Below are 60,274 nucleotides of genomic sequence, written 5' to 3'. Positions count from 1 at the left end.
TATACCAGCTCACCTTCTTCATTGACTGTATCATCTGATATAATCACATATTCTTGCAATCTTGCAGGCATGTGTCTTATTCTTTGAGGTCTGCTTGGGCTTGCTTAACATCTAACTTCTTGTCGGACTTCTCTTTCGACTTCACTAGCTAGTTCATCACAAAAGATTCTAATTGAATTCTTCTTAACATTCTCAGTCCAATCTCATTACTTAAGCTCATATATGATCACGTCCTTGCTGATCACCACTTACTTGTTTACTGGGTCGAACAACTTGTATCCTCCATCCGAATGATATCCTATCAGGATCATCTGACTCGACTTGTCATCAAGTTGTCTTTCACTTGATATGGAACATGTCTATGTGCTATAGATTCAAACACCTTCAGATGACTCAAGCTAGGCTTGACATCAGACCAACATTCTTTTAACGTGATTCCTTCTAACTTCTTCATTGGACATCTATTCAGGATATATGTTGCAGTCGACACAACTTCTCCCTATAATTCTTTGGGTAGATGCTTGTCTTTCAACATACTTCTAACCATATTCATAATAGTTCTATTCTTCCTTTATGTGACTCCATTCTGCTGTGGAGTGTAGGGTAACACCACCTCATGCACAATCCTTTCTTTCACACATAATGCATCGAAGTCTTTCGACACATATTATCCACCACCATCAGTCCTCAAAATCTTGATCTTTCGACCGCTCTGTCTTTCGACCATAGATTTAAACTTGGCAAATACCTCGATCACTTCACTTTTCTTCTGGATTAGGTAAGACCACCGTTTTCGACTGAAATCATCTATGAATGTAACAAAATATTTGTTACCTCCAATCGAATCCACCTGAAGAGGAACACATACATCAGAGTATATGACTTCAAGAATTACCTTCGACCTGCTTCCTGCATCCTTACTGAAGTTGTTCTTATGCTGCTTTGCCTGCACACATTCTTCACACACTTCGTTTAAAAAATTGTAAATATATTTCTAAAAAGTTGGCATATGCATGTAGAGTACACAAACTAGGATTTTTTTTAAATTTTTTTTTTAAAATTTAAATACTAAAATAACTAAGCAACGGTTGGGTGGATTGTGGACAATATGGTTGTCCGAATTTGGACATTTAATCATTTTGGAAACGAAGCAATGGTTCTTGTGGTGTACTAAAGTCAAACAATGGTTGGATGTTGTGGCGATGAGATGTTTGGGTGTTCATTGGTGGGGGGCTACGATGGCATGACGCTGAATCGTATGAATCATTTGGGCTATAGACTATTGTGATTGTTGCGTATGGTTGTTGGTGGTTAGAGTTTGATTATTGGTTTTGAGTTTGGGTGTGTGGCATGAATTGGTTGCGAGTTTGGGTGTATATGGTAGGATGATGGTATGAGGTTGGTCGTTTGGTTTGGGTGGGTTGACATTGTTCTTGGACGGGGATTTATTATTGGGCGTATGATGACGAAGCTCGTTGGCGTGGATCAATCAAATACCTTGGCTCGGACACAAATTGTGGCGTTATAATCGACCTAAACCATGTCATATAATGTTAAGTTGGTCTAGCACCATGTATGACTGATTCATTTAAGATGTATTTGAATGGAATGTTATACCATAACATGTATTTGAATGGAATATTATGAAGATATGTAATAATGTATGACATCTTTGTAGGGTTAATTCATTCTTAAAAATGTTAGGAAGGGAAAGTAGGATTATAAACTTTGGTAAAAGGCATAGAAAAGGTGTTGTATTGGTTTTAGTGCAGAAACTGAGTTGAATTATTAGGCAACGGATAAGGTTGAGCCACAAAAGAGAAATTGATTTAATATATTAAGAAAACAACAGTGATGTATAAGTTTTGTTTAATTGTTGGAAGCATTGTTGAAGTGATTAATTTCTGCAATGTAAATATAATATGAGTTGATAGTTGGAACATAGCTTATACATGTATATTAAGCGTCATATTTTGGAGAGCATGTTTTTTTGAATCAGGACATTTTAACATTATGTTTATTGCATCACATAAGGCATTGTATTGGTCTCAAATAAGAAACGATGTTAGTGTATAGCCTAAAAATACAATACAAAAGTGTTGATCCAATGTACAAAATTGTTGATATAGATGATGTACTATCGTCAACGATGAAGAAGTAAATAGCAGACATGAAGGATAAATGTTGAACAATGTAGGTTATCAAAAAATATACTAAAAATATTGAGCAGGTCACCAAAGAAACCTGTAAAAGAAACAAAATAGGATAAATCCATATATAATTTGCATGAAACATCAAAAGTTAGATTAGCCAAAGCATTGTGGATAGAATATATATATATATATATATATATATATATATATATATATATATATATATATATATATATATATATATATATATATATATATATATATATATATATATATATATGTTTCGAAATCCATCGAAACTTAATCAAACCATACAGTTATTCCGGACAATTCAAATATTGTTGAAAACTTTTTTGTATACAACATTTGTTGTTGTAGATTTGACATTGTTATCTTAATCGTGTATCAAGATTTTTATTCCTTTTTTGTTATGACCCTGGATAGTGCGACATAGAGTTGACCATGAGTAAAAACATCTCTAGGTATGTAAAGTCCTACCAAATCCAAAGATTGTCCTTGGGATTTGTTAACTGGCATTGCATATGATACAATTATTGGGAATTGATGTCAGTTTAGTTTGAATGGTCAAGGGGACTGGGAGGGTGACATATCTATTATAGGGTTGTAAACAAATTTTTCATATCCTTTTCTAACCATGATGCCTGCCTCAAGGACACGATTCACCATCTTTGTTATGATTAGCTTTGTGCCATTACACAAACCTTTAGATTGATTGATGTTTCGCATAAGCATAATAGGTGTTTCGACCTTTAGCTTAATGTGATGGTTAGGAAAATAACAAAGTTATTTTTATACTACTTCGCTGTTAACGAAGCTACCTATAGTCCACCTTACCAAGGTGATTTTTCCTTCGTAAGAAGGACTTTGTCCACTATAATCAAAACTTGATTACATACACCACAAAGATAAACTGTCATTGTCTTCTTGAGTCTATCTGACTAAAACCTAGTCACTCAAGGAAACCACTCAAACATATTTGAGATTTACAAGTTGTGTTTACAAGGAATGCTTCTAAAAAGTAGATTAACACAAGTTAATACAAAGAATATATCTCACACACTAACGAGCAAAAACTCTTGTGTGTTTACAAAGAATATATACATAAAATAATATTTACTAAGAGCGTGTGTATGTTCAATAGCATAAAAGTTTTTCAGTAGCGTGAATTGGCAACCTCTTCAAATCTGCAAGTCTCCTTTATATAGGCAGAGAAATAGATCCGTTGGAGGGTATAATTGGAATACTAAAAAGCAATTGTCTCTTTCATAAAGGTTTACATATAAGCGGTAAAATAGTACAATAGTACATTCCTTAGCCCACAAAATCAAGGCAGTGGAGGAAAAATGATTTTGTAATGTGTACTATTTTCCTAACACAAAACCTTTTGATCTTATCTTCTAATATTCAGAGACTTTTGATAAAATGACGTTGAAGCATGCTTAGAAGGATCAAGAGACAAGTTGACAGAAGCTTCAGAACCTTGGTCTTCAGAGTCTTGACACAGTTCCTCAGAACCTGGTCTTCAGAGTCTTCAGATCTTCTTCTTCATAGTCTTTAGAACTTGAGAGCAGAATCTTGAAGGCAGACAAACCTTCAGAGTTTCTAACAATCAGAGTCATAGTCATAAGCTTTAGCACGAACGTTCATCATAATTGTTGTCTAAGAGCTTTTTAGAACTTGACAGCATCTTGTAAATCACTTGTATCTCCTTAGACTCATAGTGTGTTAATTCCAGAATTTGATGACATCACACGTCATTGCTTCAGAGTTAGAACTTCTTAGCAAAAGCTATACATTAGACAACAAAACCATTACTGTACAAAACTGTTCCACTATGAAATAATGCATTGTTATCACCGAAACTAAATGTCAAATGCAGAACCAAATCTTGTTCTAACAGTTTCTTGCAAAGGAGTAGCGTGAGATGGTGGATCAAATTGGTACTGTTGGGTGACTTGATCAAGGGAAGAGAACAAGTTAGAATCAACATCAAACATATGGTTTGTATGGTTGGATTGCTACTTTTCTCTTGTAAACAATCTTTTGCAAAGTAAGATTGATATCTCAAATCCATTTGGAATTGGGGGCAGACATAACCATAGCGAGAACAATTGGTGAACTGCCTAAGCAAATCCTTGTGTACTCTCTCCATCTCTTTTATTTTTCATTTGCAAATTATTGAATTCATAGATTGTGCGATCAATGCGTTTGGTTAAATTTTTGTTGATAACATTTTGAAAACGGTTTTATTGTGTTGATTACAATCTATTAGATTATAGTTGTTTTTTCAAATCAACAAAACCATTGAAAATTTTAAACGAAATTGATTTCACACAAGGTGTTCAATAATTTGCCTCAATTAAGTTTTTGTGTATTTTGTCATTGGAAATAACATCCATCTTTAGCTATATCATTTAAAAAATTATTTTTATTTTAAATATATTGATTGATTTGTCTATCATTATCATCAATTGGTTTTCATATACGCATATCCGAGTTTCTCGATAGCGGTTCGATTTAGACGATTCGATTCGGGTCACTTCCGCTAACAGTTAAAATTTTCAAAACAATTTTTATAAAGTTTTTTTAAACTTGAGATCTATTCACCCCCTCTAGATAAGTCGTCTTCGTCTAACATTGTTGACACCTATGAATAAACTACTTGATTGAAAGAAAATCAACATTGATGTACAACTTGGTTACGTTGTACATGTTTGTAACAAATAATGGATATTTTCCTATATGATAGGTTACATTTGTGTGTTAGAGACAATAATTAAATCACATCAGTTGAGGAAATAAGGCAGGAGAAAAAGGAGTTACAATTACCTTATTCCTTGACTTTCGCGTACTGGAGCAAGATGACAGTTGTGCCAGAGGTATTTATTTGTTTTTGGTTGAATTTGATGAATTGGGAAGCATACCTCTCCCAAAGGGTACAATTGATGGTGTTGTTGCTACAATATGTGTATGAATGTTAATTACATAGTCACACAAGAGGAAGTCAGTCAGTAGACAGTTTAGTATGGTGTTGAGAGAAAGGAAACATACCCATGGTCACTCAATACAAGATTGACTTGCTATTTTTTACCCCCAGGTTATATTTGCGTGTAATCAACGCTATCAACAATTCCTATATATCTGGATAAAAAAGTGTAAGCATGGACATGTATAAGAAATATGCCAACAATCAATTAATGGATACGCCTAGAAACAAAGTTTGTCACCTATGAGGACATCCTTCTTCCATCGTCCGATTATGATATCAACAAAACTAGTAAGCTTGTTAGTTTTGTCTGGAATGACATGTTTGTTAAAATCACTGACGAATTTCCCTCTGATGAACTTCATCGTATACTTATGGCCAAAAGGTTTGAACATCAAATCATTAGTCTGAACCAAGAAGTTTACTATAGTGTAAGTGAGACCTACTATTAACATTGAATCGAATAACGCCATATAAGTTGTCGGCACAACAACATGTATATCAGTTCCCTATCAATGAAAGTAAAGTAGAAACCCTATCATAAACCAAGCCATTAACACCAAAATGAATGTTCCAAACTGAACGCTAAAACATTGGAATAAAAGGTGTGTTTTGGCGTGATAATCAAGTCCTGCTTGCAGAGAGACATGAAAATGCTCTTGAAATCCAGTCAACCAACTCTATATGTACCCGACCAAATGATGTATAACATCAAATCCTTGAACTATGATTTAACACAACCATTGTTACATTTAATAACGGGGTGAAAAGTATAAAGTTTCCACAAATAATATATTCACTACGCCAAAAACTGGAATAGACAGCGCACCTTAGAGGGCGCTTTATTACAAAAGCGCACTCTAAAGTGAAGCGAAAAAATAAGGAGCGAACAACTGGAATAGACAGCGCACTTTAGAGGGCGCTTTTGTAATAAAGCGCCCTCTAAGGTGAAGCGAAAAAATAAGGAGGAGATAGAGGGACAACAATACAGGGCGCTTTTTAGAAAGCGCCCTCTAAGGTTACCCTTAGAGGGCGCTTTTAAAAAAGCGCTCTATAAGTCCATGTGCATTTCCAGTTTATAAAGCGCTTTTGAAAAGCCTTAGAGAGCGCTTTCATAAGCGCCCTCTTAGACCCCCTTTAGAGGGCGCTTTTTTTCCACAAGCGCCCTCTAAGGTCCCCTTTAGTAAACATTAAAATTATAACATACTGCACGTTTTGTTATTCCACTCTCTGTTATTTTCGTTCTTTTTCACGTTAGGGTTCTCACTGCTACGATTTTCGCTACTTCTAAGGCATTCTCCTTCCACCTCTGTTAGATCTACGACGTTTCCTCCTTCTATTAATTCGTTGTTAGCTGTTCGATTTTGACACCATAGGTATTTTTCTAATCTTCATATTACTTGGTTTCTCTTCTGACGTTCGCTATTGTTCATTTTTGGTGCTGTTCAGGTTCGACCGAAAGGAAACTAAATTTGTAACGCTCCAAATTTATCAGACCATAATCTGAACAATATTTACATGTCATTTAGGTTCTTGCTACGATTTTAACTTTGTAGTTAGCAGACAAATCTGGTCGCCGACTTTTACTTATTGTGAGTCTGAGCTTTTTCGATAATTTTTGCATTCACATTACTATTTGTTTGGAGGGTAATAAGAGATTAATCAAAATCTCCTATTGCAGGTTTCTTCATCTGCAATGGCTTTGAGTCTTTTGGTTGTTTCAATATCATTCTACTTGAAGGTAATAATAATTTTTTTGTTGATATATTTTTTGAACATTTTTTTTTTGTTTATTTTTATATATACATAATACATTAACTAGATATTACACATGCATTCATGCATAAATGTTCAGAAATTTGTAACACAGATTCACAGGATTATATATCAGTAAATTCTTCTTTATATTTTTGGTTTTTTATATGGATAATATATTTTATGTTGAATTTGCTCTCAGGAATATATATCACCAGATTCTGATTTATATGCGACATTGAGCCTCGTATCGGTGGCTGAAGTTGTGGTGTGTAAATACAACTTTATTACACAAATGATGGTTTCTATTGTTTGTTTCCCTAACTTCATTATTATAAACTTTCAATTTCTTTCAGGTCATGGTTATCGCATTCTCTCTGGGATTAGGAGCAATGCCATGGATTATAATGTCTGAGGTACAATTTTCTTCAATAATAATATGCATGACAACCCTATATGAACAAACCTTTGTTGTAATATAATGTGATAGTTGATGTGTTGAATATATTTTACACAATAAATTCTTCCGATTAACATCAAAGGCCTAGCTGGAAGTTTTGCAACACTTGCCAATTGGTTCTTTTCCTGGTTGGTTACATTAACAGCAAATTTGCTCTTGGATTGGAGTTCGGGAGGTTTGTGTGCATTGCCTATGTTAATTTTCTATAAATATCTATTGTTTCTAACCAGAAGCTTCCTATGTTTTTATCAGGAACCTTCACAATATATACTGCAGTGTGTGTTTTCACAGCAGGATTTGTTGCCATTTGGGTCCCCGAGACAAAGGGAAAAACTCTTGAAGAAATACAACAGTTTTTTAGATGAAGTTTCCTTTCGAGTAGCACTTCAGCTAGTGTTCACTCATGTATTCACATTCATATTTTTTTTCTGAATCAACTCAATTCATTTTTGTGCTCTTTGGTCTTGTTAAATATGAAAAATACCAAGGGGCAAGGGATACTTGAAAGTATCAATTGATATTTGTTTAGATGGAGATGTTCCATTGTCGTCAAGCCTCATTCGCGTAGATGATGATGCTGGATATTTGAAAGTATCCATCTACGACAATGGAACATGTCCATCTAAACAAATATCAATTCTATCTTCAAAAGATAAGGGACCAAAAATATAAGGGGATTACGCAGCAAATCGAGTCAGTTGCATAAAAAAAAGAAGGTATAAACACAATTATATGATATTTATGCATAGAAAATGTTAATTCTTGATCTTATACTTCACCTAACTAATTTTATGATATTTTAGGTTCATGCTATTGATATTGAACAAAAAGAGGTTGTTGCTAAGAAGACTGTTGCTAGCAAAAAAAACATACATCTCAGAGATGCTTTTGCTACTTAGTTTTATTTCTTTTTAAGTTATGAATTGGTTGTATATTTAGAATCTTTAGAAGTTAAACGATTATATATCAGTGGATTGTTGTATATGTATGTGTTGTTGTATATAAGGCTTGTTGAATACAATGTGTGAAAAAGGGCTTCAAATTATACAGTTTTGGGTGTACTGCTTCAATATACAGGTTGTCTAAAATAAATAAAAAAATATAGCGCTTTTTAAAAAAAAAAAATTTAAATAACCACCCACTTTAGAGGGCGCTTCCCAAAATAAGCGCCCTCTAAACCCTTTAAATTTCCACTTTAGAGGGCGCTTTCCAGTAAAAGCGCCCTCTAAACCCTTAAAAGTTTCCACTTTAGAGGGCGCTTTCCAGTAAAAGCGCCCTCTAAACCCTTAAATGTTTCCACTTTAGAGGGCGCTTTCTTTAAAAATCGCCCTCTAAAGTGGCCCTTAAAGGGCTTAAAGAGCCACTTTAGACAGCGCTTTCACCAGGAAAAAAAGCGCTGTCTTTACCTATGCCAGCGCCAGATTAGAGGGCGCTTTAAAGCGCTGTTATAGGCCAAAAAAAGCGCCCTCTTTTCCCTTATTTGGCGTAGTGATTAAAAAACTCATATTCTTCGGTATCCATACAAAACTACACCAGTTGAGTAAGTTTGTTTGAGGCTATGGATGGTTGCCATTAAACAACAAAACTTGAAACCGGAAAAACATATCACATAAAAATAAACCACATCAGACAACAAATGGAACATGTTCTTCATCAAAATAGACAAAATGACCCGTACACGAACTTACTTCTTTGTCAACGACGATCATTTCGAAGTGTTCCTTATTGTTGGAGACAGTTGACCATCTATGGTGTACTTTAACAAAAACCTTCCGCAACTCTTTCATATCGGTGACGTTGTTGATAATCGCAAATGGTCTGACCATGGAGGATGGAAGGAAGAAAACGAAAAACAGACTAAGTTTGAGTTTAATGGATATGAAAAGAAGGGAGCAAAAAACAGAATAAGGGGGAAGAACGGTAGAGGTAGAAGAAAGTGTTCAAGCAGCAAAATTGTAAACACAATATAAACATTGAGGCAATGGAAATGTAGGTATAGGAAATCATAGTTTTCTCTAGGGAGCATGCAGGAGATATGTTGCACCATATAATAAAAAAGAATAAAGAAAAAATTTCAAAAAATATTATTGGGAGAAGACAAGACAATGACTTAAAGAGTTGTGAGACATGATACAAGGAAATTTAGATGGGTGTCACATCAGAGCAAAGGTTATAATGGATATTTTTCATAATTGTAAATTCAAAAATATACTATTTAAAAAAGTAAATGCTAACTTGTGTTATAGGATACACGTTAAGAATGAAAAGAAAAAAAAATTATTTTAAAGATTATGCATTAATTATAATAAAAATGTAAATTAATTTTTTTTAATTATTATTTTTAATATAAATTTAGTGAGTTTTTTAATTTTGTGCTTTAGAGGCACAAGATAACACCACCCTATTTAAAATAGAATAACAATGTAAAACTTATAAACATTAAAAGATGTCTTGAGCGTATAAAATTCTAATAATTAGGGATGAAAGAAACTATGAATCGAACCGCCGAACCTAAATTGAAGTTAAAATAATCAAAATAATCGAATCATTATATTTGGTTAGTGAACCGAATTATATTATAATAACGGCGAAACTGAAACTAAATCGAACTAAAACTGAACTGAATCAAATCGAACTTTAAAATGAAAAATAATTTTAAATTAAAAAAAAATATATATTAAAAAAAAATTAACCGTTTGATTCTTTAACAAGTTTTTCAATTTGGAAAAATTGTCTTCTAAACCGTTCGAAATTTCTAGACGGTGTATCAAACCAATACTTTTGGTTCGATTTGGTTATGAGTAAATTTAACGGTTTGATTCAGTTCGAATAAACTTTAAATATGGTTTGATTCGGTTCGGTTCAATTTTCTCCTAAAATGAATAAGCCTACGAATAATCATTTGAATATTAACTTACCGATATTTTGAAATGTGACATAATGTAATTTTTAATGAGTATAAAAATTATAATAAAAGCTAAAATTGCAAATTAAGAAAACTAGTACTAATTCTAAGGACACAAAATGGAAAAGGTGCTCGTGACGCGCGCGCCATAAGCTTACGGCGGTGAGAGGCGGAGCTTGGTGGTTGTTGAGTCCTCGCAGCGGAGTTTGGGTTCCCTATGGATGTCGGCTGTTAGTTCGTTAGAAATTGCATCAAAGAACGAAAAGAACGAAGCTGAGTTGATAGAAGGATTTTTGCATCAAAATAAAGCATTATTTCCTCAAAGATTATAGGTATAATAAACATTAATTCGAAGTTAGTAAATGTTTTGCAAAATAACTGCTTATGACGTTTATATGTTTTAGAAAATGAATTGAATTGTTTCTTCCTATGAATATGACGTTTATCTGTTTGTTATAATTCCTAGCTGGGGCATACAACTGTAGTACATGCAGAATAGTCTAAAGCTTGACTTGTATGTGCATTTTCTGACTCTTGTCCTCAATCTTTTCTATGTCACTTTCCTCCCATAAATATATGTCTGCAATCATTCATGTGAATTAAATATCGTCGGATTAGTCTATGAAGTTAATGGAATTTTACGAAGTTTATCTCTTTGTATTAATCCTTGCTGGGACATACATCTATAAATATGCATAATAGTCTAAAGCTTAACTTAGATATGCTTTAAGTTTATATCTGATTACATTTTTATTCAAAATTTAATGATAGTATAAAAATTGACCTTGTTCATATATACTTTTTGAAAACCCTTTTTCATCTCTCTTTCTAAAATCTTCACCTCATCTTGTTAACATTAAGATGAGCACTACCTCTCCATTTTTCTCCCCTTTAGTAGTCATTGCCATTTTTTTCTTATGTGTAACAGCTTTTGGAGCTAACACTATTCACCCCGACGAAAGTATGATGTGTATTTATACCATAGCTCCCAGATAATAAACAAATTTCTTTGATTTTTCTTTTCCAGTCGTTTTTTCTAAGCTTTCATGTTAGTTTAAGGCCATGTTTAGGAGAAACAGCTTACTTTTGCAGTTTATAGCATAAATGATTATTAATATAAGTGCTTATGTATAAGCTTACATAAACTATTTTTATAGTAAATGGTATCTGTATATGCTATAAGCTGTTTTCTTAATATTTTTTGGGAAACTTATGAAAATAAGTTGAAAAAAGAAATTAAGATGTCATAGGCTGTTTTCATAAATTCACCCAAACAGTGTCACAAAACTTATGTCAAAAGATAAACTCAGATAAACTAATCCAAACAAGTCCTAAATATAATGTATGTTTTTGCTCATAATTTCTTTAGATATTCTGTATATATTTGATGATATGTCTGTGTAGTTTAGACGATTTTTCAGTACTAAGCTGATAGCTTTTGAATTGTATATATAGAGAAAGCTCTTAAAGATATAGCCAAATCACTTGGTAAGAAGGATTGGAACTTTGACGTAGATCCATGCAGCAACAAACCTAACTGGGTTACCCGTCCCATACCCAAAATCTTAGAAAACAATGTCACCTGTGACTGCTCTGTTGCTGGTGACAACTTCTGTCATGTTGTTTCAATGTAAGTCTCTTTTATGGGGAACTAACCCTTTTTCTATCACCATTTCTAATTAATTTAATTTGAACTTATGTTTCTTCATTTATGGTAATACTGAAACATTGAGGTAGGAATTGACACTGTACATGTGTTAGATCGGTTTACACCATGTAGTAAACTTAATCGGTATATTCATAGTTATACCCTTCCATTCAATAAAAAATTATCATTATTATACATCTATAAAATTGCTATCCCTAATGGTCAAACTAAGATTTAAAACCAATATTGTTTGAGACATGTATTTTTATTAAAATTATGTTTGGCAAATTGTGAAATCAATTTTAAAACTCTATACTAGAAGAGCTTGTTGCAGTTTTTTTCTTTCTATAGACTACTGGCTAAGATATATATTAGAATTAATTACTTTATTTTGCTCATTGTCTATGTTTTACATATTTTTTATGGTAAAATTTACATTCAGAATTTTGAAAGGGCAAAATCTACCCGGCACTCTCCCACCAGAACTGACCAGGTTGCGTTATCTTCAAATTATGTATGTATTTCCCAAACTTTCCCTCACATCCAAATTAGCAATATTATTGAACTTTTTTTATATCTTCAATCACATGTATCTATAAATTATTTTGCTTTACGAACTCTCTCTCTATTATAGTGACCTCTCTCGCAATTACTTGAATGGTACAATTCCGAAACAATGGGGCTCCATGATGAATATTAGTAAAATGTATGATTTTTCTCTTATTTTTCTTTTCTGTTTTTTAATCGTCGATTGTTTGGTATATTATACAAGGTCATTCTTGACAAATGAGTCTTATTTTACATTTTTAATATAAGACTTTGCATTCATTTTCTTGTAGATTTGTACTAATTACATGCAACCCAATAAGCTAACAACAACAACTTTATTAATTGTTTTAGTGCACTCCTTGGAAATCGATTAACGGGTTCAATACCAGCTGAGATTGCAAACATATCTACTCTCCAATTTTTGTGAGTTTCTCACTTCCCACCTTAGCAGATAAAGAATCCTTTTATAAGTACATTAACATGCAAATGTTCAATTCAAAAGGTTTCAGTAAACTTAACTTTAATTTGAAATGGACAGGGAGTTGTGGAACAATCAAATGTCTGGAAATCTTCCTCCTGAGCTTGGAAATTTAACCCAGATTCAAACACTGTAAGTACTTAATTTTTTCTCTTAATTGATGTCCTCCAAATATAGAAGCTAAATGTTTAAACATTAAAGCCACTTTGATTCCCATGGCTTAGAATCATAATTTACTGTTTTGTTTTTCAATTATATATATAGGCGAATTTCCTCCAACAATTTTAGTGGAGAACTACCTGCGACATTGGGCAAGCTCACAACATTGCTAGTTTTGTAAGCTTCAAATTCGTATGCTGATGTTTACTAATGATAAATTAAAAATAGTTTTTATGATTCTTTGAATTTTCATATTCTCTTTCAATGCAGCCGAATCGAGGACAACCAATTTTCTGGAAAGATACCCGATTATATTCAGAACTGGATAAGTCTCAACACACTGTATTTACTCTCCTTTTTCATTTTAATTTTTGCTCAAATTTAATTATTTTTGTATTGCTTGACTTTTTAACAAGAATTATCAATGGTTACCTTACTCTTGACAGAGTGATTCAAGGAAGTGGATTAAGTGGGCCGATTCCTTCTGGAATTTCTCTTTTGAGAAACTTAACTGACTTGTATGTATGATGTTTTATATACTGTTAAAGCAAGGGTCGGAATTTAACTTAATTTTAATCATGTTTATTTAGCTTTGATTCAAATGTGATACTCAGGAGAATTAGTGATTTGAATGGATCTGAATATGCACCTTTGCCAGAACTTGATAAAATGACTTCGTTGAAAACTCTGTGAGTTGACTCCTCAGCATCTCAGAAATATAAAAGAAATAAAGCAGTAAGAGAGGCACTCATAATATATTGTCTATTTTGTTGTCACAGGGTTTTGAGGAACTGCAATATCAGTGGAAAATTATATGAATATCTTGGGACTATTACATCATTAAAGATCTTGTAATTGCTTTCTTGCTGCATTTTATTTGCTTTCTAACACACTTCCTTTTATTGGTTTAAAACTCACATGGGTCCTGTCAAACTTATATTAGACCCATATAATTTGGTGAAACCCATATGAATTTCAACCAATATAAATAAGTGTGCGTTGTGTGCTGCTTGCATTTTAACTCATTCTCAAATTGTTATCTCTTTCAGAGACCTCAGCTTTAACAAATTAAGTGGCACAATTCCGACTACCTATGCCACCATGAATAGTTCGAACTACATGTACGAATTTCATCGTTAGTTTCTTTGCACAATTCTTTTTGGGTTATTGTTTTAGTTGCATATGTGTTGGCTTCTTTATACCTACAACTCTAGTTTCAACTTTTAGTTTGAAGTAGGATAGCTGAATAATCTACTTGGATCCATGAGGATTGAACTCAACCTAAATACATGAATATTTATCACACTCTCTTTTTATTTGAAAAGGAAAATATCCATGAGAAAGAAGATGACCATATATGAAGTGGGATGACGAGACTCGGTGTCTAAGAATCAAAACACTTTCAAATTTTTTTTTTTTTGTATAGAATGGTCCCTCAAGACAGTTACCTAAATTAATTCAATATAACTAGCTTATATCTCTTAATGCTCAGTCTAGCTTGATAAATTAACATCTTGATTTTCTTTTATGGTAGATTTTTTACTGGAAACCTTCTCACTGGACCAGTGCCTCCTACTTGGAGAAAGAATACCTACGTGTGAGTTATCTTTTTAATTGACCTTTTCTTCTTCTTCTTGCTTTCCTACATTTCCCCTTTCTTTTTATTCAAGAATTATTGTTTAAGCCGTATAGTGTTGATTTGGTTAGCATGAAATGCATGACCACCATCATGCTGATTTTTTATTTATCACCAAATTAAAGCTTCTAAATAATGAATTTCAGTTGGTTAATCTCGCCCTTTTGGCGAAGTGGGGATGTAGGTTTCTTGTAGGAGACCCAGGGTTTTCATTTTACTTATTCTTGGTGGAAAGGAGTATCCCTTCTTGGGTCCAAAGAGGATGATAGTTCAGATTGATTTGTCGATGGTGTCATTGGAAAGTTGGATCGGCCTCTCAAACTTCCTTTTGGAAGGACTCTTGGTTAGGGGTCATCCCCTTAAAGATTAATTTCTCTGGTTTGTTCTCTAACTCACCTCAATCTAATGGGATGGTGGGAGAGATTGGTTTAATGGTTAATGGGGTCTTGATTCAGGATCTTAGGCGGCAGGGACCTTTTTTCTTAGTTAGCTTCCTGTTTTTGAGGAGTTCCTGTCCTTGCTTCGAGATGTCACTCTTTCTCTATATATAGATAAGTGGATTTGAAAGTTTGCTAGAGAGGGTACTTTTTCAGTGGCCTCCCTCTTATCTTGTTTAGAGGGCCAGTTCGATCTCTTCTTTGGTGCTCTTTTGAAAGAGATATGTATTCTCCCTATTATTTGGATAAGTTGAACTCATTCTAAGGTCTTGGTCTTTCATTTCTATGTCTAAAAGTATTAGGTCATCTTGAAATTCTAATCCTATTTATACTTTTATTTGGATTATCACGATTATCTACATCCTACTCTGCTTTCGTGGTTTCTTCAGATTGTGTGTTTATTCCCCAAACTACAGGTGAAACTATGTCTGATCCTAGATAGTGGCATGTTATGGTATATGAGATGGTCGCTTTGCAGTCTAATGATACTTGGAATTTCGTTCCCTTATCTAATGGAAAAACCACAGTGGGTTGTCGATGACTATAGTTAAAGTTGGGGTTGATGAAAAGATAGACCGCCTAAAAGTTCGCCTTGTGGCCAAACACACTAATCTTTTGCCTCAACTATTGAGATACCTTATCTCTAGTTTCCAAGATTGCTTTGGTCCGCTTTTTTTATCGGATGAGTCGATTGGAGACAAGTCATAAAATTCAAATCTATGGTATACTCATGTTGATGGAAGGAGAGTCTCTCGGACGTAGAATGAACCCCAAGATCAAGAAAATAAGGTTACCAAGATCTTTCATGTAAAATAAGGTATGTGATTGATGTTTAAGTCTTTGGATGGAGGTATGATTAAAACGAGTAATAACCATATCATCAACACATGTAAGAAGCATAACCATTCCTATAGATGTGCAAATAACAAATAGAGAGAAATCATATGAATTTAAGAAAGGTGAACCCAAGTAGAGTGGATCAACATTTCTCATACTATACTCCAGGCGATTGTTTTAAACCGTATAAGGAGTGTTTGAGCTTGCACACATCCTTAGAAGAATAGAACGAACCTTGAGAAAATGTCATATGATTATCTTCAATCAGAAGCAGCTATAGGAATTATAGTGCACGCAAACAAGTGTTATTTTGACAACGGGTTCAAAGGTCTTATCATATTCAACTCCATATTCATGCTTGTTTCCTAGGAAAACCAACCGAGCCTTGTAACAGTTAAGGGACCCATCAAAATTCAATTTTACATAATATACCTAGTTGTAGTGGATTTGACGTCAGGAGAACAAGGGATAATATTCCATTTGAAGTTCTCTTGAACAACCCAAAGCTTCTCATTCATTGCTTTTATCCAACTCACATCTTTAATAGTCCATGAGTAACAAGTAGGAATAAATATGATAGAGAGTGAGATAGTTATGAAAGTATGTGAAGAATCAAACTTGTCTGGCGAACATCTGTCTGGTTCCTAAGATGATTAATCAGAACATCGTGGTTCAACCGGTATATGATCAAGTGATAGATGCGTGTCAAGAAGGGGGTGGGAACTTGTTTGTGTTGTTTGATGTATACATTGTGTGATTTATAATGTTTTATAGATTGAGGCATAATAGAGAATTTAGAAAGAATAACAATATAACTTATGTTGGGAGAAAGACAATGAAACATAAATTGATTATTAAATATATCACATTATGAGAAATACGAAAGTTAAGTTGATGTTAAAGACATCATGAAACACAAATTACGTCACAAATCCCTTATGAGAGTGTTAATATCCTATAAATGCGCATTGAACAAACCGTGCTCCAAACTTATGCCTTTCAAATGGAGTTATGTGACCAAGACATGCACACCAAAAGTATGTACAACAACAACAACCAAGCCTTATCCCACTAAGGAGGCCCGACTACATGGATTAACTTCCGCCATAATGTTCTATCCAGGGTCATGCTTTTATCCAAATTGTTAATCTCAAGATCTTTCTTAATAACTTTTTTTATAATTTTCCTTGGTCTTCCTCTATCTCTAACTATTTGACTCCTCTCTATCTGATCTACTCTCCTTACCACACAATCTATAGATCTTCTCTCTGCATATTCAAACCACCTAAGTCTATTTTCTACCATCTTTTCTCCTATAGGTGTTATCCTAGCACTCTATCTAATCTTGTCATTTCTAATCTTATCATGTATAGTGTTGAAAAATATATTATTTCTGATTTTATTATTGCCTTTAATACTACCTTTATTTTTCTTTATTTTTCTTTATTTTCCATTAAGGAGAAAATCAAGTGTAATAATTGTATCTTCACTATATAAACCAGCCTAAGGTTGGGGAATAAAACACAACAGCTTTTACCTATTTTTTCCAATATGGTATTAGAGCACTGGGTTAGAGGTTACTGTAAAGCTTTCCATAACTTTTACCTATTTTTGTTCAACCCGCTTTCTTACCCGACCCGCGGTAATGATCAAAAGGGTTCCTCATACTTCTCCAAGATCAATATCCCTAAAATGAATGAGAATAACTATAATGAATGAGCTCAAACCGTTCGATTGGAATTTGATAGTAACGGGAAACTTGGTTTCTTAACAGGAGCAGTAGCTGAACCGACAACAGGAGACCCTTGTTACAAAAAATAAAAGTCGGAAAACTCCTTGATTATTACGTGGCTGGTAAGCTCTATGGAAACTGGAATACATAAGCCTTACCTGTTTTTACCTTCCGCAAAGGATGTGTGGGAAGCTGTTAAGGAAACATACTCTGATATTCAAAACTCCTCCCAAATTTTTGGTTTAAAGTCAAAGTTATGGCATGCGAAACAAGGTGACAGGAGTGTAACTGCTTATTACAATGAGTTGTTGACACTGTGGCAAGAGTTAGATCTCTGTTATGGTGACAATTAGAGGTGTACAAAAGACAATGTTTTGTTTCTCAAGAGACAAGAAAATGATCGTGTATTCTTGTTTCTCGCTGGGCTCAATAAATACCTTGATGAGGTAAAAGGTAGAGTTTTAGGAAAAATACCATTGCCAACTCTTTGCGAAACTTTTGCAGAAAAAAGAAGGGAGGAAGCACGACAAGAAATTATGATGGGCAAGACACCACGAAGTTCTGAATTTGAAGGCTTAACTCTGGCTACTAGGAACCTTGACGAGGGAAGAAGGTCAGACAAAGTTCCTTGGTGTGATCATTGCAAGTGCGAATGACATACACGTGAAACTTGTTGGAAGCTCAAAGACAAACCTCCTAACTGAAAGAAGAAAAATGGTCGTGCATTTTAGGCTAGTAATTCTGATCAAGGGCAGCAACCCCCCGTCTCAATTTCCATCAATAAATTAGTCCAAGATATAATTGTCAAACTAATCTTTTCCGATATCATTGTGTCTTTCAGGATTTGAACTCGAGGAAGATGATTGACAGGGTTAAGGAGAGTGGAGGAGTCTACTACCTTGACATTAGATATGCATCACAGTTACCTTAAAAAACATTAAATTCTTGCTTTGAGTCTTTTTCTATTTTGAATAATAAAGATGACAACATTATAGTATGACATTTAAGATTAGGTCATCCTAGTTTTCGTTACTTTTTAAACACTTGTTTCCTAAGATATTTCACAATAAGAACTTTTCTTCGTTTAAATGTGAAGCATGTGAGTTTGCAAAACATCATCGTTCCTAGTTTTCAATACAACCTTATAAACCATCAAAATCTTTTTCTATTATTCACAATGATGTTTAGGGCCCTAACCATACAAGTACACTCTCTCTCAAAAAATGGTTATTCATATTTATAGGTGATCATACAAGAGTATGTTAGGTGTACTTGTTAAATGAGAAATCAGATGTTTGTCAGGCTATAAAGAATTTTTTCAATGGTGCGGAACCAATTTCAAACAAATATCCAATGGCAAATAATATTTTAACACTATCCTGAATGATTTAAAAAAAAACAAAGGGATTGTACATTAAGGTTCATGTCCTAATACTCCTTAACAAAATGGAGTGGCCGAACGGAAAAATCGACATTTACTAGAGGTTGATAGAGCTCTACTTTTTTCGAATAAAATACCAAATTATTTGTGGGACGAAGCTGTTTTAACAGTTGTGTATTTATTTAGCAGAATGCCCTTCAAAATTCTCAATTTTCAAACTCCAATTAATGTCTTCAAAGAATGTTTTCCTACTACTCGTGTTTTAACTGATTTGACTTTAAAAATCTTTGATTGCACAACCTTTGTTCATGAACATAAAAATGTTGGAAAGCTTGAGCCACGTTCTATAAAATGTGTCTTTGTTGGATACTCCCCAACCCAAAATTTATCTTTGTCAGTATCACAAAATTCTGAGACTTTTCAAATTGAGGACATGAGTTTTTTAAATAACTTATCTTTGTCAGTATCACAAAATTCTGAGACTTTTACACATGCACCAACAGAAAATGACCATTATTCTATATCTGATCTTATTCCTGTTATGAGTAAGGAACTTTGTGAATCCGAACCTACATTTTCTCTTAAGCAACGAGAATCTTGAAAACGATGATAATGATGATCTAATTGAAATGCCTCAAAATAATGAGTCACTTCAAGAAAACAAATTTGAATTAGGAAAGATCACTTGGAAAAGAAAAGTTTTTGTGAAAAAGCACCATAAAGGAAGGGACCGGTCCACATCTCAACACTGCCAGGAATCTGAACCGAGGAATGATAAACTTCATAACAAAAGGAAAGGTAAATCTATATCTGTTTCTGAGAGTCGTATTTTGTATCCTGATATAGATGATCCTGTTGCCATTTGAAAACTTGCCAGATCTTGCACTAAACATCCCATGTCCAATTTTATATCATATTCAAATTTGTCTTCATCTATGTCTGCCTTCACCTCAAAATTGTCTAGTGTAGAAATTCCAAAATGTGTATTATTTGCTCTAGAAATTCCAAAGTGGAGGGAAGTTGTACTTGAGGAGATGAAAGCTCTTGAAAAGAACAAAACTCGGAGTGTTACGTCACTACCAGATGGCAAGAAGACAATTGAATGCAAATGGGTGTTTACTGTGAAGTATAATTCAGATGGGTCAATTGGGTGGTACAAGGCTTGCTTGGTGGCTAAAGGTTTTACTCACACCTATGGTATAGATTACTCAGAGACATTTGCTCCTGTTGCAAAATTGAATATTGTTAGAATTTTTTTGTCTCTTGCTGCTAGCATGGATTGGCCTTTGCATCAGTTAGATGTTAAGAATGCATTTCTTAATGGCGATCTAGAAAAAGAAGTATATATGGACATTCCTCCTGGCTTTGAAAACAAATTTGGATCAGATGTGTGCAAACTAAATAAGTCTTTGTATGGATTAAAACAGTTCCCTAGAGCTTGGTTTGAAAAATTCACTCAGTCCATCAAGAAACAAGGCTACATCCAAGGACAGTCTGACTATACCTTATTCACAAAGTTCTCCCACGATGGGAAAGTTGTTGTCCTGATTGTTTATGTTGATGATATTGTCCTTACTGGAGATGTTACAGTGGAAATGGTAAGAGTAAAAGAGAAATTGACAGTAGACTTTGAAATCGAGGACTTGGGATTCATGAGATATTTTCTAGGTATGGAGGTTGCTCGGTCAAAAAATGGTATTGTGGTTTCACAACAGAAATACATTATAGACTTGTTGAAAGAAACAGGAATGAGTGGATGTCGTCCTGCAGATACCCCTATGGATCCTATGCTAAACTTTGGGGAGAAGGTAATGTTTCTGTTGATACTAGGAGATATCATAGATTGGTTGGGAAACTGATTAATTTGTCACACGTCCGACTTGATATTGCTTTCTCAGTTAGTGTAGTGAGTCAGTTTATGCATTCTCTTTTCAAGGAACATCTTGAGGCAGTCTATAGGATACTGAGATATTTGAAGGGAAATCCTGGAAAATGATTATTTTTTAAGAAGGCTAGTGAAAGAAATGTGTCTATCTTGACCGATGTCGATTGGGCAGGTTCAGTCACAGATAGAAGTTCAACCTCTGGATATTATACCTATGTTTGGGGTAATCTTATGTTGGAAAATATATTATTTTCGGTTTTACCATTGCCTTTAATACTACCTTTATTTTTCTTTGTTATCCATTAAGGAGAAAATCAATTGTAATAATTGTATACTCACTATATAAACCAGCCTAAGGCTGACGAATAAAATATAACAGTTTTTACCTATTTTTTCCAATATGGTATCAATAGCATTGGGTTAGGGGTTACCGTAAAGCTTTCCTCAACCTATTGTTATTGAGTTAAGAGCACTGGGTTAGGGATTACTATAAAGCTTTCCTCAACCTATTTTTGTTGGGTTAGGGGTTATCATAAAGCTTTCCTCAACATATTTTTGTTCGACCCGCTTTCTTACCTGACCCGATTCACATACCCGTTTAGTCTCCTATGGCGAATAACAACAACAGGTGGCCTTCCCCATCACAGGCCTACACTGGATCCAACCATGGCGAACAACCGCAACTTGAGTCGGACGTCGACCGTGGAAACGGCGGTGGCTGCGGAAACGACTTACAAACTAGGAACCTTGACGAGGGAAGAAGATCAGACAAAGTTCCTTGGTATGATCACTGCAAACGCGAATGACATACACATGAAACATGTTAGAGGCTCAAAGGCAAACCTCCTAACTAGAAGAAGAAAAATGGTCGTGCATTTCAGGCTAATAATTCTGATCAAGGGCAGCAACCTCCTCCGTCTCAGTTTCCACTCACTACGGAGCAACTAGACAGACTGTACAAACTCCTCGAGTCTCCAACCTCTTCTTGCTCTATAGCAACAAAAGGTAATTCTGCATTTCTTAGTGTCAGTCTCAGTCATACTTGGATAGTAGATTTAGGTGCCTCCGATCACATGACAGGTGAATCTACTTTGTTCTCTTCATATAGTCCATGTGCAGGTAATCAAAAAATAAAAACCGCAAATGACTCTTTTTCAGCCATTGCAGGTAAAGGGTCGGTTGTGTTGTCTCCAATGTTAACTCATAAAAATGTCCTTCATGTTCCAAATTTATCTTGTAATTTAATGTCCGTCAGTATATTAGCCCAAGATATAAATTGTCAAACTAATTTTTTCCGATCTCACTGGGTCTTTCAGGATTTGAACTCGGGGAAGATGATTGGCAGTGCTAAGGAGAGTGGAGGACTCTACTACCTTGACATTGGATCTGCATCACAACTACCTTCAAAAATAATAAGTTCCTGCTCGAGTCTTTTTCTGTTTTGAATAATGAAGATGACAACATTATGGTATGGCATTTAAGATTAGGTCATCCTAGTTTTCGTTACTTAAAACACTTGTTTCCTAGGATATTTCACAATAAAAAATTTTCTTCGTTTAAATGTGTAGCATGTGAGTTTGCAAAGCATCATCGTTCCCAGTTTTCAATACAACCTTATAAACCATCAAAACATTTTTCTATTATTCACAGTGATGTTTGGGGCCCTAACCGTACAAGTACACTCTCAAAAAATGGTTTATCACATTTATAGATGACCATGCAAGAGTATGTTGGGTGTACTTGTTAAAGGGGAAATCAGATGTTTGTCAGGCTGTAAAGAATTTTTTTCAATGGTGCAAAACCAATTTCAAACAAATATCCAAGTCTTTAGAAGTGATAATGGGAAAGAATATTTTAACACTATCCTGAGTGATTTTTTTCTAAAAAATGGGATTGTACATCAAAGTTCATGTCCTAATACTCCTCAACAAAATGGAGTGGCCGAAAGGAAAAATAGACATTTACTAGTGGTTGCTAGAGCTCTACTTTTTTCAAATAAAGTACCAAATTATTTGTGGGGCGAAGTTGTTTTAACAGCTGCGTATTTAATTAACAAAATGCCCTCCAAAATTCTCAATTGTCAAACTCCTATTAATGTCTTCAAAGAATGTTTTCCTAATACTCGTGTTTAACTGATTTGACTTTAAAAATCTTTGGTTGCACAACCTTTGTTCATGAACATAAAAATGTTGGAAAGCTTGAGCCACGTTCTATAAAATGTGTCTTTGTTGGATACTCCCCAACCCAAAAAGGATATACATATTTTGATCCAAAAAATAAGAAAATGTTTGTCACTATGGACGTTACATTCTTTGAAAATAAACCTTTATTTTATGACATTCATCTTCAAGGGGGGGCGATAAACGAAGACTCATTTCAAATTGAGAACATGAGTGTTTTAAATAACTTATCTTTGTCAGTATCACAAAATTCAGAGATTTTTACACCGGCACCAACAGAAAATGACCATGATTCTTTATCTGATCCTACTCTTGTTATGAGTAAGGAACCTTGTGAATTTGAGCCTACATTTTCTCTTGTAGAAAACAATGAGAATCATGAAAACGATGATAATGATGATCTAATTGAAATGCCACAAAATAATGAGTCACTTCAACAAAACAAATTTGAATTAGGAAACAAGACTTGGAAAGGAAAAGGTTTTGTGAAAAAGCACCATAAAGGAAAAGACCAGTCCACATCTCAACACTATCAGGAATCTGAACCTGGAATGATCAATTTCCTAACATAAGAAAAGGTAAGTCTATCTCTGTTTCTAAGAGTCGTATTTTGTATCCTGATATAGATGATCTTGTTGCCACTAGAAAATCTGTCAGATCTTGCACTAAATATCTCATGTCAAATTTTATATCATATTCAAATTTGTCTTCATCTATGTCTACCTTCACTTCAAAATTGTCTAGATGAAAGCTCTTGAAAAGAACAAAACTTGGAGTGTTACGTCACTACCAAATGGCAAGAAGACAATTGGATGCAAATGAGTGTTTACTATGAAGTGTAATTCAGATGGGTCAACTGGAAGGTACAAGGCTCGCTTGGTGGCTAAACGCTTTACTCAGACCTATGGTATAGATTACTCAGAGACATTTGCTCCTGTTGCAAAATTAAACATTGTCAGAATTCTTTTGTCTCTTGCTGCTAACATGGATTGACCTTTGCATCAGTTAGATGTTAAGAATGAATTTCTTAATGGCGATCTAGAAGAAGAAGTATATATGGACATTCCTCCTGACTTTGAAAATAAATTTAGATCAAATGTGTGCAAACTAAATAAGTCTTAGTATGGATTAAAGCAGTCCCCTAGAGTTTGGTTTGAAAAATTCACTCAGTCCATCAAGAAACAAGGGTACATCCAAGGACAGGTTGACCACACCTTGTTCACAAAATTCTCCCACGATGGGAAAGTTGTTGTCCTGATTGCTTATGTTGATGATATTGTCCTTACTGGAGATGATACAGTGGAAATGGTAAGAGTAAAGGAGAAATTGGAAGTAGACTTTGAAATCGAGGACTTAGTATTCATGAGATATTTTCTAGGTATGGAGGTTGCTCGATCAAAAAATGGTATTGTGGTTTCACAACAGAAATACATTATAGACTTGTTGAAAGAAACAGGAATGAGTGGATGTCGTCCTGTATACCCTATGGATCATAATGCCAAACTTTGGGGAGAAGGTAATGTTTCTGTTGATACTGGGAGATATTAGAGATTGGTTGGGAAACTGATTAATTTGTCACACACCCGACTTGATAATGCTTTCTCAGTTAGTGTAGTGAGTCAGTTTATGCATTCTCCTTTCGAGGAACATCTTGAGACAATCTATAGGATACTGAGATATTTGAAGGGAAATCCTGGAAAAGGATTATCTTTTAAGAAGACTAGTGAAAGAAATGTGTCTATCTTCACCAATGCCGATTGGGCAGGTTCAGTCACAGATAGAAGATCAACCTCTGGATATTGTACCTATATTTGGGGTAATCTTGTGACATGGAGGAGCAAGAAACAAGGAATTGTAGAAAGGAGTAGTGCAGAGGCCGAGTTTAGAGCTATGTCTAAAGGTATTTGTGAAGGATTATGGATCCTTAGAGTCCTAGAAGAACTTAAGATGAAAATTGAGCTTCCATTGAAATTGTACTCTGAGAGTAAAGCTGCTATTAGCATAGCTCATAATCCAGTTCAACATGACAGAACCAAACATATCGAGATTGATCGACACTTCATAAAGGAGAAGTTAGATGCGGGAATCATATGTCTACCCTTCGTGACTTCATGTCAACAAACTGCGGATATACTGACCAAAAGTCTGACAAGATCTACTTTTGAGTATTTGATAGGCAAGTTGGGCATGATAGATATCTATGCACCAACTTGAGGGGGGGTGTTGGAAAATATATTATGTTTGGTTTTGTTATTGCCTTTAATACTACCTTTATTTTTCTTTATTATCCATTAAGGAGAAAATCAATTGTAATAATTGTATCCTCACTATATAAACCAGCCTAAGCTGACGAATAAAATATAACAGTTTTTATCTATTTTTTCCAATATCTTGTGACATGGAGGAGCAAGAAACAGGGAGTTGTAGCAAGGAGTAGTGCAGAGGCCGAGTTTAGAGCTATGTCTCAAGGTATTTGTGAAGGATTATGGATCCTTAGAGTCCTAGAAGACCTTAAGATGAAAATTGAGCTTCCATTGAAATTGTACTCTGACAGTAAAGCTGCTATTAGCATAACTCATAATCCAGTTCAACATGACAGAATCAAACATATCGAGATAGATTCATATCATAAAGGAGAAGTTAGATGCTGAATCATATGTCTATCCTTCGTGACTTAAAGTTAGCAAACTGCGGATATCCTGACCAAAAGTTTGGCAAGACCTACTTTTGAGCATTTGATAGACAACTTACTTGGGTATGATAAATATTTTTGCACAAACTTGAGAGGGGGATGGAAAATATATTATTTCCGATTTTATTACTGCCTTTAATACTACCTTTATTTTTCTTTATTCTCCATTAAAGAAAATCAAGTGTAATGATTGTATCTTCACTATATAAACCAGCCTAAGACTGAAGAATAAAATACACCAGCTTTTACCTATTTTTTTCAATATATAGTCTTACCACACATCAAACGCACCATTCTCATCAATGTAATGTTACACTTACTTTATTCTCGTGTTGATTCTTAAGCGCCCAATATTCTGTTTCATATAACATTGTAGGGCTTACTGCAGTCCGATAAAATTTTTCTTCAACTTTAGCAGTACCTCTCTATCACATAAAATCCTCGAAGCCCCCCTTCGTTTCAACCACCTAACTTGAATTCAATGGTTTACATCTCCTTCTATTTCTCCATCGTTTTGTATTACGGACCTAAGATATTTGAACCGCGTGACTTTGGGATGGTATGGTCTCCAACTTTCACCTCTAGGTTAGAAACACTTCTCCTTTTGCTGAACTTATATTCCACATATTCCGTCTTACTTTTGCTTAGACGAAAGTCATGTGTTTCTAATGCTCGTCTCTAAGTTTCCAACCTCTCATTTTTAAATTCTTCTTCGACTTTCTAAGTAGAATTATATCATCTGCAAAAGACATGCATTTCGGTGCTAGCTCTTGGATGTCCTCCGTAAATTGTAAATCACTATAATCAAATTGGATTTTAAAAAGATGAAAGAAAAAAAAACTAAGATCAATAATAATAGAACGAAGAAAATATGTCCAAGTTAATCAATTGTAATAATTAATAAATGTGACAAAATATTTGTAGTGAGTATGAGAAATTACAAGAGACATTTCCCATACATCACTATGAATTATTTCAAAACAAGTGGAAGAACAATGATCAGACGAGAAAGGAGTCGGGCTTCTATAACAACCTCAAATTCTAAGCAAAAGCTTTTTCCGCACTATTGGTGTTGTAGTCCTCTTGTATGGAGTGAAAGAATTCTTGGAAACATTAACTATTAGAATAGAAAAATGTCTTGTTCGTAGATTCAAAAAAAACCTGGAAAAGATTCTAGAACAAACAAGTTACCTGTTTGTAATTGCCTATCTCTAGTTTCAATTGAAAACGCTTTGCTGAATTCTCCTGTTTATAAATGCGCTTGTAAATATGCTTCAGGTTCTACATTCTGAGTAGTTGAAAAAGAGTACAAATTATAGATCAACTAAGGATCAATAATACCGAGAAATCAATTGATAATTTGAGCATCTTTTATTTCTCATTATGGTCCAAAAGAAACAATGATGAAACAATTGTCCTTGTAGCACAACAAGCAAGGTGGCCAAACTCGAGTTTTTACGTCAAACTCATTTTACCTTATATTAAAATATTATTATAATTAGTATATACATGACTCATAATACAGTAAATGCATCATTATTCTAAAATTTCAACTTAATTATGAAGTAAAAATATACCAAATCACCGTAATAAAGTGTCACCAATTCATGAAAACTCAAAAAAACAATTAGAAACATAAGAGTTTCATTTGTTTCTGTTAAGAATGTGTGGTTGGACCTAACTCAACCCTACAAAACCAGTTGGTAGAGTGAGGACTGCCTCCATTTATAAACACATGTTCAGACCATATATTGTCCAATGTGGGACTCTTAACAGTTTCCAAAGTTGTTAAACTTAAAAGTTAAAACTATCCAATAGAATAAAAGTTAATTTTCCAAAATTAAGTAAAATCGGGTAAACTCATAAAATCGGATAAAATTGCTTCTGCTTTCGAAGAGTTTATTATGTGTTAATTTTAGTAAAATCAGGTTCAACTTCGTTTTTACCAAAATATAATTTTAGATGTAATTAACTCGAAATCTTAATCTAAAAACGCAAAATTGTTTACAAGTTAACATTCAGTTTTAACAAACATGACGGCAAGAGTTAATACAGCAGCCAAAACAGCAGAACAGGAGGAAGAAAAATTCTAACAAGTGAAAACCAACAACACGAACATTAGGGAACCCCTCAAAAAAACGACCAAGACGATGGAACTAAAAAATGGATTGTAACTAGGTTACAAGGAAATCGTTTTGAAACTTTATGCTCTTGGAGTATGATTGTGCAATTGTACTACATTAAAGATATTTCTATTGAAGGTTACTTTTTAGTCACCAAATGTTTCATCAAGTCTTTGATTGTTGTATTGTATTATTATCATATTCTCATTCAAATTTTGTGACTTGTATTTAGAGATCTTTCATACAATAACCTCATCATCAACCAGGGGAGTCAGATATGTCAAGATGACAGGGTGTAAGAATTCTTGCATTCGTGTTCATTTGTTTTCAAACTTTGAACCTTTCTGAGACACCATTTTCCCTAATATATATCTCAGGAACTTGTTTTCTACCTCATGGACACGCAATGATATGTAAGCTTGGTATTGTAATTACTAAAACACGCAATGTGATGAATCTTATTTTACTATTCGTGCTAACTCATTCTATTCCTTTCATCATTATCTCAGAGAAGCAGTTTCGTGTTTGGGCTTGAAATGTCCCAAACGTGAGTTTCTTTATGGACTTTCTTTTAGACAGCTAAGATATCACTATTCTTTTACAATTTTTTAAAAAACACATGGAGGCATGACAAGAGAGAGGACCCAAGACAACCATGCTTATTTTTTACTTTACTTATGATACACAACAATCAAGCTGTGTATAAAAAAATGTCAGCAACAATAAATAATAATTCGTAGGAAGATATTTTTCTGTATTTGATTTTCTTAGTTTCTTTACTATTTCCCCAGGCTGTTGTTTTCTTTCTTTTTATTTTTTTAATTATTTTTTATATTTTTCATATGTTCCAGCTTTATGTAAAAAAGTTTCTTTAATATTTTGAATGTTGCTCACATGATCTGCTTAACCCAGCCTCATACTCCCTTTATATAAATTGTGGTGGAAATCAAGCAATAGTCAACGGAAAAAGTTATGACGGTGATTCAGATTCAGCTGGACCAGCGAGATTCCGTGCCAGTTCAACAGGAAATTGGGCGTTTAGCACCACTGGTGTATTCATGGAAAATGATCTACTTGGAAAAACTTTTATCCCGCAAAATACTTCTAAACTAACTATGGAAGATTCTGAATTGTACATGAGCGCACGTATTTCTCCTATTTCTTTGACTTATTATGGATTTTGCCTGGCAAATGGAAGCTACACAGTAGATTTGCATTTTGCTGAAATAATGTTCACAGACCATCAAACTTATGGTAGTCTTGGAAGGCGTGTATTTGATATTTACATTCAGGTACACGGTTTAACAATTTTCTTTCAATACTCAAGTAATCACTAGATTTCTATAAGGACACTGTCAAACTACTTTTCCAATTAAAATACATAGAATATCTCACTAGCAACTGAATCTTTTACTGATTAACACTTCAGTGATTTGGCATTATTTATATAACAAAATTTTACATTATTTCTAAAACAGAATGACAATTAAAGTAGTTTTAGGTTGTAATCACAATGAAGGTTTATGGATAGGATTGTAATGCCGCAGGGAAAGCAGATGCAAAAGGACTTCAATATTGCACAAGAAGCAGGAGGAGTTGGTAAGAAAATCATAAAACAGTTCAAAGATGTTGTTGTTTCTAATAATACTTTGGAGATCCGTTTTTATTGGGCTGGAAAAGGAACACAGGCTGTACCGAATAAATCAGTATATGGTCCTCTTATATCGGCTATCTCAGTGGAATCTGGTGGGTTATACTATTTATGTTCCTAACTTTATGCTATGATCTTCATGTTATTATCTAATATTTAAAATGTGTTTTACAATAATCAAGCAGACTCTCCACCTGGAAGAATATCTACTGGAGCTATAGTTGGAATTGTGGTTGCAGCAACAATTATTATGATTCTAGTATTTGGTATACTTTGGTGGAAAGGGTGTTTTGGAAAGAAAAACTCATTAGCAAGAGGTGATTACAAATGAATTTCTTTTGTTGCCATTATTATCAAACTTTTTGCTAACACATGAGTTATTCAAGTGATACAAAATAAACTTGTGCAAGTTGTGTAACCGAGCAAGTATGAGAACATACTTTTGTTAGTATATCATGTTATGGAACCTGGAGCAAGTATGAGGAAAATGGATTGTCAATGCAGAGTGTCCATGTTTAATTTTCTTAGTTCAAGAGATCTTTGATCTTTCTTTTACTTTAATTAACAGAGCTGGAGAGTTTAGGCCTACAAACAGGTTTATTTACCTTAAGACAAATCAAAGCAGCCACAAATAACTTTGATGTTTCCAATAAGATTGGAGAAGGAGGATTTGGTCCCGTGTACAAGGTATTTTGCATGATATAACAATTAATAAATCTTCTCAAGTGACATGTTGTTACTATAATGTTACATATTTGCTTAAGAAAATTCTTTTTCAACTTTTAATAAAATAGCATTCCTCAAAATGCAGGGGTGTTTACCCAATGGAACATTAATAGCAGTGAAGCAACTTTCTTCTAAATCAAAGCAAGGGAATCGTGAGTTTTTAAATGAGATAGGCATGATTTCTGCTTTGCAAAACCCTTATCTTGTTAAACTCTATGGTTTCTGTGTGGAGGGAGATCAGTTGTTGCTGATATATGAATACTTGGAAAACAATAGTTTAGCGCGTGCTTTATTTGGTAATTTTTCCTATATGGTCTTCTTCAGGTTTCTACTTATTTGATAGTCCACATTTTCTAACTTAGCACATGACTATCTGGTAACATTTTCTAATTTTTATTACATGTACAAATAAAGGTCCAGAGAAACACCAAATTAAATTAGATTGGTCAACAAGGCAGAAGATTTGTGTTGGTATTGCTAGAGGTTTGGCATACCTCCATGAAGAATCAAGACTGAAGGTTGTTCACAGGGACATCAAGGCCACTAATGTATTGCTTGATACCAATCTTGACCCAAAGATATCTGATTTTGGTTTGGCCAAGCTTGATGAGGAGGACAATACTCACATTAGCACTAGAATTGCTGGGACCTAGTGAGTAAATATAATTCTTGTTTTCTCTAGTACTAGAAAAAGTTTTGGAGTTCAATTTAAATTGAACTTTTATAATATAAAAGTCTGACATTATGTCATGAACTTATATCAAATTATTACAATGATATGTTCCAATTATGCAGTGGATATATGGCTCCTGAATATGCAATGCATGGTTATTTGACCGACAAAGCAGATGTTTATAGTTTTGGAATTGTTGTCTTGGAAATTGTTAGTGGAAAGAACAACACCCTTTATCGGTCAAAGGAGGAAGCATTCTATCTTCTTGATTGGGTAACTTTTTTTTATGTTCTCCTTTGATTATATAAATTTGATTATCCATGGTACTATCTACTTACATTGAATCTTGTGTCATACATATACTGTTTTTCACTTTTCATGTAATAATTCAACTCTACCAGAAGACAACAACTTAGCAAGAATATTAACAATTAAGAAACCGAAACGCTAATTTAGAAAAGTAGAAGAAAATTTCTCAGTTTAAGTATTACATTTCATAGAAGAGAATCAGAAAAGTATGTAATTTGTAATCTGTCTAAAGAGTAATTGTACAGAACATTCCATAGTTACTGTAATTTTCTAGAATATTAATATCATGAAGCATCTGATTCTTAATAAGTGACATCATTTTGGTTTTTTGTTTTTCAATAGAAATATGACCAGTTTCGTAATTTGAAGAATTTTCAGAAGTTGAATGTATCTATTGTAAATGACTTGGTTTCAAATCAAACTCTTCTTTGTTTTCCTTCCCCTTTCAACAGGCACATTTGTTGAAAGAGAGGGGTGACCTAATGGAGCTAGTTGATAGAAGATTAGGTTCAGATTTCAACAAAAAGGAAGCTATGGCGGTAATCAATGTGGCTCTCCTATGCACGAATGTGACTTCAAACCTTAGGCCGTCCATGTCGTCGGTGGTAAGTTTCCTTGAAGGAAGGAATGCGGTTCCCGAATTTGTTTCAGATTCAAGTGAAGTAATGGATGGAAAGAAGTTGGAAGTAATGAGGAAGTATTACTATCAGATTGAAGAAAATAAGATAAGTAGTAAGTCAGAAACACAAAGTCAGAGTCAGAGTTTATTAAGCGATGGGCCATGGACTGCTTCATCTTCATCGGCTGTAGATCTTTATCCTGTCCACCTTGATTCTTCCTATTTGAAGGAAAGAAATTAACAGTATTTGTTGATAAATAATTGCATCTGCCAGTTTGATGTCTTGTGATGAAACCGTGTTGTGTTCAGATTGATTACCATCTTCTTCCCAATTTATAAACCTCTTTGGAACTTTGTGTAAGACTATTATTAAATTCGTGTTTGTTTAAAGATGTTTTCATGTTTCAAAACAAATCAGTAGTAGTATCAGTAACAGTTTATATTTAGTGGATTTATAGTTAGAGACAGGTAGTCGTTGAAATCTATTACGAGTTAACTATATTTTTTTTCTGCAAGTGATACATGTGGTATTTATCTCTCATCCCCTCTTTTATATTTGACATCCCATGTAATTTCATATTTTCAAAAGTGCTCTTTTTTGAAATAAATTTGTGTATAAAATTTTTGGAAGGCAATTACAAAATTCCGGTACAATTAAAATTTTTGGTATGAATTAATATAGGAATTTTCAAAAGTTTTCAGAAGGCAATTAAATTTTTTTGGTACAATCAAAATTTATCATAGTGTATTCAAAATTTCCAGTATGAATTAATACCAATATTTTTAAAAAATTTCAGATGGCAATTAAATTTTGTTGGTACAATCAAATTTTTTTATAGTGTATTCAGAATTTTCAAAAAATTTATACTCTTGCAGTTTTATCGGTATTTTTAAAAAATGTCATGTTATACTGAAAATTTCAGCCAATGTGAAATGTCTGGTACTTCAAAATTATATGATTTGAATGGTTAGGATTTTGTCGACAATTTTGAACGACTGTGATTGCACCAACAGTTATGTGTGGTTTATAAATAGGAATCACCTGTTGTTGAGAAAAACATCTTAAAATGTCTCTTTCTCATTTTTTGACTAAGATAGAAGTCTACTTCAACGGAGTTGTACCTCATGTAGAGTTCCGACTTATGAATGTCACAAGAGAATTGATAAGGCTCACAATGAATATGGGTTTGCCAAGGCACAAGAGGACTGATAAGACAAACACTGATTGAATAGAGTGTGCATAAGCACAAGAGGTCTGATAAGGCAAACAATGATGAAAGGTTTGCTAAAGCACAAGAGGACCGATAAGAAAAACAATGATTGAATTGATTGATTAAGATTTCAAAATTTGATCACAAGTGAATTGATCCAAAGGATATCTGAATGTCAAAGAGAGTGTGATTAATGATCCATTGAGAAAGAAATGATTGAAGTGCAATGGTGTTTCACTGTTGAAGTATTGAATGATATGATGCTTGCTTGAAGAAGAAGACTTGTCAATTGTATGATTCAAATTGCGCTAAAGTCCATGAATAAAGGTGAATACTATGAGAAATTGGTGTCCCGTACCCAAAGATATTCAAAATGAGTTAATAGAATTCTTCACTCTTATTCATTCTCTATTTCTTAAGGCCCGTGTCGTACCACTCGAATAAACATTAACAAGTTGTTGATAGGAGATCCTGCGTGTTGATCTTATTGGTACAATGCTATTTGTTGTAGAAGGAGATTTGGCAATCACATAATTCGAATTGTGCTAAAGTCCACGAATAGAGATGAATACGATGAGCAACTGAGTCAAACGTCCCGTACCCAAAGATATCCAGAATGAATTAATGGAATTCTTCAATCTCATTCCTTCTCTATTTCTTAAGGCTCGTGCCACACACTCTGAATTATGATCGTCAAGTGTTTATACCTTTGCAACGCTTGAGAGTAGTCCACTTTACTAGTTATGCTTGACTGATGTTAACTTGAAGTCTTGACATTGCATTTGAACCTTGAGGTCTTGAGCTCCTGAGATTCAGTATATCCACAATAGCTCGAGCACAATGAACTTGTCGTATCAAGTGATAAGAGTTTTTAGATCACTTAAAACAGACTTGGGACTTACAACATAATTAAAAGGATTTGGTTGACCAAAGCGACCTTTGGTTAACACTAAATAAATGAAATTGAAATTGATAGTTGAATTATGTATAATAATAAACCTATTGAATTAATCAACTAAAAAGAAATCCACAAATCTGATAATAAACCCTAAGCTAAGGGAACATGTAAAAATCAATATTGTAAGCCCTAAGGGTAAAATGATCATTATGTCAAAAATGAGATAATTAGGAAAATGAAGCTCTAATAATCAATAATTAATCAAGAATTAACATAATCCTACTTATATTAATCATGCCAAACACAATTAACACGAATATTCTTATCATAACTTAATTCTAAAAACTAACGACTCTAATTCTAATAATAAATCAAGATTAACCTAATTGATCTAAGAGGTTATTAATCAAAACTTGAATTAATTCCACTAATTATCCTAATTTACCTTAATTAAAATAATTAACATAACAATTATTTATAAATTCTAAAATTTAATTTGCCATTATCCAAAAGAAAATGACATAAAAAATAACAAAATAAAAAGGAGGTTGCATGGGGTGCAGGATTATGGACCAGAGGTGTTTAAGAGATTTCGGATGGGCCTTAAAGAAGAGTGCGTGAAGAATGGTTTTTGATCCCCCTTTGGATGTGTGTGGTATTTGATTTATAAAGCTCAAAGTTTGTTAGAAATTCAATCGAAATTTACATGAAATGAACTCTAATTAGAAATTCAGGATTTCTGTTATTAGTTAGTTAGAAATTCAACTTGGAATGAAGAGAAACTCACTTGAAATTACCTCTTGAAGTCATTAGTAGTTAGTTAGTTGATGATTCACCAAATTCAGTTAGTTATAGATTCCAATTCAAATGAAAAATGAAATGTAAATGCATTAGTTAGGTTAGAAATCTTTTTGGATTGAAATGAAACTGAAATTATCTTTTATAATCTGCTATTAACTTGTATTAATGTTAGTTAAAGATTGGGTCGAAATTGGTCAGCTGGAACTTGAATGTGTATTGAATAATTGGATTTGAAAATTGAAATATTGTATTTAATCATAATGAATGGTTGGAATTTCACATGTAAACATTGAGAAAGGTTAGAGAATTAGGTGGTGTGGACTTTGGTCACTGTTGATAAAAAAGTTAACAGTAGACTAAAAGTCAACCTTAGACAAAAACTTATTTATTATAATTATTTGTATGAATAAGGTGAATTGGTAATTGTGATGAAAATAACCTATTTATTCCAATGCAAATGCTTTTGTTTCAACTTGTGATTTTCCTTCCAAAACTCCATGTTTGAATCCATTTGAGCCAAAAGATTTGAATGAATCATATAATGAGTGTACTAAGGGAGGCATGAGTTAATGCACCATGAAGTCTTAAATGGACCATGTAAATATGCATTGCAAAGTTTTGGGCCATGGCCACAAGATTGATCCTACAGATAAAAGCATGATGCACTATAATGACTAGATGCTCCATTAGAAAATTAATAGTCAAGCCATTTTGATTAGGGTTTAGGGGTCAAACATAAGCTCACAAAATCCACCACAAATTCCATGAGTGTTGCACCTAGGAATTAGGGTTTTGGTGCACAGGTGAACGCCATGATTGCAACTTCTATGAACCACAATCCTAAGCACAAGAAAATTAGGTTTTCATCTCCCTTGATTCCAAATGATAAGCATCACCAACCAGGGCATGAGCCTCAAACAAAGGGCTTGAGCCTCAAACAAAACCCTAGCTTTCCATAGGCATAAATAAACACACCATTTGAATCTATGAGATAGTGTTTAAAATAAATACATGATACATGTTTACTTAACATAAATATATGCAAATGAATCCAAATTCAAAAGTCAGACAAAAGTGAGCGGGGAGGGCAAATTTTGAGGTAATACAATGGAGTTTCATCACCATTCATAAAATTCAATATTACTTCTATAAAGAATTCAAGGGATTTGATCAACATTCATCAAGGGTTCAACCTTTCTATCCTATATTCATCAACCAAAAACTCATCAGCCAAAAATTTATCAACATATTCATCATCTAAAGTTTGATTCAGTAAAGTTTCAGGCATCATCAATATTCAACAATAACTAAACAAGGTTTTCCATTCAAGAATAATCATTATCATCCATAATCATATGTCCATAAAAAGCTTAAAAATTAATTGGATTAAATGAGTGTACTTTGAAGTTTTTCGGGTTTTTCATTGGTAAATTTATCGCTAATTTTCAACACTAATAGGGACAAACCTCCTCTCTGCCGGTAAGATAATTCACCTCTCTTTTTTGCATTTTACATTATCGATTCCGAAATTGTTGAAATATTCTATCGAGCACCTTGCATGCAATAGCAAAATCTATATTTTTCTTCATTTTCATCGGCAAATTCTCATCTCATTTATCATTAGAGAATTGTATGCTTGTTGTTTGTTGTGTTCGAATAAAAATTTGCATCAAAACCAGCCCCTAATCGCATGTAATTCGAATCATAATTATGTCCAAACCGTGAAGATGCAAGAACGAAAACCATTAAACTAAAACTGAATTGACATGCGGAAAAAATTTGCACCCATAAAATTCTGCACCTTTATTCTTTTGCACTGCTTTTCAATTCTTGTTTCACGTTTTAGTTACATAATGTCATGCTTCTTTTTCCTTTTTTTTTCTATATTTGTTTTATATTACTTTCTTGTTACTTTTTTTTCTTTCTTTTCTATGCATTATCTTACATTACTATTATGATACTTTTTTTCTTTTTTTTTCTTCTTTTCTATGCATTATCTTACATTACTATTATGATACTTTTTTCTTTTTTTTCCTACGCATTGTTACTATGTAGCATGTCATGACCTTGTGTATATAATTAACCAATTTTAATTAAAATAATATTAGTTTTATTATTTATAATTCTAGTCACATGTCAATTTTAGACTAGTGCTTAATTTTTTATTTTAGTTAATAAAATTTATCACATGACACTAATTGATTGATAATTGATTTAAAAATATTAGAAAATGATTTTATGTATACTCCCTTCCCTATACAAATTATCATAGTCATGCACAATCAAGTGGACATCATGAGTTTTTGCTATTTGGATTAAAATAACATTTTTTTCTATCACACTGCATTCTAATTTCTCATACTCACTATATGCATTTGTTTTTATCCATGTTATCTTTTTATTTTTATTCATTTTGATGAGTAAAATTATGTGATTAATTTTTACTTTAGTTGAATAACTTTGCTAATCAATTTGGATGAATTTTCAATGAAATTAATGTTTCCAACTAATTTTAATTATTTTAATTTTAGTTTTTAACTTGAGGTAATTCAATTGCTATGTGATTTATTTCCCCCATTTTTATTTAGTCAATTAATTAATTTTTTTGGTACCCTAATTATTTTGATCATATCATTTTCTTTGTTCATATAAAACAAAAACTCTTTTTTAATAAATCATAAAATACCTAAAAATACGATGTGAATTGTGCGCTATGAGTCTTAAGAAATGGAGAAGGATGAAAGAATGTATTTCTATTCTCATTATGAATATCTTTGGATACGGAACACATGACCCAGTTGTTCAAAGTATTCACTCCATTCATAGACTTTAGTGTAATTCAAATAAAGATAAAATTTCATAATAAAAGGAAGAAAAAGGAGGATGGTGTAGACTCTCTCTCCCCGCATGGTTCAGATACTATTGTAGAGCTCTCTATCTGAATATTCGTCTTCAAACTAAAATCAATCACACCTAATATCAAGAACATTCTATTCTCTCTTGGTTCCAACGCAACTCCTCTTGATTTTGACACTCATATTATTCATGTTTGCCTTGTTAATCCCATGGTTTAGACAAACCCTTATTCCCGTTTTCCTTGTCAATCCCCTGGTTCAGGCACACCCTTATTCCCGTTTGCCTCGTCAATCCCCTGGTTTAGGCAAACCCTTACTTCCATTTGCCTTGTTAACCCACTGGTTTAAGCAAACTATTATTCCTCTTTGCCTTGTTAATCCTAAGTTTAGGCAAACCCTTATTCCCATTTGCCTTGTTAATCTCCAGTTTAGGCAAGCCTTTACAATTCTGTTCTTGGTTCAGACACCAACTTCATAATTCTTTGTCCTTGGTTCAAATACCATATTTACAATTTTATTCTTGATTCAGACACCACCTTTACAATTCTTTGTCCTTGGTTCAAACACTACCTTTATAATTCTTTGTCCTTGATCCATACCAAAAGACAGTTTCTTTTCATAAAAGAACTATTATAATCCATTCCTTAGCAGTCAGACTAAAACATCTGAGTCAGGATCAAACAGCTAACGTCAAAATACTTCTAGGATACGATTATAACATTGCTCCCTAAAATCAACCAACAAATACTCATTTTTTACTCCACGAACTGCATAGCTCTAATTTTCTCATTGCACTATGGGAATACGTAGGCACGTGATTTCGAAATCTTGGTGAACACATTAATTAAAAACTTATTTTTCCCCTTAATTAAAACCAATTGCAAGTAACCTTTAGATAATAACACCCATAATGCACAAAGAACAATCAAAATGGTTCTCGTTGAGTACAACGGATGTGAGAGATGCTAATACCTTCCCATTGCATAACCAACTTCCTTACCCTTTTCTCTTCCCTTTGGGTTTTATTGATATTTTCCATTTCTCTTAGAATAAATAAAATTCAGTGGCAACTCTGTTGTATTTCGAGTGTGCGATACGTTCGGGTATTTTTTGCGGCATGACAACTAGCGACTCTGTTGGGGAGTACATAAGCAAGTCAAACCTAGTTTTGTTTCTTTTTCTTTGCATGTTTGGGTGATTATCTTTATTGCTTTACTTGCTTGATTTTATTGCATCTTTGTTGCTTTTATATATTCATTATATTCTTGATATGTCTGTTTATTGGTTCTCAATTGTGGGTTGAGTTTCATTATGCTATTTGAGAGAAAATCTCCCTACCCTTGTGGATAGTCGTGTTGACTTGTGTTTAGCAAGTTGGATCGGCACGAGAACCATATCCAGACTAGATTCACTTGGAAGTACCATTATCCTGCAAGCATTTGCTACAACAATGTATAAGTCCCCAAACTTTAACAATGTTCTTCGACTTCCAGCTATTTTGACATTAGACCAACTTGACCTCCAGTTGGTTACATTTAATTTCAATCCTTCACATGACATACTTATTGTTTTCACTTTCCATTTATACTTAGGTCGAAAAATCCAAGGTAACAAGTAGCAGGATTAACAAACTGCAGATGACTGTTTATAACATACAAAGAGGTTGAAGCGGCAAAAAGAACTTAGTTGCGGGCTGCCTGTGTTAGACCGTAAATAGTTAATGAGTTATTTTGGGTTAACTTGGACTTATGTGAATTATTGTGATGTTAGAAAATTAGTAAAGTTGTTTGAAATTGGACTGTTAGTGTAATGTTCTGAATGTTGTTAATGTTGTTATGTATATATATGTCATGTGTATGCAAAAAAAAATTAATTAGCTAGTTATGCTTGAACTGGAAAGAAGATTGTTATGCAAATTTGAACCAATGATGACAATTTGTAATTGTTACATGGAGTTGAATTGGAATGAGTTAGATTCAATATTAAGGTGAACTGTGAATTACTCATGTTTAGAGAATGGAATTAGTTTATGTGGTTTTGATGATTTTGTTTGTAATTTGGACTAGTATGGCAAGAGAATGAAAATGGAGTTAGTGAATTAGGATGAGTTAATGGTTGACTTTGGTCAATTGTTGGCAAAAAAATCAATAGTTGACCAAAGTTAACTTTAGGTCAACATGTATATTTTTGTGTGGAATTGGATTTTTGCAATGATTTGTGATGTAATTGGATATTTGGAAATGTAAACCTTGATGACTTTGTAATGATAAAAAAGGATTTGCAATTTGATCGTTAAATGAACTTTTTTTGTCTAAAAATGTATTTTGACCTTGTATTGGTCCCTTGCAAACAAACTTGATCTAATGCCTGGAAAATGAACTTGCAATATCTTGAATGGACCTTGATGAAGTGTCTTGAATAAATCTCAAACACTTAAAGGATAAAATATGGCCAATGAATCCACTGCAAACCTCCATAAATGATCACAATGACCTTTGTAAGTTCTGATCAAATCCAAACCAACAATGCAACACACATGAACCATGAGTGCCAAAAGTCAAGCAATTATGGTTTCATGGACCTTGGCCCAAATAACAAGCTTCTCAACTTGAGTACACCACCAAAGACTCCTAAGCTTGATTTCCTGGGAAAAACTCTAGTTTCCTATGAATTGTAAGTAACAGAAACCTTTGAATCCAAGATGCTTAATGCAAATGGTAGAATGAATGTGTTATGATGCTAATGCATATGCATATGAAATCACAAACCAAAAATCAGATGAAAATGAAATGGGAGGGTAAATTTTAGGATATGACAATATAAGATCATTTCAAAATTGTTAGCGGAGAGATTGAAAAGTGTCGTAAACAAACTAGTATCTTTGAATCAGTCGACTTTCATCCCTAAGAGAAGACTATTGGATGGGGTTTTGGTACTCAACGAGGTGGTTGATTTTGTTATAAGAAATAAGAAAAGCCTATTTCTTTTCAAAAGGGATTTCGAAAAAGCTTTCGACTCTATCTCTTGGGGTCATTTACAGTATGTTCTTAAAAGGATGATTTTTGATAGTAAGTGGATAAATTGGATTAGGGCGTGCATATGTTATAGTTCTATTTATGTTTTGATTAATGGCATCCCCATTATTGACTTCCAAGTTAATAAAGGGCTTCGTTAGGGAATCCACTCTCTTCTTTTCTCTTCATCTTGGCTGTTTAAGGGCTTTCAGGTTTAATGAGGAACACATGCTCTAGCAATTAGTTCTTTCTAAGATGAGGAATAGATTATCCTCTTGGAAAGGGAAAACGATCTCTCTAGGAGGAAGAGTAACCATGCTTAACTCAGATATGAATGTTATTCCTCTATTTTCTTTATTTTTTTTACAAATCTCCTAGGATGGTCATTCATGAAATCAACAAAATCCAATGAGCTTTCTTGTGGAAGACGAAGAAAACCATATGAGGATTAATTGAGTGACTTGGTTCACAATCTATAAGCCTAAAGTTGACAGAGGGTCTTAGAGTTAAGCATTGCTAATTATTCAATTGGGCGCTATTAAATAAATGGATTTGGAAGATTTTAACTGAAGAAGGTTCTCTATTAAATTGGGCGCTATTGAAGCCATATTTGAGATGTATTTGGAAAGTAAATGTTCCTAGCAACATTCAAGTGTTTGTTTTTATGAAGCACTGCTTCCGATACGGACATAAGACACGATACGACACAGACATTTCGAGATCGATAATGTCAAAATAAAAGACACTGGCATCCCTATATATAAGAGAATATTCTCCTAGGATGGTCATTCATGAAATCAACAAAATCCAATGAGCTTTATTTTGGAAGACGAAGAAAACCATATGAGGATTAATTGAGTGACTTGGTTCACAATCTATAAGCCTAAAGTTGACAGAGGGTCTTAGAGTTAAGCATTGCTAATTATTCAATTGGGCGCTATTAAATAAATGGATTTGGAAGATTTTAACTGAAGAAGGTTCTCTATTAAATTGGGCGCTATTGAAGCCATATTTGAGATGTATTTGGAAAGTAAATGTTCCTAGCAACATTCAAGTGTTTGTTTTTATGAAGCACTGCTTCCGATACGGACATGAGACACGATACGACACAGACATTTCGAGATCGATAATGTCAAAATAAAAGACACTGACATCCCTATATATAAGAGAATATTCTCCTAGGATGGTCATTCATGAAATCAACAAAATCCAATGAGCTTTGTTTTGGAAGACGAAGAAAACCATATGAGGATTAATTAAGTGACTTGGTTCACAATCTATAAGCCTAAAGTTGACAGAGGGTCTTAGAGTTAAGCATTGCTAATTATTCAATTGGGCGCTATTAAATAAATGGATTTGGAAGATTTTAACTGAAGAAGGTTCTCTATTAAATTGGGCGCTATTGAAGCCATATTTGAGATGTATTTGGAAAGTAAATGTTCCTAGCAACATTCAAGTGTTTGTTTTTATGAAGCACTGCGTCCGTTACGGACATGAGACACGATACGACACAGACATTTCGAGATCGATAATGTCAAAATAAAAGACACTGGCATCCCTATATATAAGAGAATATTCTCCTAGGATGGTCATTCATGAAATCAACAAAATCCAATGAGCTTTATTTTGGAAGACGAAGAAAACCATATGAGGATTAATTGAGTGACTTGGTTCACAATCTATAAGCCTAAAGTTGACAGAGGGTCTTAGAGTTAAGCATTGCTAATTATTCAATTGGGCGCTATTAAATAAATGGATTTGGAAGATTTTAACTGAAGAAGGTTCTCTATTAAATTGGGCGCTATTGAAGCCATATTTGAGATGTATTTGGAAAGTAAATGTTCCTAGCAACATTCAAGTGTTTGTTTTTATGAAGCACTGCTTCCGATACGGACATGAGACACGATACGACACAGACATTTCGAGATCGATAATGTCAAAATAAAAGACACTGACATCCCTATATATAAGAGAATATTCTCCTAGGATGGTCATTCATGAAATCAACAAAATCCAATGAGCTTTGTTTTGGAAGACGAAGAAAACCATATGAGGATTAATTAAGTGACTTGGTTCACAATCTATAAGCCTAAAGTTGACAGAGGGTCTTAGAGTTAAGCATTGCTAATTATTCAATTGGGCGCTATTAAATAAATGGATTTGGAAGATTTTAACTGAAGAAGGTTCTCTATTAAATTGGGCGCTATTGAAGCCATATTTGAGATGTATTTGGAAAGTAAATGTTCCTAGCAACATTCAAGTGTTTGTTTTTATGAAGCACTGCGTCCGTTACGGACATGAGACACGATACGACACAGACATTTCGAGATCGATAATGTCAAAATAAAAGACACTGGCATCCCTATATATAAGAGAATATTCTCCTAGGATGGTCATTCATGAAATCAACAAAATCCAATGAGCTTTATTTTGGAAGACGAAGAAAACCATATGAGGATTAATTGAGTGACTTGGTTCACAATCTATAAGCCTAAAGTTGACAGAGGGTCTTAGGTTTAAGCATTACGAATTATTCAATTGGGCGCTATTAAATAAATAGATTTGGAAGATTTTAACAGAAGAAGGTTCTCTATTAAATTGGGCGCAATTAAAGCCATATTTGAGATGTATTTGGAAAGTAAATGTTCCTAGCAACATTCAAGTGTTTGTTTTTATGAAGCACTGCTTCCGATACGGACATGAGACACGATACGACACAGACATTTCGAGATCGATAATGTCAAAATAAAAGACACTGGCATCCCTATATATAAGAGAATATTCTCCTAGGATGGTCATTCATGAAATCAACAAAATCCAATGAGCTTTGTTTTGGAAGACGAAGAAAACCATATGAGGATTAATTGAGTGACTTGGTTCACAATCTATAAGCCTAAAGTTGACAGAGGGTCTTAGGGTTAAGCATTACGAATTATTCAATTGGGCGCTATTAAATAAATGGATTTGGAAGATTTTAACAGAAGAAGGTTCTCTATTAAATTGGGCGCTATTAAAGCCATATTTGAGATGTATTTGGAAAGTAAATGTTCCTAGCAACATTCAAGTGTTTGTTTTTATGAAGCACTGCTTCCGATACGGACATGAGACACGATACGACACAGACATTTCGAGATCGATAATGTCAAAATAAAAGACATTGGCATCCCTATATATAAGAGAATATTCTTCTAGGATGGTCATTCATGAAATCAACAAAATCCAATGAGCTTTGTTGTGGAAGACGAAGAAAACCATATGAGGATTAATTGAGTGACTTGGTTCACAATCTATAAGCCTAAAGTTGACAGAGGGTCTTAGGGTTAAGCATTACGAATTATTCAATTGGGCGCTATTAAATAAATGGATTTGGAAGATTTTAACAGACGAAGGTTCTCTATTGAATTGGGCACTATTAAAGCCATATTTGAGATGTATTTGGAAAGTAAATGTTCCTAGCAACATTCAAGTGTTTGTTTTTATGAAGCACTGCTTCCGATACGAACATGAGACACGATACGACACAGACATTTCGAGATCGATAATGTCAAAATAAAAGACCCTGGCATCCCTATATATAAGAGAATATTCTCCTAGGATGGTCATTCATGAAATCAACAAAATCCAATGAGCTTTGTTGTGGAAGACGAAGAAAACCATACGAGGATTAATTGAGTGACTTGGTTCACAATCTATAAGCCTAAAGTTGACAGAGGGTCTTAGGGTTAAGCATTACGAATTATTCAATTGGGCGCTATTAAATAAATGGATTTGGAAGATTTTAACAGAAGAAGGTTCTCTATTAAATTGGGCGCTATTAAAGCCATATTTGAGATGTATTTGGAAAGTAAATGTTCCTAGCAACATTCAAGTGTTTGTTTTTATGAAGCTTGTTTTTATGAAGCACTGCTTTCGATACGGACATGAGACACGATACAACACAGACATTTCGAGATCGATAATGTCAAAATAAAAGACACTGACATCCCTATATATAAGAGAGTATTTCACCTTTATTCATCCATTTATAATAATAAAAAAAATTAAAAATATTCTAATCAAAATTAATTTCTTTAATTCTTTATTAATAAGATTGCTTAAATACATATTTAACAATTTTAAATTTGTTGAGATTTGTCCAAAATATATATAAAAGTCTATTGAAGCAAAGAAAAAAAAATTGTTTGAAATACTTGTTTGAATTGATGACATATGTATTATAAATGTCATCAATCATTGATTTAAAAAGTTTCAAAAACAAAGGAAAAAATTATTTTTCGTGGACATTTATCGATTTTTCCGACATTTTTTGACTTTTCCGACTTGTGTTATAGGATTGTCATACAAGTGTCGGACACCTTGACAGACCTATTCCTATTTCTAAGTGTATGTTCTTCATTGGTTTTCTTGGAGGCTTCTTCTTAATAGGCTTCAAACAAGAGACCGAGCTCGCAAAATGGGGAGTTATCTTAGGAGCACATAGTCTCGTGTGTCCAGAAGAAATTCATAGACACACTTATTGTTTTAGAAAATGAATTGTTTCTTACTGTGAATATGACGTTTATCTGTTTGTTATAATTCCTAGCTGGGGCATACAACTGTAGTACATGCAGAATAGTCTAAAAAGCTTGACTTGTATGTGCATTTTCTGAGTCATTATTATCTTTATTAATCTCTGAAATTAATGAAATTTTAAGACGCGTATCTGTTTGTTATAATTCCTGGCTGGGGCATACATATATAGTACACCTAGAATAGTGTAAAACTTGACTTGTCTATGCATTTTTTTAAGTCTTCTCCTCAATCTTTTCTATGTCACTTTCTCCTTTTATATTTATGTCGGGCAATCATTCATGTGAATCAAACATCATTGAACCATGCATAAATTTGACTTTAATTTCTTTTGTTTATGGGGAGCTGCGTTGCATAGATACTGGTACGTATGCGATACTCGACACAGATACTTATACGAAATCCGATATTTTTAGAAAAATTGCTTATCTGTTTGTTATAATTCCTAGCTGGGGCATACATCTATAGTACATGCATAATAGTCTAAAGCTTGACTTGTATATGCATTGTCTGAGTCATTATCTTAGTCTCTGAAACTAATGAAATTAAGATATTTATCTGTTTATAATAATTCCTCACTAAAGCATACATCTATAGTACATACATGCATTATTAAAGTCTAAAGCTTGACTTGTATACGCATTGTCTGAGTCATTATCTTAGTCTCTGAAACTAATGAAATTAAGACATTTATCTGTTTACAATAATTCCTCAGTAAAGCATACATCTATAGTACATACATGCATTATTAAAGTCTAAGTATGTATACATTTTCTGAGTCTTGTTCTCAATCTTTTCTGTCACTTTCCTCCCCATAAATATATGTCGGGCAATCATTCATGTGAATTCAGCGTCATCCAACCATATACTTGACTTCAATTTCTTTTATTTCTGAGGAAATTTAAAGCTTGACTTGTACTAGTATATGCATTTCATGAGTCATTATCGTAGGCTCTGAAATTAATGAAAGTTTAAGAAGTTTATCTCTTTGTATTAATTCTGGCTGGGACTTTTGATCTTGGAGAAATTCAACATAAGCTTAGAAATGGTTTTACATAAACAAAAAATGTGTTGGTAGTTTGGAATTTAATTTCAATTTAAGGGTAGTTTAATCATTTAGGGGGTGTAATCTGATTTTTAAGGGGAGTGACTAGAAAATATCTTTTAAAATTGGTAGGCTCTATTATCTTAGTCTCTAAAATTAAAGAAATTTAAAGAGTATACTTTAATTTGAGAATTCTTAATCACATTCGTTCCTCCAAGGGAACCTTCCTCCAAGTATGTCACATATTTGATTTTTATGGATGGTCTTGAATCAGTTAATCCAGTGGATATCCCTTTTGAGGTTAATGTTAAATATCATCGTGATGATGGTGATCTTTTGTCTGATTCTTTATTGTAACGGCAACTTGTGGGTAGCTTTGATTACTTTATCATTACTCCTCCTGACATATCTTTTGTTGTTCAACAAATAAGTCAATTCATGCATTCTCCTCAGCATCTTCATTTGGCAGTTGTTCGTCGTATAATTCGCTCATTGAAAGGAACCTCTCATCGTGGTCTATTTCCCCCCACCGAAATAGCTCCCAAATTGAGTGCTTATAGTGGTGCCGGTTGGGTAGGGTGTCCAGACACTCGTCGATCTGTCACTGATTGGTGCATATTTCTTGGTTCTTTATTGATCTTATGGAAAAATAAGAAGCAATCAAGAATCTCTAAATCCTCAACTGAATCCGAGTATCGTGCCATGTCTGCGGCTTGCTCGGAAATTATTTGGCTATGTGGTCTTTTGGCTGAACTTGATTTTTCTCAAATAGAGCCTACATCACTTTATGCTGACAATACAAGTGCCATCTAGATTGTTGCAAATCCAGTCTTTGATGAACGCACCAAACATATCGAAGTCAATTGTCATTCAATCCGTGATGCCTATGATGACCGACTTATAGCACTTCCTCACGTCAGTACTCAGCTGCAGGTTGCAGATATTCTTACCAAAGTTGTTTCGCGCCCACACCATCAATTTCTTGCTAGCAAATTGATGCTTATTGACCTACCGCATCAATTTGACGGGGGTGCTAATGGATGTTAATTAGGAATTGATATTATCCATTATTGTAAATTATTTACTTTCCTATAATAGGTTAGATAAATTAGACAATAGAATATCTGTCATTATAATTTGTAATTACGTGTAATTATTGATACGATTATATATAGTATGGAACGCAATAGAGAAAGGCAAGAAGCCAATTTTCATGATAGATGGTGGGATTGGTCCCCTTGAATTAATCGACCGAAAGGTCGAATACCAAGTTTTCAATTTTTTTTATCGAAATATTAAATACTGATAAAATATTACACACATTTTTTTTTCAAAATAAACACATAAAATTATGTAATTGTAAAATTTTAAATAGATTCATGAAAATTGGTACATGTCTGTGGCATGCATGGTACACACTAGTATTAATAGTTTTAGGGAAAGGATTAATGAAGCCCTATACTTTTATTGACAAAATTGGTGATTTATGGTGATGATAAATGTGTTTACAAGCATTAAGAACTTTCCTTGACTCTTTAATTACAAATAAACTATATATTCAGACTCCATAGCTCTAAATTATTGATATATTTGAACTTCTCTCTTCCTTGTTAACATTAAGATGAGCACTACCTCTCCATTTTTCTCCCTTTCAGTCATTGCTATTTTGCTCATATCTCTAACAGCTTTTGGGGCTAATACTCTTCACCCCGACGAAAGTATGAAGTGTATTTATACCATAGTTCCCAAATAATAAACAAACTTCTTTTATCTTCCTTTTCCAATCTTCTTTTCTATGGTTTCATGTTAGTTTAAGGTTTCGTTTAAATAAACAACTTATTTGTAGCTTATAGCACAAGTGCATAGTAATATAAGCACTTATGTATAAACTTACATAAACTGTTTTTGTAGCAGATGATAAAATAGTTTTAAATTATTTCTGTATATGCTATAAGCTGTTTTTTGTTAATATATTTTGGAAAACTTATGAAGATAAGTTGAAAAAAGCAGTTAAAAAGTTTTCATAAATTCACCTAAACAGTGTCACAAAAGCTCAAATAATCCAACCAGATCCTAAATATCATGTATGTTTTTGCTCATAATTTCAGTAGATATTGTGTACATATTTGATGACATGTATGTGTAGTTTAGGAGATTTTTCAGTACTTAGCTGATAGGTTCTGAATTGTATATTTAGAGAAAGCTCTTGAAGATATAGCTATATCACTTGGTAAGAAGGATTGGAACTTCGATATTGATCCCTGCAGTAACAAACCTGATATTACAAATTCAAATAACAATGTCACCTGTGACTGCTCTGTTTCCGGTGATAACTTCTGCCATGTTATTTGGATGTAAGTCTCTTTTCTCTGGAACTCACCACTTGTAATTAATTTGATTTGAGTTTTTCTTTGGCAAATTGTAAAATCAATTTTAAAACTCTATACACTAGAAGAGCTTGTTGCAGTTTTTTTCTCTAAAATCTACTGGCTAAGAAATATATTACAATTAACTGCTTTATTTTGCTCATTGTTTTTATGGTAAAATGTAAGTTTAGAATTTGGAAAGGGCAAGATCTCCCGGGCACTCTCCCGCCCGAACTCACCAGGTTGCGTTATCTTCAAACTATGTATGTAGTTCCCAAACTCTCCCTCATATCCAAATTAACAATATTATTGAACTTTTTTTATATCTTGAATCACATTCTATAAATTATTTTGCTTTACGATCTATTACAGTGACCTTTCTCGTAATTACTTGCATGGTACAATTCCGAAACAATGGGGCTCCATGATGAATATTAGTAAAATGTATGATTTGTTTCTTATTTTTCTTTTCTGGGATTTAATCATCGATTCTTTGATCTATTATACAAAGTCATAATGACGACAATTTTATTAATCATCTTAGTGCCCTCCTTGGAAATCGATTAACTGGTTCAATACCAGTGGAGATTGCAAACATATCTACTCTCCGAGTCTTGTGAGTTTCTCATTTCCTACCTTAGCAGAAAAAGAATCCTTTTATAAGTACATAAACATGTATGTGTTCAATTCAAAAGGTTTCATTAGAACTTAACTTTAATTTTGAAATGGACAGGGAATTGTGGAACAACCAAATGTCTGGAAATCTTCCTCCCGAGCTCGGAAATTTGACCCAGATTCAAACACTGTAACTACTTAATTGATGTTCTCCCTCCAAATATGGAAGCTAAATGTTTAAAAATTAATTTACTGTTTTGTTTTTCAATTATATATAGAGGTATTTCTTCCAACTATTTTAGTGGAGAACTACCTGCGACATTGGCCAAGCTCACTACATTGCTACAATTGTAAGCTTCAAATTTGTATGATAATGTTTACTGACAAATAAATTAAAAATAGTTTTATGATGCTTTGAATTTACATATTCTCTTTCAATGCAGCCGAATTGAGGATAACCAATTCTCTGGAAAGATACCTGATTATATTCAGAACTGGACAAGTATTACAAAACTGTATGCACTTTCTTTTATATTTTAGTTTTTTCCTCAGCTTTAGGTGTTCCTGCATTGCTTGACTTTTTAAAAGAATTATCAATTATCAATGGTTACTTTACTTTTGACAGAATGATTCAAGGAAGTGGACTAAAGGGGCCTATTCCTTCTGGAATTTCACGTTTAAGAAACTTAACTGACTTGTATGTTTGATATTTCATATTTCATATTCTATATACCGATGAAGTTAAGATTGAAATTTAACTTTTATTTAATTATGTTCACTTAGCTTTGATTTTATTGTGATACTCAGGAGAATTAGTGATTTGGAAGGACCTGAAGATGCACCTATGCCACAACTTAATAGTATGACAAAGCTACACATTCTGTAAGTTGTTTCCTCTGCCTCTTTCAAAAATAGAACGTAAAAAAGGGCTGCAAGAGAGACACTCATACTATATCGTTGTTGTCTATCTTATTGTTTCACAGTGTTCTAAGGAACTGCAACATCACTGGAAAACTGCAAGATTATCTTGGGACTATGACATTATTAAAACACTTGTAATTGCTTACTTGCTGCCTTTTATTTTACTATAGCCAGCCATTATAGTTTCTTTTGTAAACTTTGGTATATTTTTGCAACACACTCTCTCACACACTTTTTAACTCACTTTCTTTTATTGGTTTAAAATTTACATGGGTCCTACCGAGTTTATATTGGACCCATATGAATTTTAACCAATAAAAAAAGTGTGTTACAGAGTATTTTGCTCGCCTCTTTAACTCATTCTCTATATGATATATGATATCTCTTTCAGAGACCTCAGCTTTAACAAGTTAAGTGGAACAATTCCGAGAACCTATGCTGCCATGCAGAGTTTGAATTACATGTATGATTTCATCATAGTTTCTTAGCACAAATTTTTTGGGGTATATTTTTAGTCACATATCTGTTGGTTTCTTTACACCTACAACTCTAGTTTCAACTTTTAATCTGAAGTAGTAGGATGGCTAAATATTCTACTTAGATCCATGAAATTGAACTCAGCCTAAATACTTGAATAAATATGTCAACCTTATGGAACTCAAAAAGTGCAGACCAAATTCCCATTGTTAAATGTAAAAGATGAGTCATGTTGGAATTTAATTAATTATATAGTTGCAATATATTAAATGCCAGCAACAATTTTGCTAATTAAATGCCAAATATTATTGCACCATTCTATAGCTTGTATCCTTTAATGTTCGGTCTAGGTCAATCAATATTAAGCTTTGTATATTAATATCTTGATATTTTTTATGGTAGATTTTTAACTGGAAATCTTCTCACTGGCCTCGTGCCTCCTTGGAAACATGATGTTTACGCGTGAGTTATCTTTCTAATACTACTTGTATGATTCCTTCGATTGAACAATGTTCTTCATTTATGAGGCAGAAAATACTGAACATATCCTCTGTTTCTTTTTTACTTTTCAAACTAGACTTTTCTTTTTCTTTTTGCTTGCTTCCATGCATTCTCCCCTTCTTTTTATTCAATAGTTGTTGTTTTAGCCTTATAGTTTTTATTTGGTTCACATAAGTGCATGACCACCAAGCACCAACTATGCTGCAATGATTATTTATTTATCACCAAATTAAAGCTTCTAAATAATGTTATGCAAATAATATCTAAAGCATTAAAGCTTTTTTTTCAGAAGTACTACAATTTAATCCTTTTTTGTTGTTCTTCTGATAAACTCTAGTGTGTTAAGTCAATGATCATGAGTTTAGTTTTCCTCACTGTATAAGTTCATAAACCCTTCATCCCACTTCTCTCGAATGTCTATGATCTATCTTCCTAAAGCTTCATGGTTGTCTTGCTCTGATTTAATGTTCAAGCTGATTGCATATAACCTTTGTTTCATGTCTTTGATTTACTTCATATTATATCTTCAATATGTCATTCTCAAGTTTCAATTCGGAGATATTCTTCGCATTTGTATTCCGTTGTTTTCTCTTCCCTTCAATTGAAAATAAAGTTTGCTTTAATGGAACAATTGATGAGGAGGTTCTTTCTCACCTATTTCTCGGAAAGGAAATCGTTTTGATACTTTTATGCTCTTGGAGTAGTATTATGCAGTTGCTTAAAATATTAAAGACATTTATGTTGAAGGTTTCTTTGTAGTCACCAAATGTCTCAAGTCTCTAATGGTTGTATTATTATCATATTCTGATTCAAATTTTATGACTTGGATGTAGAGATCTTTCATACAATAACTTCAGCATCAGCCAAGGGAATCAGATATGTCAAAATGATAAAGTGTAAGAATCCCTGCATTTGTGTGCTTTAGTTTGCGAGCTTTAGAACTTTCCTGAGACACTATCTTCTCTAATATATCCCAGGAACTTGTTTTCTACCTCATGGGCACACAATGACATGTAAGTTTGGTATTATAATTTCTAAAACATGCGCGTGGTGCCCACATACACATATATAACCTTTCCATTTTCCTCTTACTATGTGAAGAATTTTATTTTACTAATCGTGCTAACTTATCTGTTGCTTCCATCATTATCTCAGGGCAACAGTTTCGTGTTTGAGATTTCCATGTCCCAAACGTGAGTTTTTTCTTCATGGTGACTTTCCTATAGACAGCTAAAGATCTCCCTATGTTTGTATTTCTTTTTTTAATAAAAGACAGACATGGTTATTTTTTAGTTTGGACACAACACTACAATCAAGTTGTGTGTATGAAAAATATCAGCAACAATAGTTCAAGGGACAAAAATAAAATATCTGAGTATATTAAAATTTATGATTCCCTCCTTTCATCTTTGTTTGCATTGGGAAATAACGTGATAACTAAAAAGAAAGAGAATGAGTATATAAAAATAAATTTCAAGGGGCATATTTTTCTTTATTTGATTTACTTAGATTCCTTAATATTGTGTTGCTTACATGATCTCTTCAATCCAGCCTCATACTCCCTTTATATAAATTGTGGTGGAAAGCGTGCAACAGTCAACAAAACAAGTTATGACGAAGATTCAGTCTTACCTGGACCAGCTAGATCCCAAGTCAGCTCAAAAGGAAATTGGGCATTTAGCACCACTGGTGCATTCCTAGAAAGTCATGAACTTAGGGAAAGTTATTCCCCTAAAGATATAGCTAAGCTTACTATGGTGGATGCTGAATTGTACACTGATGCACGTGTTTCTCCTATTTCTTTGACTTATTATGGGTTTTGCCTGGCAAATGGAAACTACACCGTAAATCTACATTTTGCTGAAATAATGTTCACAGAAGATCAAACTTATGCTAGTCTTGGAAGGCGTGTATTTGATATCTACCTTCAGGTACATGCTTTAACAATTAAAATACTTATAAATTGTAATCATACTGAAGCACTAAGAAGATTGTGATTGAAATGTTGCAGGGAAATGCAGTGCAAAAGGACTTCAATATTGCCAAAGAAGCTGGAGGAGTTGGTAAGAAAATCATAAAACAGTTCAATGATGTTGTTGTTACTAGTAATACTTTGGAGATCCGCTTATATTGGGCTGGAAAAGGGACACAGTCTATCCCAATTAAATCAGTATACGGTCCTCTTATATCCGCTATATCAGTGAAATCTGGTAGGTTATACTTTTTACATTCCTAATCTTATGATGCGATCTCTTTGTTATGATCTAATATTTAAAATGTCTTGTTTAATACCAAGCAGATTCTCCACCTGGAAGCATATCTACAGGAGCTTTGGTTGGAATTGTGGTTGCAGCAACAATTATTATCATTCTTGTTTTCAGTATACTTTGGTGGAAAGGATGTTTTGTAAAGAAAAACTCATTGGCAAGAGGTGATGATTACAAATGAATTTCTTTTGTTGCCATCATCATCAAACATTTTATTAACACATGAGTAATTCAAGTGATAAAAACAACTTGCGCATGTTGAGTAATTGAGTAGAGTTTCAACGCGTATTTTTATCAGTATATCATGTTATGGAACTTGAGACTAGTTTTATCTTGATAAAAGGGAAGTTGCAAGCTTTCAAGAAATGGATTGTCAATGCAGAATGTCCATGTGTAATTTTCTTAGTGTAAGAGATCTTTGATCTTTCTTTTACGTCAATTAACAGAGCTGAAGAGTTTAGACCTACCAACGGGTTTATTTACTTTAAGACAAATCAAAGCAGCAACAAACAACTTTGATAATTCGAATAAGATTGGAGCAGGAGGATTTGGTCCTGTCTACAAGGTATTTTGCGTAATATAACAAATCATCTCTAGTGTCATGCTTTTATTATGGTTGTACATGTATATTTCATAAAGAAAAAATTTCAACTTCTAACAGCATAGCATTCCTCAAAATCCAGGGATGTTTATCCAATGGGATATTGATTGCAGTCAAGCAACTTTCTTCTAAATCAAGGCAGGGGAATCGTGAGTTTTTAAATGAGATAGGCATGATTTCTGCATTGCAACACCCTTATCTTGTTAAACTCTATGGTTGCTGTGTGGAGGGAGATCAGTTGTTGCTGATATATGAATACTTGGAAAACAATAGCCTTGCTCGTGCTTTATTTGGTAATTTTTCATTATGGCCGGTCTATGTCAGTTGTTGATATTCCACATTTTCTGATATAACACGTGACTATGTTGTCTCGTTATGTGATATTTATTAAATTCACGAATATAGGTCCAGAGGAAGAACAAATAAAATTAGATTGGTCTATACGGCAGAAGATTTGTGTTGGTATTGCTAGAGGTTTAGCATACCTCCATGAAGAGTCAAGACTGAAGGTTGTTCACAGGGACATCAAGGCCACTAATGTGTTGCTTGACAAGGATCTCAACCCAAAGATATCTGATTTTGGTTTGGCCAAACTTGATGAGGAGGATAATACTCACATTAGCACTAGAATTGCTGGGACATAGTGAGTAACTAACTATAATTCTTGCATTCTGAGTTTATTAAAAAGTACTCCAAATAGTTATCAAATTTAATTCAATTGATAATTTTTATAATATAATAGTTTGACATCATATTGTATTCTGATATTAAGTTGTTGAAATGATATGTTTCAATTATGCAGTGGATATATGGCTCCTGAATATGCATTGCATGGGTATTTGACAGACAAAGCAGATGTCTATAGTTTTGGAGTTGTTGCCTTGGAAATCGTTAGTGGAAGGAGCAACACCCTTTATCGGTCCAAGGAGGAAGCATTCTATCTTCTTGATTGGGTAAGCTTATGATGTTCACCCTTAGTCATGTCAATTTTTATTATACATAGTAATATCTACTTACACTTTGTTTTGTGTCTTATATATTATTTTTGTTCATTTCTAATATAAGAATTGTAGTTACATGGAACTATTGGCACTACTATATATAATGTGAAATAGAATAGAGAAAGGCATCAAGCCAGTTTTCCTGACAGCGACATCTATTATGTTCATTAACCGTGTAGTGCACGTTAATCATCTAAACTAGACATTAGTTAACAACAATTTTGGATACAAATATATACTTGAAAATTATGGTTCATGACATTCACAATTGTGGTTAATTGTGTTGTTAATGAGTTGTGACCTCTATCATGTTCATTAACCATGCACTACATGTTAATCATCTAAATTGTTGTCGAATTCTAATGTCAAATTTGTTAGTCAAAATGTCTTTTCTTTCTTATAAATGACTTGGGTTTCCGAAAACTATTTTATTCTTTGCTTCAACAGGCACATATGCTGAAAGAGAGAGGCGACCTAATGGAGCTAGTAGACAGAAGATTAGGTTCAGATTTCAACAAAAAGGAAGCTATGGTGGTAATCAATGTGGCTCTCTTATGCACCAATGTGACTTCAAACCTTAGGCCGTCTATGTCGTCGGTGGTGAGTTTCCTTGAAGGAAGGAATGCAGTTCCAGAATTTGTTTCAGATTCAAGTGAAGTAATGGATGAAAAGAAGATGGAAGTAATGAGGCAGTATTACTATCAGATAGAAGAAAATAAGATAACTAAGTCACCATCACAAAGTCAGAGTTTATTAAATGACGGGCCATGGACTGCTACATCTTCATCAGGTGTAGACCTTTATTCTGTCCACCCTGATTCTTCCTATTGGGAGAAAAGAAATTAAGACTGTTTGTAGATAAATAATTGCATTTACTAGTTTGATCTCCAACCACTATGTCTTGTGATGAAACCGTAATCCGATATCTTCAAAACTGAGTACTACTTCCGCCCATATTTATAAGCGGTTTGAAAGTTTTTACATATATTAAAAGCGGTAATATAATTCATTATGAGCTCCTTTGTCTTGATTTGCTGATTCTGGGAAGTGTTTCTTAAAGTGTCCAAACTCATGAGTGTAATGGAATATTCACCACATTAGGACCATTGAAAGTTATTTGCCTTTTGTTGATCATACGTTGCACTTCTTCTTGGAAAACATTACACTCTTCAATTGAGTTCCCTATTACTCCATCGTGAAACTCACATTGAACATTCGGGTTCTACCAAGGAGGTAATGGGAACTTCATGGACCTAGACTCTCTAGGAGCTATCAAAGAATTTTGTGCCAACTGAGACCACAATTGGCTATACGTCTTCGGGATCAGGTCAATATGGAGAGTCTCTCTTTCATGTTTGATTAGAGGTCTATGTTGATTCTGACGCAGAAGTTGATTGTTTGGATTTCGAGCCTAGTGATTCTGACGTTGATGCTGATGCGGAACCCGAGTAGGCTGATTCAGTGGACCTTGCCATGGTTGCTGGTACTGAGGACCGGGAGGTAATGTTTGTTGGCATGACACTTTGGGCATTGCTAACTGCTTATTTTCAGCCACTTGAAGGTTGAGATCAACAAGATTTTTGACATTGACACGACGATCTTCATATTCTTTTCCTCTAATCTCATCGTTGGACGCATCCCTCTTGGATCCACTACTCACTTCTCCTTTGCTTCCGTAGGCATGAGTCGTGATATTGGAAATCCAAGACGATATCTCAATGCTCTTACCGGGAAATGATGATATCTCGTTAGCCACATCCCTGGCCTATTCCTTTTGGTACAAGACCTTAAGGGGTTTCAGAGGTCATTTGCCTTTCTCATTACCTTGCCTAGAAATCAAGATATATGCACCTGAGCCTTCCTCTTTGAGTGTTGGTGACCTTATGCCAATCAATCTTTGCAGCTTAAGCTTAAAACTTTTGCATTCCTCAATGGAGTGCCCCGTTGTTCCAGTATGGTATCCGTACATGACCTTTGGATGATCTTCTTCGAAGACTAAGCTCTTTTTGTTAATCAGTTCTCGTACCAAGGCTTTCAGCGCTAAGCAAGAATCCAAGTCATGTCCCACCGCCTCTTTATGGAATTCACATGTTACATATGGATTGTACCATGACAGGTATGGTGACGTAGGTGTGAGAGCTCGAGGAGTCACCAAAGCATTTTGGATCAGCTGCGGGTGGAGCTTGCTATATGGCACCGGAATCGGATTGTTGTGATCTTTGTTCCCCTTGTTCTGATTTTGATTTTTGTTTTGAACCTGACTTAGGTGAATTTGAGGAGGAATAGCCAGAGGATATTAATGGTGACATCCTGAGGGAGGGTCATATGCTGGTAGATGAGGAGCTTCCACATGGAATTGCCCTTGACTTAAGGTAACACTAGATGGATGTGGAGCAGTAGCTCCCTCTGTTGCAGCAGTGTATACAGGGTGACCCTCTTTTCTCAACAAGGCTTGCAGGGTTTCCAAGATCCATCCCATTTGGCTCTTCAAAAGATTGAGTTCCTCATTCAATGTTTATTGGCTCTTCCTTAGCTTGTCCCTCATCTCCTGAGACATGGTTCTTTGTTCTAAACGCATGTCGAGAATCACTTTGCTCATGGACAAAGGATGGATGAGTTTTTTTTGGTATTTTCGGAAAATGATATGCAATGCATGATGACAAATGCAGACGCAATGGTATTTGAATGGATACAGTGCATTTTTTGTGTTTTGGTATGCAAATAAAATGCAATGCATGTAGTTAGGATCTGGGATAACATGAGCAACTTAAAACACCCTATTTGGTAGGTTCCTTAACATATAGTTCTGCGCTTTCTACCCATAAATCCATTCACGGGATAGTTTCTACATTTTTGATAAGGTTCCCAGAATCATGGACCATAATCGTATCAACGACATGCAACAAGCTAGCCTCTTTATGACCAGAGTGACGAAATGTCTCTTCTGAGCGGGATTTTCATGTTGGGTGCAACAAGGAGAGGCCCTTGGAGTCCAACAATACGCAACTAACAAAGCAGAATTTGGTTCTAAGAGTGGCTCCTAGAGTCATGGACCCTTCATGAATCAACATCATGCGACAGGCTAGTTGAGTTATAACGAGATCTACTCTAGGGGAGTCTTCATGCTAGGCATGCAAGGAGTGGCCCTTAGGGACTAACACTACACACACTACGCCAAATAAGGGAAAAGAGGGCGCTTATTTTGGCCTATAACAGCGCTTTCAAGCGCCCTCTAAAGTGGCGCTGGCATAGGTAAAGACAGCGCTTTGTTTTCCTGGAGAAAGCGCTGTCTAAAGTGGCCACATTATAGTGCGCTTTCAGAAAAAAGCGCCCTCTGGAGTGGTCCATAAAGGGACACCTTAGAGGGCGCTTTCTGGAAAAAGCGCCCTCTAAAGTTGTCAATGTAAAGTGTTTAGAGGGCGCTTTCAGGAAAAAGCGTCCTCTAAAGTTGTCAATGTAAAGTGTTTAGAGGGCGCTTTCAGGAAAAAGCGCCCTCTAAAGTTGTCAATGTAAAGTGTTTAGAGGGCGCTTTCTGGACAAAGCACCCTCTAAAGTGTTAGTTATTTTAAAAAAATTTGTTTGAAAAACAGTGGATATTTAATTGGTAACCTGTTCGCATGCTGCAAAAGTGTAAAATTCATATTGATTTCATCCTTTAATCCAATGTTATACACCATTAATCCATTGATATATACAACATGAATCCATTTATATACAACATTAATCCTCCATATATACAACATTAATATATGATTCTTTGATCAACAATATACAACAACATATTCATGATTTAGTAAAAGTACAACAACAATATACACTATTAGTCTCGAAAGATCCATAGCAACCAACACCCAGTGACCACTGTATCCAAAAGCTGTCTAGTAGTTCTAACCAATACTAAACAAAATAACGCCCATCCACCCATGCTGTCTAGTAGTTCTAACCAATACTAAACAAAATAAAGCAAATCATATCATTACGTGTAGCACAAGTTATTGGTCAAACTCTGTAGCTGGTCTGCAGTGAATTTATTTTCATCATACAACACATGATAATATTGCGTTGGTCGACTAGTCCCCTGCAAAAAGAACACGTCCAAATGCAAATAACACAGAACTGTCAAAAGGCGATTGAGCAACAAATAGTAAACAATGGCATAAAGTTAAATGACATAGCTAATATTACCTGAATTCCTGCATGACTGTTAAGGTAAAAATCAAATTCCCTAGGGTGACAAATGCTGGTGTCTACCACGGTTCCTTTGACAATTTAGAACAAAATCAGCAAAAAGTGATAAATTCAAATGATAATATATACCAGCTGCGTTGAGAAATATATTGAAAAAACCTGGCATAATATTTCCACTTCTATCAGTCTCTTTGGGGTTGACAGGAAAGAGACTGGTGTGATGTCTCTTTTGGACCACTACAAAAGTAACTTTAGGTAGATACCCATCCTCTATTGAGACACAAGCCTGATGAAAAAAAATTAGTTGGTCTTCAGCACTCCAATGTACTTCAAATTTTACACCCTTGTCTCTTGCACGAATGATTGACTTCATAATAGCCATTTTACCTGTAATAAAGAAAACAATTAAAATCAGATGACAAATGTAAAAACAATTAAAATCATAAAAGTCATTTTACCTGTAATAAAGAAAACAATTAAAATCATTTGACCTGTACCTTTTTCACTAAGTTCTCTTTCTTTTCTTGGTTGGAATATGTTCTACATGTCTCTTAACAACACGGACGGTTGGATTGATCCAAATACCCTCATTATGATCATTTCTAATATATGAATCATTTGATATAATATTCTCATCTTGATCATTTATGGTAAACGATTCAATCTCAACATCAATATCACCTTGATCTCCAGTGTTTTCATCAATTACTTTGTTGGAAAAAAGAACTATAGACCATTTCGTACTTTTCGGATCATTGACATAGAACACTTGTCTAGCTTGAGAGGCTAGAATAAAAGACTCATCTTTGTATCCCACCCTATTAAGATCCACTTGCAAAAATCCTGACTTATCCATTCGAATGCCGTTATTATTTTCAACCCACTTGCAACCAAATATAAGAATCTGAAACTTCTCATAATCAAACACCCAAATGCGCTCGATAACACC

General features: G+C 33.9%; 3 protein-coding genes across 7 annotated transcripts; all 3 read left to right on the top strand.

Moving 5' to 3' along the window:
- Positions 1–10,379: 10,379 nt before the first annotated feature.
- On the top strand, positions 10,380–32,356 carry LOC127086131 (probable leucine-rich repeat receptor-like serine/threonine-protein kinase At3g14840). Of its 5 annotated transcripts, XM_051026849.1 has the most exons (25): positions 10,381–10,612; positions 10,747–10,794; positions 11,736–11,910; positions 12,371–12,442; positions 12,563–12,634; positions 12,829–12,900; positions 13,016–13,087; positions 13,220–13,291; positions 13,385–13,456; positions 13,561–13,632; positions 13,705–13,803; positions 13,894–13,965; positions 14,164–14,235; positions 14,649–14,711; positions 28,250–28,312; positions 28,395–28,430; positions 28,527–28,564; positions 28,930–29,309; positions 29,565–29,763; positions 29,854–29,985; positions 30,237–30,355; positions 30,480–30,690; positions 30,809–31,046; positions 31,190–31,340; positions 31,829–32,356. In XM_051026849.1, exons 5-25 carry the CDS (start codon positions 12,615–12,617, stop codon positions 32,234–32,236), a joined length of 2,661 nt encoding a protein of 886 aa, XP_050882806.1. In that variant the 5' UTR covers positions 10,381–10,612; positions 10,747–10,794; positions 11,736–11,910; positions 12,371–12,442; positions 12,563–12,614; the 3' UTR covers positions 32,237–32,356. The 5 variants fall into 5 exon arrangements, with proteins under 5 accessions (XP_050882804.1, XP_050882806.1, XP_050882802.1 ...); XM_051026847.1 differs by lacking the exon at positions 10,747–10,794 and having other exon boundaries at positions 10,380–10,612; XM_051026845.1 differs by lacking the exons at positions 10,381–10,612; positions 10,747–10,794 and adding an exon at positions 10,900–11,241.
- A 14,470-nt stretch (positions 32,357–46,826) lies between these two features.
- Positions 46,827–47,201, top strand: LOC127081878 (uncharacterized mitochondrial protein AtMg00810-like). The gene has a single exon (XM_051022107.1). It carries the CDS (start codon positions 46,827–46,829, stop codon positions 47,199–47,201), a length of 375 nt encoding a protein of 124 aa, XP_050878064.1.
- Positions 47,202–47,846: 645 nt separating this feature from the next.
- On the top strand, positions 47,847–56,152 carry LOC127086135 (probable leucine-rich repeat receptor-like serine/threonine-protein kinase At3g14840). The gene is made up of 24 exons (XM_051026854.1): positions 47,847–48,106; positions 48,586–48,742; positions 48,946–49,017; positions 49,127–49,198; positions 49,299–49,370; positions 49,488–49,559; positions 49,648–49,719; positions 49,813–49,884; positions 49,995–50,066; positions 50,177–50,251; positions 50,353–50,424; positions 50,682–50,753; positions 51,170–51,229; positions 52,102–52,164; positions 52,246–52,281; positions 52,424–52,461; positions 52,820–53,199; positions 53,280–53,478; positions 53,568–53,699; positions 53,982–54,100; positions 54,219–54,429; positions 54,542–54,779; positions 54,939–55,089; positions 55,585–56,152. The coding sequence occupies exons 1-24, from the start codon at positions 48,010–48,012 to the stop codon at positions 55,981–55,983; spliced, it is 3,003 nt and encodes a 1,000-aa protein (XP_050882811.1). The 5' UTR covers positions 47,847–48,009; the 3' UTR covers positions 55,984–56,152.
- The last annotated feature ends 4,122 nt before the right edge of the window (positions 56,153–60,274 follow it).

Source organism: Lathyrus oleraceus, chromosome 5 (genome assembly GCF_024323335.1).
Source record: "Lathyrus oleraceus cultivar Zhongwan6 chromosome 5, CAAS_Psat_ZW6_1.0, whole genome shotgun sequence".
In the NCBI taxonomy this organism is placed as follows: domain Eukaryota; kingdom Viridiplantae; phylum Streptophyta; class Magnoliopsida; order Fabales; family Fabaceae; genus Lathyrus; species Lathyrus oleraceus.
The sequence above is the reverse complement of the archived record's forward strand: the minus strand, read 5'-3'. Positions and strand labels throughout refer to the sequence as shown.

Bases quoted from the DNA above. Each gene is read 5' to 3' on its own strand.
- LOC127086131 (XM_051026845.1), top strand. From the start codon at position 11,142: ATGAGCACTACCTCTCCATTTTTCTCCCCTTTAGTAGTCATTGCCATT. The intron at 11,242-11,735 runs GTATGATGTGTA...TTGTATATATAG, and splicing joins CACTATTCACCCCGACGAAA to AGAAAGCTCTTAAAGATATA. The intron at 31,047-31,189 runs GTGAGTAAATAT...CCAATTATGCAG, and splicing joins ACTAGAATTGCTGGGACCTA to TGGATATATGGCTCCTGAAT.
- LOC127086135 (XM_051026854.1), top strand. From the start codon at position 48,010: ATGAGCACTACCTCTCCATTTTTCTCCCTTTCAGTCATTGCTATTTTG. The intron at 50,754-51,169 runs GTATGATTTCAT...TTTTTATGGTAG, and splicing joins ATGCAGAGTTTGAATTACAT to ATTTTTAACTGGAAATCTTC. The intron at 53,200-53,279 runs GTACATGCTTTA...GAAATGTTGCAG, and splicing joins TATTTGATATCTACCTTCAG to GGAAATGCAGTGCAAAAGGA.
- LOC127081878 (XM_051022107.1), top strand. From the start codon at position 46,827: ATGCATTCTCCTCAGCATCTTCATTTGGCAGTTGTTCGTCGTATAATT.